Below are 69,151 nucleotides of genomic sequence, written 5' to 3' on the forward strand. Positions count from 1 at the left end.
TCGGTTCTTCTACCTCATTCCAAAAGACACCATCTTATTCCTTTGTCAACTCAGGATTTCTTCTTGTCCTAACTTGAAAAATTTCTGACCAGTTTAGTTTGATTTCTTTCAACCAATCACAGCCCAGAAGACTAGATCCTTCTCCAGTTACAACAATTATTGGCAGCAGAGATGTCTATTGCCTGTAGGATACAGGTTCGGAGGTGATGCCTTTCACCTGTATTGCTTCCCCTGTATGTTTTTAACTGAGCAGCGGTTTCCTCCAAACTCAATGGCTGGGTACCTTCTCTGAGGTATTTCAAGGTGTATTCTCCCACTGCTGTGGCCGATACTCCTGTGTCCAATTCCATGAGCAGAGGCTTCCCATTTACTTGAAATGTAACAATGGTTGGTTCAGTTTTCTTGGCCTTTGGGTTGTGTAGTGATTAAATGTCAGCCTCAGTAACTTCTGGTTCTTCTATATTGTACACTTCATTTAACTTGACCTGTTATCTGCATGGCTGCTTTGACCTAGTTGTGCACTGTTTAACAACATGCCCTTTTTTGTGGCAGTTGTGGCATTCTGTCTCTTTAAATCTGCAGACTTCGGGTGCATGATTTCCCCCACAACGGTAACACTTTAACTCCTGGGTTACTGATGAGCTGCTTCCTGCGTTTCTTTTTGTTTTTCTAGCAGTAGGGACTGTGTCCCACTTTGCGATAGCCTTCCTGACCTTCGTGCCATGCCTGGCGGCAGGTTCCTACCCTAGCTGCAAAATTGTTGCACACGCTGCAGAGCCTGCGAGTCCCTCTCAACACTCTCCATTGCTAACGTTATCTCTATGGTGCGCTTCAGGTCTATCTCAACTTTTGCTAGCAAATGGTGCTGAATGGCATCGTCGTTTATACCACAAAATAAGAGATTTCGCAACATGTCGTTTAAAGTATCACCAAAGTCACAGTGCCCCGTTAACTGTTTTAACTTCGCAATGTACATTGCGATTGACTCACCAGAGGCCCTTACTCGAGAATTAAACTTGAATCTTGAGGGTTTAGTCCTTTCGCAAGGTCAACTAGCTCGGTGAAGGATCTGGAATTTGGTGCATTTGGAGCCGTCAAGTTACAGATTAAATGATAGGTTTTGCTCCCGCAGACACTGAGGAGAATTGCCTTCTGTTTCTCCTCTGCCGTTATTTCATGAGCTACAAAGTAGAAGTCTAATCGCTCAATGTATTGACTCTAGTCCTCAACAGATGAGTCATTCGGGTCAATTCTGCCAAAACGAGGCATTGCTGGTGAGTCTACTTCTTTTCTCTTCTCCCCTTAATATATTGGAACACTCACAGTCGCGGGGTGAGGTGCTGTGTCGGCACCATTTATCCACATCACCAGTTGTAATAAACTTGGAGAATGCATGGCGGGTTTTTTGTAAGAAACAGTGAACTTTATTAATAGACTTCAGAGGAGATTACATGCTTGTTCCAAGACCCAAGGCTAAATTCCCCGTCCTTAGGGCTGTTTGGTCAATACAGTCACATAGTCCCCATAACAGTAAGAAATGGTTTAACCTACAATCATTACAGAGACCAACAGAGAGAGGGCCCAACCATCGAAAGAGCTTCACAACCGAGATCATATAGGATTGAGGCAGACCAGGGAACCATAAGGAGCAACTGTAGAGCTTTAAAATCCTTAGAGAGAAAGCCAATAGAAACTTGGGCTTATTACTCAGATCCTGAAGGGAAAGAAGAAGAAATAAGTTAGACCTCCACAGCCACCCAGAGAAGAACGCACACCAACAGAAGGGAGAGTACAGAATATCCTCGAAATCAGAAAGAGGTCAGAACAAGATCAGGTAGCAATCTCAGATGTCAGAAAGATGTCAGATCCTGCCACAAACTAATTTCTCTAGTTACCAACTCCAACCCTCACCCTGGTCGTTGCCTGAGGCTGAACCAGATCATTTGTAACCAATTGACCTTGATGAGTTTCTGACCACATTTGCACTTTATTACTAAGACTGCCTCTGTAACATTGCCTGTCTTGGTCTTTGTCACAGCTCACCTGTTGCTGAAACCCTTATCCATACCTCTGCTACTTCTTAGACTTGAGTATTCCAATATTTCCCTGATTGGTCTCCCATGTTCCATTCTCCATTATGGTTACTAACCTACATTGTGACCAGGACTGGCAAGACCCTTATTTCTAAAATTTTCATCGTTGTTTTCAAATCCCTTCGTGACCTTGATCCTACCTTTCTCTGTAACCTTCTTCAGCCCCACAACCTCCAATTCTCTGCGCTCCTCCAATTATGGCCTTTTGCATATCCCCACATTTAACACCTCTACCATGGTGGCCATGCCTTCAGCTTCCTGAGACCTCGGCTCAGGATTTTCCTAAACCTCTCTCCTGTTCTACCATTCTCTCCTCCTTTAATTTACTCCTTAAAACCTATCTCTTTAACCAGATTTTTCATTACCTGTCATTACATATTACCAGGTCTAAAATACCCTGTTCCCTGTTTGGTTCCAGAATATATTGTTCTAAGAAATTGCCCCAGATACTCTGTATGAACTTATCCGCATGACACAAAAATAGGTGGGAAAGTAAGTGGTGAGGATGACACAAAGGGTCTACAGAAGGACAGGTTAAGTGAATGGGCAAAAATGTGGCAGATGGAATATAATGTGGGAAAATGTGAGGTTATGCACTTTGGCAGGAAGAATAGAGGAGCTGAATATTATTTAAGGGAGAAAGACTGAAGAAAGCTGCAGCACAAGGCATTTAGGGGTCCACATGCATGAATCCCAAAAAAGCTAACATACAAGTTCAGCAGGTAATAGGAAAGGCAAATGGAATGTTGGCCTTTATTTAAAAGGGAATGGAGTACAAAAACAGGGAAGTCTTGGTAAAACTATACAAGGCACTAGTTATACCACACCTACAATACTATGAACAGTTTTGGTGCCCTTATCTAAGGAAAGATATACTGGCATTGGGGGTAGCCCAGAGAAAGTTCACTAGGTTGATCCCGGGTATTGGAGGGGTTTTCTTATGAAGAGAGGTTGAGTAGGTTGGGCCCTTATTCATTGGAATTTAGAAGAATGAGAGGCAACCTTATTGAAACATTTAAGATTCTTAGGGGTCTTGACAGGGCAGATACTGAGAGGTTGTTTCTCCTTGTGGGAGAGTCTAGGACCAGAGGGCATAAGCTCAGAGTAAGGGGCCACTCATTTAAGACAGAGATGAGGAGAAATTTCATCTTTTGGTTGGTAGTCAATCTGTGGAATTCTTTACCGCAGAGGGCTGTAGAGGCTGGGTCGTTAAGTATATTTAGGGTTGAGATAGACAGATTTTTAATCAGTAAGGTAATTAAGAGTTATGAAGAAAAGGCAGGAAAGCGGAGTTGAGGATTATCAGATCAGCCATGATCTCATTGAATGGCGGAGTGGACTTGATGGGCCGAATGGCCGACTTCTGCTCCTACGCCTCATGGTCTTATGATCCTCCAGGCCACCTTTGGCAATTTAATTTGTCCAATTGATATGAATATTAAAATCTCCCATGATTTTTGCGGTACCTTTCATGCAAGCCCCATTATTTCTTGGTTTATTTACCCTGTCCTACAGTGTAGCTACTGACAGGGGACAATATATCACTCCCGCCAGTGATTTCTTTCCTTTGCTATTTGTCATCTCCATGCAAACTGATTCTACATCTTCATCCTTCAAACCAAGATCATTTCTCGTTCTGAACTGATCTCATCCTTGATTAACATAGCTACCCCACCTCCTTTTCCTTTCTTTCTTGTCCACTTGAAATGGCAAACACCCTTGAATATTCAGGTTTCAGCTGTGGTCACTTTGCAACCATGCCTCTGGCCGGGATTTTCCGGACCTGGCCACCACAGGAGACCAACGGATCTTTGGCTGATCCATCAAATTTTCTATTGCGCCCCCAACAATTCCCGTTGTGGGCTGGACGGAAAACCCCAGCTTCTGTGTGGCTATCATATCATACTCATTTTTTTACCTATTTTTGCTATCAATCCATTCATTTATTTCAAGGAACTGCATTGGAAGCAGTTCAGAGAAGGCTCACTAGGCTGAATCCTGGGATGAAAGGGTTGTCTTATGAAGAAAGATTGGGCCTCTTGTTAGGTGGCCTAGATTTTAGATTTTATTTTAGTAGGATTTAGTTTGCTTGCTTTACTTGGCTATTGTGTACAAACCTGCAAACAGAAAAGAATCTATGTTGATGTTGCTAATCTTTTACAATAAGCTAAAATAATATAACACTGTGAAGTAGTCATCGACTGGCAACAGATGATTTTATCTGAAGCAAGTATCTTAACTACTCTGTAACTGAAGGATCAGTAAGGATCAAGCCACTCAGTTGCATCAAACCACTATCACACATCAAAAAAAAAGAATGAAACCGAATGGACCAACTGGCATCGACCTAGGCACTAGAAACAACAGTGGCAAATTCAGCCCTGTCGGCCCTGCAAAGTCCTCCTTACTAATATCTGGGGACTAGTGCCAAAATTGGGAGAGCTGTCTCACAGACTAGTCAAGCAACAGCCTGACATAGTCATCCTTACAGAATCATATCTTACAGATAATATCCCAGACACCATCACCATCCCTGGGTATGTCCTGTCCCACCAGCAGGACAGGCCCAGCAGAGGTAGTGGCACAGTTGTATACAGTCGGGAGGGAGTTGCCCTGGGAGTCCTCAACATCGACTCTGGACCCCATGCAATCTCATGGCATCAGGTCAAACATGGGCAGGGAATCCTCCTGCTGATTACCACGTACTGCCCTCCCTCAGCTGACGAATCAGTTCTCCTCCATGTTAAACACCACGTGGAGGAAGCACTGAGGGTGGCAAGGGTGCAGAATGTACTCTGGTTGGGGGACTTCAATGTCCATCACCAAGAGTGGCTCGGTAGCACCACTACTGACCCAGCTGGCTGAGTCCTAAATGACACAGCTGCAGGACTGGGTCTGAGGCAGTTGGTGAGGGACCCAACAAGAGGGAGAAACATACTTGGCCTCATCTTCACCATCCTGCCTGTCGCAGGTGCATCTGTCCATGACAGTATCGGTAGGAGAGACCACCGCACAGTCGTTGTGGAGATTAAGACCTATCTTCACATTGAGGATACTCTCCATCGTGTTGTGTGGCACTACCACCGTGCTAAATGGGATAGATTTCGAACAGATCTAGCAACTCAAGACCGGGTGTCCATGAGGCACTGTGGACCATCAGCAGCAGCAGAATTGTACTCGAATACAATCAGTAACCTCATAGCCCGGCATATCCCCCATTCTGCCATTGCCATCAAGCCAGGGGATCAACCTTGGTTTAATGAAGGGTGCAGGAGGGCAGGCCAGGAGCGGCACCAGGCATACTCAAAATGAGGTTTCAATCTGGTGAAACCATAACACAGGATTTCTTGTGTGCCAAACAGCATAAGCAGCAAGTGATAGACAGAGCTAAGCGATCCCACAACGAATGGATCGGATATAAGCTCTGCAGTCCTGCCACGTCCAGTCATGAATGGTGGTGGGCAATTAAACAATTCACTGGAGGAGGAGGCTCCACAAATATCCCCATCCTCAATGATGGGGGAGCCCAGCACATTAGCACAAAAGATAAGGCTGAAGCATTTGCTACAATCTTCAGCCAGAAGTGCCGAGTGGATGATCCATCTCGGCCTCCTCTGGATGTCCCCAGCATCACAGATGCCAGTCTTCAGCCAATTCGATTCACTCCACGTGATATCAAGAAATGGCTGAAGGCACTGGATAGTGTAAAGGCTATGGGCCCTGATAATATTCCGGCAATAGTACTGAAGACTTGTGCTCCAGAACTTGCCATGCCCGTAGCCAAGCTGTTCCAGTACAGTTACAACACTGACATCTACCTGGTTATGTGGAAATTTACCCAGGTATGTCCTGTACACAAAAAACAGGACAAATCCAACCTGGCCAATTACCACTCCATCAGTCTACACTCAATCATTAGTAAAGTAATGGAAGGGGTCATCAACAGTGCTATCAAGCTGCACTTGCTTAGCAATAATCTGCTCACTGATGTCCAGTTTGGCTTCTGCCAGGGTCACTCAGCTCCTGACCTCATTATAGCCTTGGTTTGAACATGGACAAAAGAGCTGAACTCCCGAGGTGAGGTGAGAGTGACTGCCCTTGACATCAAGGCCGCCTTTGACCAAGTGTGGCATCAAGGAACCCTAGCAAAATTGGAATCAATGGGAATCGGGGGAAAACTCTCTGGGAAAACCTCCAGTTGGAGTCATTCCTAGCACAAAGGAAGATGGTTGTGGTTGTTGGAGATCAATCATCTCAGCCTCAGGGCATCACTGCAGGAGTTCCTCAGGGTAGTGTCCTCGGGCCAACCATCTTCAGCTTCCATCATAAGGTCAGGTGTGGGGATGTTCGCTGATGATTGCACAATGTTCAGCATCATTTGCGATTCCTCAGATACTGAAGCAGTCCAAATTTAGTAAGACCTGGACAATATCTAGGCTTGGGCTGACAAATGGCAAGTAACATTCACGCCACACAAGTGCCAGGCAATGACCATCTCCAACAAGAGAGAATCTAACCATCGCCCCTTGATGTTCAATGGCATTACCATGACTCAATCCCCCACTATCAACATCTGGAGGGGTTACCATTGACCAGAAACTGAACTGGACTGGCCATATTAATACTGTGGCTACAACAGCAGGTCAGAGGCTAAGAATCCTGTGGCGAGTAATTCACCTCCTGATTCCCCAAAGCCTGTCGACCATCTACAAGGCACAAGTCAGGAGTGTGATGGAATACTCTCCACTTGCCTGGATGAGTGCAGCTCCAACAACACCCAAGAAGCTGGACACCATCCAGGACAAAGCAGTCCGCTTGATTGGCACCACATCCACAAACATTCACTCCCTCCACCACTGCCGATGCAGTCACAGCAGTGTGCATCATCTACAAGATGCACTGCAGGAATTCACCAAAACTCCTTAGACAGCACCTTCCAAACCCACGACCGGGTGTGCGGGAGGATCTGGCAGAGATACATGAGGGAAGGCATGCCATGGTCTTTGTGATGGAGGAGTCCATGTGGAGCATGAGCAATGCAATGACCCTCATGGCCGAGCGCACTGCCTCCTCCATGGAGAGAGTGGCGACTCTCATGGAGAGGCTCCTCCAGGAGATCAATCAGGACTTCCTGGAGATGCCTCGGACTTGCAAGCCCTCACACTGGCAATAACCTCAGGTGGTCAGTGTTAGTGTGGGAGATGGATTGGACACCCAGTATCCCAGCTAGGTGACCATCCATCAATGGTGAGCAGGGACGTACAAAGTGACCTGACGTTGGCGCACGAGCTGCCTGTCGTCTCTGCGGACTTTTCTCAGGGCGCTCCGAATGAGGGCAGCAGCTCCTCCGCCCCTCTGCCAGTGACCGTGGCATCCGATGAGGCTGTGATGACTGGGGAGATGCCAGCCATGGCACTGGCCGCTCACTCCCAGGCGGGGCCAGAACAGGCTCCACGGGCCAGAGGACAACCGCCAAGATCATCAAGGCCAGTAGGACAGCAGAGTGAGCAGGCTGTCTCCAATGCCGGTGCCAGTGAGGGGGGAACTTTTTTTTTTTTTGTAAAAATATACTTTATTCATAAAATATCTTCAATCACATTCCAAACCATTTCAATAACAACATTACAAGGGTACAATCCAGGTTACACTTTTACAAGATGTATCACCAGGTGCATCAGTACAAACAATATTACAATCATTTACAGCCTTTCATTTTGATCTGTACAGCCCGAGGGGCTCTAAACAGTTCCCAGTCTCTCGGTGCGCTGTGGTAGAAAGGTCTTAGACAGCGACCCTTCCCCATTGCGCCTTTGCGGCAGCTGCCCCAAGCTTTAGTGCGTCCCTCAGCACGTAGTCCTGGACTTTGGATTGTGCCAGTCCGCAACAATCGGTCGGGGACAACTCTTTGTGCTGGAAGACCAACAAGTTTCGGGCAGACCAAAGCGCGTCTTTCACCGAGTTGATGATCCTCCAGCTGCAGTTGATGTTTGTCTCGGTGTGTGTCCCTGGGAACAGCCCGTAGAGCACAGAGTCCTGTGTCACAGAACTGCTCGGGATGAACCTCGACAGCAACCACTGCATCTCTCTCCAGACTTTCTTTGCAAAGGCACAATCCACAAGGAGGTGAACAACGGTCTCTTCCCCACCACAGCCACCTCGAGGGCAACGTGCAGAGGGGGTGAGCCTCCTGGCGTGTAGGAAGGATCTGACGGGGAGGGCCTTTCTCACCACCAGCCAAGCTACGTCTTGGTGCTTGTTGGAAAGTTCTGGCGATGAGGCATTCTGCCAAATGACTTTGACAGTCTGCTCGGGGAACCATCCCACAGGGTCCACCCTCTCCTTATCCTTCAGGGCCTCTAGGACGTTACGTGCTGACCACTGCCTGATGGACTTGTGGTCAAAGGTGTTTTTCTGCATCAATTTTTCCACCAGGGACAGGTGGTACGGCACGGTCCAACTACTTGGAGCGTTCCGCGGCAGCGTGGCCAGACCCATCCTTCGCAACACCGGGGACAGGTAGAACCTCAGCACGTAGTGACACTTGGTGTTTGCGTACTGAGGGTCTACGCACCGCTTGATGCAGCCACACACAAAGGTGGCCATCAGTATGAGGGCGATGTTGGGCACGTTTTTTCCCCCTTTATCTAGAGGCTTGTACATCGCGTCCCTGCGGACACGATCCATTTTCGACCTCCAGATAAAGCGGAAGATGGCTCGAGTGATCGCCGTCGCGCAGGAGTCTGGAATGGGCCAGACCTGCGCCACGTACAGCAACAGCGAGAGTACCTCACACCTGATGACCAGGTTCTTACCCGCAATGGAGAGGGAGCGTCGCTCCCACATGCCCAGTTTCCTTTTCACCATAGCCACTCGCTCCTTCCAGTTTCTAACGCATGCCCCGGTCCCTCCGAACCATATCCCCAGCACCTTCAGGCCGTCAGCCCTGACAGTGAAGGGGACAAAGGATCGGTCAGCCCAGTTCCCAAAGAACATGGCCTCGCTCTTCCCACGATTTACCTTGGCTCCCGAGGCCAGTTCGAACTGGTCGCAGATGTGCATCAGTCTGCGCACCGACAGCGGATCCGAGCAGAAGACGGCGACGTCGTCCATGTACAGGGAGGCTTTTACCTGAGTGCCTCCACTGCCTGGGATCGTCACTCCTCTTATGCCCGGATCCTTCCTGATGGACTCGGCAAAGGGTTCTATGCAACACACGAAAAGGACAGGCGAGAGAGGACAGCCCTGCCTGACTCCAGATTTAATCGGAAAGCTATCTGTTTCCCACCCATTGATTGAGACTGCGCTACTGATGTTAGTGTAGAGCAGTTGGATCCAATTTCGAATTCCCTCCCCAAAGCCCATTTTGGAGAGCACATCCCCCATGTAGGTGTGCGATATTCTGTCAAAGGCCTTCTCCTGATCCAAGCTGATGAGGCAGGTATCCACACCCCTGTCCTGTACATAGGCAATCGTATCCCTGAGCAGCGCCAGGCTGTCAGAGATCTTCCTGCCTGGCACAGAGCAGGTCTGGTCAGGGTGAATCACCAATTCCAGAGCGGATTTGACCCGGTTGGCGATGACCTTGGACAGAATCTTATAGTCCACATTCAACAGTGAAATGGGTCGCCAATTTCTAATTTCCTCCCTTTCCCCCTTGTGCTTGTAGATGAGGGTGATGATGCCCTTCCTCATGGATTCTGACATACTACCGGCCAGGAGCATACTCTCGTACACTCCTAGCAGGTCTGGGCCGATCAAGTCCCACAGAGCCGAATACAACTCCGCCGGCAAGCCGTCGCTTCCGGGGGTTTTACTCTTCTCGAAGGACTCGAGGGCCTTAGTCAGTTCATCAGGAGTTAGCGGTTTGTCCAGGCTCTCCCGCGTACTGTGGTCTAAGACCTCCGTGATAGAGGACAGGAAGGACTGGGAGGCCGTGCTGTCCGTGGGCTTCACGTCATACAATCCGGCATAAAAGGATTTGCTGATCCTCAGAATGTCGGACCGTGATGACTTTACTGAGCCGTCTTCTTCCTTCAGGCTGCTGATCACAGAGCGCTCTCTGTGTACCTTTTGGAAGAAGAAACGTGAGCACGTCTCATCCTGCTCCACGGAGCGGACTCTGGAACGGAAGATGATCTTGGAGGCCTCCGAGGCAAAGTGCGAGGCTTGCTGGCCCTTCACCTCTTGGAGCTCCTCCTTGACGTCGACCCCCATCGACTGCAGCCGGAGCAGATTCTGCATCTTTTTCTGGAGTCGGGACATTTCCCTCTGTTCCTTTCTAGCTTTCTGGGTGCCTTTGCAGATGAAAAACCTCTTGATGCTTCCCTTGGTCGCTTCCCACCAGTGTGTCAGGGACTCAAAGAGGGGTTTCACGGTTCTCCAACCTTTGTAATCCCTCTTGAGCTCCTCAATGTTCTCTGGGGTCAGCAGTTGCACATTTAGCTTCCATGCCCCCCTGCCCACCCTCAGGTCCTTCTCCAAGTGGCAGTCCGCCAGTAGGAGGCAGTGGTCAGAGAAGAACACCGGCTTGACCTCGGTGGATCTGACTGTGAATGCACGGGACACAAACAGGAAGTCTATCCTGGAACGAATGGACCCGTCTGGCCGCGACCAGGTGTATCTACGCTGCGCTCCGTCTGCAGGGTTGCTGAAGACGTCGTGCAGCTTGGCATCCTTAACTGTTTCCATCAGGGATCTGGACGTAGCGTCCAATCTGCTGCCGGCCCTGCCGGATCTTCCAGCCGCATCGATGATGCAGTTGAAGTCACCGTCCAGAATGACCGGCCTGGAGGTCGCCAGCAGCAGTGGGAGCTGCTGAAAAACCTCCAGCCGCTCAGCCCCTTGTGCCGGGCCATACACGTTAATTAACCGGAGTGGAGCGTTCTTGTACATTATGTCTGCTACGAGGAGTCGCCCGCCCACCACCTCCTTGACCTCGGAGACGGTGAAGTTGCCTCCCCGCAGCAGAATACCCAGGCCGGAGGAACGAGAGTCGTTTCCGCCCGACCAGATCGATGGCCCGTGGGACCACCATCGTGACCATTGCCTGTAGGAGCTGAGGTGCGGTATCGCACACTCCTGCAGAAACAACAGGTCAGCTTTGACCTTGGCTAGGTAGTCCAAGGTCGCAACACATCGCGTAGTAGATTTAATGCTACGCACATTTATGGATACAATCTTTAAACCCATTTTAAAGCATTTATTCTCCTACCAAACCCACTGTCTCTGAGAGTCCCAGACCTTTAGTCTGCTCCTTCATACCCGTAGTGAGCTCAAATTCCTTCACTTTGGATGGGCTGAGGTAGATCTCCTTGGCCGTGTTCTGCTCCGGTGGCATCTGGAGGTTCACGTAGAGAGCGGGTTTTGAGATGACCTTTGCTGGAGAAGCTTCTCCAAAACTCACCCCCTCTGGGGTGTTGCTGTTCCCGGCTTCCTGGAGCTGGGGTGCGATGATTGCCTCACTGCTCCCAGATTCCAGGGGCTGTGGTGCACTGGCCTCCTCAGGTTGCAGGCAAAGTTGGGGTGCGCTGGTCTCCTTGTTGTCTCCAATTTTCTGGAGCTCGGGTGTCTCGTCCTCCAACGCCCTGGAGCTTTGCCGCCTCTTCTGTCGGTGCCGCTCTGGCACTTCATCATCCGAAGAGCTGCTGCCCTTGTCATCCGTGTCGGATGGGAGACGCCTCTTGCCGCTTCTCTGGGAAACGCCTTTGCTTCTTCTTCGCTCCCTCTTACTTTTCTTGTTCTTCACCGTCCGCCACTCCCCCTGCTGCTTTTCCACTGCTGCCTCCTCCTCCATTGATTCGCTGTCCTGAGGACTGGGAGGTTCAGGGGGTAGTGCTGTTGATTGGCTCTCTGTTGCCTCGATCTCTTTCTCCACCTTGTCTCTCTCTGTGTCCTCCTTTGTCCCGTTGAGCTCCCTGGGGGCCTTGGTGGTTGGAGTGACACGGAACATTTCTTCTGCTTCCCCCTGGTCGGCTTTGGCTGCCTGTGCGTAAGTACGGCAGCGTTTGGGGCAGGTCCTGTAGAGGTGACTTGCCTCGCCACACAGGTTGCAGCACTTGGCCTGTTTGCAGTCTTTTGTCTGGTGCCCTTCCTGTTTGCAGATCTTGCAGAGGGAGGCGCTGCAGTTGGCCGCCACATGGCCAGCCTTGCCGCATGAGCGACAATGCTTGGGTTGCCCAGCGTAGACCAGGTAGCCCCGGTTTCCCCCGATAGCGAAACTGGAAGGAGGGTGGAAAATGGCTCCCTTACCATCGGTCTTTAGCGTGACCTTAAACAGGCGTTTGCCTGTCCAGATCCCCAAGTCGTCTCGAATCTCGGTGCCGCTCCCCACCTTATCGAAGTACCTGGTGAGGAAGGTGACCACGTTGGCGACAGGGACGAAGGGGTTGTACACATGCACCATCACCACACGTTCCCGTTGCAACGGCAGAGAAAAGTGCGGCTCCGCCGTCAGGATCTTCATCTCCGGCAGGTCTCTCTTCTCCTCGAACACCCTCAGGAGCCGGACGCAGTCTGCCACCCGCTTGAACGTCACGTCAAAATAACCACCTTTGCGGGAGTCATGCAGGGTGAAGATCTCCGGAGCTTGGAAGCCGCACGCCTTCAACAGGATCCTCCTGGTGAAGAAGCCCCGATCCATAGGTGATCCTCCTTCGCTGTGGTTCACCGTGACTCGGACGGTGATAGGTAACCCACGGTATGGATTTGAATTGCGATTGGTTATCGCCCTTCCATCCCGACCTTGCCTTGGCAGGACCATGGTGTCGCCCCTGCAACACTTGATCTTAGCCAAAAGGCCAAGAAGCGATCGTCTGGACATAGCACCCACAAGCATAAACGTAAATCACCTTAGGCACAACACGGGCTTGTCACTGGTAGTTTTGTTTTGCCCAACTTTTAAGTTACTGTTAAGTTTGTGTGATGTTCAACACCTTTTCATTTAGTTTGATTTCTATATGCCAAGCTGCAAATCATTAAATGTGTTGGTTCTCAACAAGCCTCTTGGTGCTTCATTAGTTCTGCAGGTGAAGGGTAACCCATGATGTTATGAGTGACTTGTTTGTCATTGAACTTTATTGAAAAGGATCATAGTTCATGTTGTTGACCAAGCAAATGTTGCTCTCAGGTATCGAGTATAGAGCCTGCAGCCCTGGCATGTGGTGGTGGTTCATCTTTGGTAGGATAGCTGAAGGAGCATTGGATCAAAGCCTCCCGGGCGTCCCTGCCTCCTTGGAGGTTGCCCAGGTCAGCGTCTATCCCCTCAACGTTCTCCTGAGCGTGCTCGTCCTCAGACTCACTACTGCAGGACTGGGTCTGAGGCAGGTGGTGAGGGAGCCAACAAGAGGGAGAAACATACTTGACCACATGTGCCAGAACAGCTGTGTCAACATCTTCTTCCTTCACTGCGTCCCCCCTTTCCAGCGCTAGATTGTGGAGAGCAGAGCATGCAACCACTATCAGTGACACACGATCTGGGGGGTATTGCAGTGCGCCCCCTGAATGGTCCAGGCATTGGAAGCGCATCTTGAGATGGTTCCCTGTACCACTGCCCTTGTGGAGGCATGGCTATTATTGTACCGCTGCTCGGCCTCTGTTCTTGGATGGCAGAGGGGCATCATGAGCCACCTTTTGAGGAGATAGCCCTTGTCACCCACCAGCCATCCATCCAGCTGGGCTGGAGCACTGAACAGCCTTGGCACCTGGGAGTGTCTCAGGATGTATGCGCCATGGAAGCTGCCAGGGTACCTTGCACACACTTGCAGAACCTGCATCCTGTGATCACACACTATCTGCACGTTCATGGAGTGGAATCCCTTCCTGTTGAAAAACAGGAAGGGATTCCTCACCCGCCGGTGCCTTGATGGCCACATGTATGCAGTCGATTGCACCCTGGATGCGGGAAAGCCAGCAATCATTGCGAAGCCTCTGGCTCACTCTGTCTGGCTGGCCTCGTCTGTGTGGTAGCGAATGAAAGTCAATGCACATCTGAACAGAGTGTCTGTCACCAGCTTGACACAACTGTGGACAGCTGATTGGGAGGCTCCACAAAGATCACCCACTGACCCTTGGAAAGAGCCGGAGGCATAGCAGTTGAGGGCCACCATGACCTTCAGCGCCACTGGCATGGGTTGTCCACCCATATAGTTGGAGCTGATCTCAGGACCGATCATCTGACAGATGGAGGTCACTGTCTCCCTTGAGAGACGGAGCCTCCTTCAGCATTGCACCTCAGACATATTGAGGCAGTAAACCCTGGCAGCAGGATAGTGACGTCTTCTGTGGCCCGTTCCACCTTGGGCTTCCTGTTGGCCCTGCGCTCCTTGCGCCTGCGCCTCTCCTCCCACAGGTCACTCCCCTGGAGGCTGAATATGGACTCCTGGCTTCCTCCCACTTCTGGCCATCTCTTCCTCCTCAGAGGAGTTGCCTCCAGTGGAGACCACAAACCCCATTCCGAGGGGAAGGGGAGGCTGTCTGATACCTGCAAGGCCCCAACTGTTATGATTCCTCCAGAGTCAAGAACTGAAGCCTGTTATTTCTGTCAAAGCAGCTCTGAAGTGAAATGAAGTTGTCCTGTTCACACAACCAAGCAGCAGTAAGTAATAAAGTTCTAACAACTCGCATTAGCGAGTCCACTCACCCCGTTTATCCTGCCTGTGGATGAGGTTTATGAAAATGTGGCCTACCTGCCTGCCCATTGCACCCGTGCAACGCCCTGGACATCGCACGGGCTGCGCAAAATCGTTGTCAGTTGCTGCCTCAAGGGTCTTAACTGGCCCGTTAATTAATGGCGATGCACCTCTGAACTCATAGCGCGCCTGCCTTCTGAAATATCACGATGGCACACGGTGACGTCTGGACACATGCCCAACGTCATCGCGTGTCATTTTACGCACATGTGTGTTGGGCCTGCCTCGCACGCCAACTGTGAAATTCTGCACATAATTACAACCCTGTATAAACTTTGATTGAAAAGAGGAAAGCCGAACACAAAATAAACTTACATATAAATTCTTCATTTTTGTTAGAGATGGAAACTGTGGAAATGATTTACAAGTCCCAGATGCTCTAATTACCATAAGATATAGGAGCACAAGTAGGCCATTTGGCCCACCCAGTCAGGTCCGCCATTCAATGGAGATCATGGCTGATCTGATAATCCTCGACTCCACTTTCCTGCCTTCTCCCCATAGCCCTTGATCCCCGTACTGATTAAAAATCTGTCTATCTCAACCATGAATATATTTAACGACCCAGCCTCTATTGTAAAGAATTCCACAGATTCGCTACCTCCTGAGAGAAGAAATTCCTCCACATTTCTGACTTAAACGGGCAACCACTTAATCTGCGTTTATGCCCTCTGGTCCTAGACTCTCCCAGAAGAGGAAACAACCTCTCAACATCCACCCTGTCAAGCCCCCTAAGAATCTTATATGTTTCAATAAAGTTGCCCCTCATTCTTCTAAACTCCAATGAGTACAGGCCCAATCTACTCAACCTCTCCTCATAAGAAAATCTCTCCATTCCTGGGATCAACCTAGTGAATCTTCTCTGGACTGCCTCCAATGCCAGTATATCTTTCCTTAGATAAGGGGACCAGGACTGTTCACAGTATTCTAGGTGTGGTATAACTAGTGCCTTGTATAGTTTTAGCTAGACTTGCCTATTTTTATACTCCATTCCCTTTGAAATAAAGGCCAACATTCCATTTGTCTTACCTATTACCTGCTGAACTTGTGTGCTAGCTTTTTGCAATACATGGATGAGGACCCCCAAATCTCTCTGTGCTGCAGCTTTCTTCAGTCTCTCTCCATTTAAGGACAAAGCAGCCCACATCCACAAACATTCACTCCCTCCACCTCTGACACACAGGAACAGCAGTTTACTTCAGGAATTCATCAAGGCTCCTTTGACAGCACCTTCTAAATCCATGACCACTACCATCTAGAAGAACAAGGGCAGCAGATAGATGGGAACACCACCACCTGGAAATTCCCCTCCAAGTCATCCACCATCCTGATTTGGAAATATATCATCGTTCCTTCACTGTCGCTGGGTCAAAATCCTGGAACTCCCTTCCTAACAGTACTGTGGGTGTAGCTACACCACATGGACTGCAGCGGTTCAAGGTGGCAGCTCACCACCACCTTCTCAAGGGCAACTAGGAATGGGCAATAAATGATGGCCCAGCCAGCAAAGCCCACATCCCATGAATGAATAAAAAAAAGTAATATTCAGCTCCTCTATTCTTCTTGCCAAAGTGCATAACCTCACATTTTCCCACATTATGTTCTATCTGCCATATTTTTGCCTGCTCGCTTAACCTGTGTATATCCCTCTGTAGACTCCTTGTGTCATCCTCACCACTTGCCTTCCCACCTATTTTTGCATCATCCGCAAACTTGGCGACAGTACATTCATTTCCCTCATCCAAGTCATTAATATATATTGTAAATAATTGTGGCCCCAGCACTGATCCCTGTGGCACTCCACTAATTACAGGTTGCCATCCTGAAAATGCTCTCCGTAACCTAACTCTCTGTCTTCTATTAGTTAGCCAGTCCTCTATCCATGGTAATATGCTACCCCCAACAGCATTGGCTCTTAACATATTAAGTAGCCTTGTGTGTGGTATCTTATTGAACTCTTTTTGGAAATCCAAATATATTACATTTACTGGTTCCCCTTTATCTATCCTGCTTGTTACCTCCTTAAAGAATTCTAATAAATTTGTCAGGCATGATTTCCCCTCCATGAAGCCATGCTGACTCTGCTCGATTAGATTATGCATTTCTAAATGTCCTGCCATTTCATCCTTTATAATAGACTCTACCATTTTCCCAATGACAGGTATTAAGTTAAGTGGCCTATAGTTACCTGTTTTTTGTCTCCCTCCCTTTTTAAATAAGAACGTTACATTGGCAGTTTTCCAATCCTCTGCGACTTTTCCAGAATCTAAGGATTCTTAGTAGATGCACTGGTAGTAATCTTCCATCTCTGCAGCTATTTCCATTAATATCCTAGGTTGCAACCCATCAGGTCCAGTTGACTTATCGGCCTTTAGCCCCATTAGTTTCCCTAGTACTTTTTCTCCAGTGATAGTTATAGTATTTATTTCCTACCCCCCTTTTGCTCCATGATTATTTACTATTTTTGGAATGCTATTAATGTCTTCGATCGTGAAGGCTGATGCAAAGTACTTTTTCAACTTCTTTGCTTTTTCCTCGTTCCTCATTATTATTTCCCCAGCCTCATTCTCTAAGGGGCCTATATTTGGCCTCTGTCTTCCTTTTTATATATTTAAAGAAGATCTTACTGTCCGTTTTTACATTACTTGCTAGTTTACCCTCTAAGATTATTTTCTCCCTCTTTATTATTTTTTCAGTCATCTTCTGTTGGTTTTTTAAAAACTTTCCCAATCCTCTGGCTTACCACTATTCTTTGGATCTGTTAATGTGTAATGAGGCAGGTTTAATAAATGATCTCAGAGTAAAAGATCCCTTAGGAAACAGTGACCATAACATGGTGGAATTATGCATTCAGTTTGAGAGTGAGAAACTTGGGTCGGAAACAACTGTGCTAAACTTAAAATAAGGGTAATTACAAAGAATGTTTTTTCTTTCACTTTGGTACTATCCGTAACTTCCTTGGATAACCATAGTTGGTTTATCCCCTTCCTATAATCCTTCTTCCTCACTAGGATATATCTTTGTTGTGACCCATGAACTATTTTCTTAAATGTCTGCCATTGTTCATCAATCGCCTTTTCTGCTAAACTCCTTTCCCAGCCCACTCCAGCTAACTCTGCCCTCATTCCTTTGTAATTGCCCTCATAAGTTTAGCACAGTTGTTTCTGATTCAAGTTTCTTACCCTCAAACTGAATGCCAAACTCCACCATGTTATGGTCATTGTTTCCTAGGGGATCTTTTACTCTGGGATCATTTATTAAACCTGCCTCATTACACATTACCAGATCCAAAATAGCCTGATCCCTGGATGGATCCACAACATATTGTTCTAGGAAACTGTCCCAAGTACACTCTATGAATTCTTGCTCGTGGATACCTCTGCCAATTTGATTTTCCCAATCTACATGAAGATTAAAGTCAGCCATGATTAAAAAACTACCTTTTTTACATGCCCGCATTATCTCCTGATTTATTCTCTGTCCTATAGCATAGCTACTGTTAGGGGGCCTATAGACTACTCCCAACAGTATCTTCTTCTCCTTGTTATTTCTTACCTCCACCCATATGGATTCCACATCTTCTGATCCAAGATCATTTCTTGCTATCATACTTATTTCATCTCGTACTAACAAAGCTACCCCACCACCCTTTTCTTCCTGCCTGTCCTTTTGAAAAGTCACATACCCCTGAATATTTAGTTCCCAGCTTTGATCTCTTTGTAACCATGTCTCCGTAATGGCTATAAAATCATACCCATTAACCTCTATTTGTGCCATTAATTCATTTATTTTGTTCTGAATACTATGTGTATTTGAGTAAAGAGCATTAATTTTGCCTTTTTACCTTTTCTTCCCCAATTGATCTTAATTGCTGCTGTTTTTTTATGTTTGTACACTCTGTCCATTCCTTTCACACTCTGGGTATCATTACCTAAGTAGCTGCCCTGCAATGCAACCATATCCTTTTGCTTTGTAAGCCTACGTATCCCCTCTCCAGAACCCTCTCCCCTTCTATTTAGTTTAAAGCTCTCTCTACTGCCCTAGTTATTCTATTTGCCAGGACACTGGTCCCAGCACAGTTCAAGTGAAGCCCATCCCACCCGAACAACTTCCCTCAACCCCAGTACTGGTAAAAGTGCCCCATGAACTGAAACCTATTCCTCCCACACCAATCTTTGAGCCACGCATTTAATTCCTTGACTTTATTTACCCTATGCCAGTTTGCCTGTGGTTCAGGTAGTAACCCCAAGATTATTACCTTGGAGGTTCTGCTTCTTAATTTAGCTCCTAATTGCTCAAATTCTTTCAGCAGAACCTCCTTTCTAGTCCTATCAATGTAGCTGGTACCAAAATGAATGACGCCAACTGGATCTATTCTCTCCCACTCCAAGTTCCTCTCCAGCCCTGAGGACATGTCCTTAACCCTGGCACCAGTCAGGCAACACGGCCTTCAGGACTCATGCTCACTGCTGCAGAGAACAGTATCTATCCCCCTAATTATACAGTCCCCTACCACTTCTATGTTGTTATTTCCTCCCCCCACTTGAATGGCTGCCTGTACCACGGTGCCATGGTCAGCTTGCTGGTCCTCCCTGCAGTCCCTGCTCTCGTCCACACAGCTTGCAAGAACCTTGTAACTGTTGGAAAATTGAGGGGCTGAGGCTCCTTGAACGCTACCCCTTGGGTCCCTATAACTGCCTCACCTGCAGTCACAACCTCCTGTCCTTGATCACAGACCAAATTCGAATTATCTGACCTGTGGGCTGTGAATGCCTCCTGGAGCAAAGTCCAGGTAACTTCCTGGCGCAATATCTGCAGCTCGGACTCCAGCTCTTTAACTCAGATCCGAAGTTCCTCGAGCTGCAAACTGTGTTCACTCTGGATCACCTTGGTGTCCAGCAGCCCCTGCATGCTGCAGCAGCAACACATCACCTGTCCTGCCATTACCATCGTATTTAATTTAATTTAATAATTAATTACCCTAGCATCCCTGCTTTTTACACTTTATTGAAATTTATTATTTACACCAGTATCGACCTTATACTTAACAAGGTATTTTAAGAAAGAGAAAATAAAAATTAGATATCTAAACACTAACCATAGACCTTAATTTTAATCTAAAGTCTAGAAATACTCACCAATTCAACTCACCAATCAGCTGCCCTCCATGCTGTTTTCAAATGAAGTCTCCCCACTCTCTGTTTTAAATAAAGTCCACACGCTCACCCACTCTCTGTTTTAAATAAAGTCCACACGCTCACCCTGCTCTCTGTTTTAAATAAAGTCCACATGCTCACCCTGCTCTTTGTTTTAAATAAAGTCCACATGCTCACCCTGCTCTCTGTTTTAAATAAAGTCCACATGCTCACCCTGCTCTCTGTTTTAAATAAAGTCCACATGCTCACCCTGCTCTCTGTTTTAAATGAAGTCCACATTCACCCGCTCTCTAAAATCACTCTATGTTTTAATTGTGGTACTGTAAATTCATTCCAGAGGGATGGGCTATGGATTTTTTCTGATTTGGTCCCCTTGTTGTAGCCCCATCTTTAGCTATTCATTGCCAGATATGTCTGTACAGCATCAAACAATATCAGGCCTCGCTCTCCATTGCCAAAATTCTCACTAGTCCAGGATCACCCCGAAGTGTAAAGATGGACCCCTCAGCTTCTTTACCCCACTGTCAACTGTCTCCTTAAACTGCTCTCCATCCTCACCTCCAACAATAAGTATGAGGAGATCATGGACTTCTTAGTCACTAAGATGGAGACCATTCATTTTGCTATATGAATATATTGATGATGGAGTCAATCGTTTCCATCTTGTGAACATTTCTTTCCCTGAACAAGGTGTTTGTTGTCACTGATAGTTATAGGGTTAAACTCCATAACTGAATGAAAATGAAAGATTCTTATCGTGAATTCCTGCCAGTAAAATGATGAATCACAGATGTACAAATGTGTCCAAATTCCACCTAGATTTGCTAGGCTCCTCCCTCTTGATTCTATAGTTGGAATCTCAAGGTGTTTAAATCAAACATCCATTTTCATCAGACCTCTTTGCTCTTGGCCTTTGAAAGGTAAGGAAGAAACCATTGTATCATGCTTGTGGGCTAGGAGGCATGTAAATTGGCAAAATTAGGAAGTGTAATGAGCACAACCATTGGTTTGACTCTTTAAGGATACAGAAAAAACGTGTAGAGTTAGTGCTGGGAATACCCAAGGATTAAAACTGGATCACTTCCTCAGAAGCGTGGTATAGCCCCTTGACACTCCTTATATTGATAGTGATAATGATAGTTTAACCTACTATTGTCCAAGTGTTTAATTGCATTTCTGCTTCAAGTCCTTCTCTGGGACTTGAGGCTAAATTCTCCGGTCAGCGAGTGAGGGCAGGGCTCACTTGCCGATGCGTAAAATGATGCGTGGTGGCATCGGATAGGCGTCCCGAATTCACTGCGTGTCATTTAGATTTCCAGTTCAGCGGGTGCGCAGCTGACTTGGCTGCATGCCTGCTGAACTGTCAAAGACCTTTTAAGGCTCGTTAAAAACTAATTTAAGCAATTAAATGAGCTGCCTGTCCAACCTTAAGGTTGGCGGGCAGGCCAGGAGCCCTGGCACGAACTAGAAAAAGCATGAAACCTCATCCATGGGTGGGATGAGGTTTCATGTAGGGTTTTAAAATTTTTAATAAAGTTTTTTTGGAAATTATGAACATGTCCCAACTCATGTGACATTGTCACATGAGGCGACATGTTAGGGAAATTTAATTTTTCTATTTTAAGCTTCTTCATATTTAGATCGGGGGCACTGATCGGGTTCGCGCCCGCCCCCACCTGCCCCGCACAATCGCCCCCGACGGGGAGAAATTTCTGCCCTTGGTCAAATAATGCAAGCCAAAGGAATGCTACACTGTCAGAGATGCTGTCCTTCTGATTAAAGATTAATCTGAGGCTCCATGTTCCTGTTAGGATGGATAGCAAATCTCCCACAGCACTAGGATTACCTGGGAGTTTCCTGGGATATGGGCCATGTCCACTGTTTCTAACAGCCTGGGAGAATTACACTTTCTAATTTCAAACCTCAGCTGCCGCCCTGTTATGATCCTAGCTGATGTTACTACTGGACAAGTCAGATCCCAGGGTGCAACCCGGTTTGATAGATCTTAATTTTTATTTTTTGTTTAGATACGTGGAGAGTGGTTACTGAACAGAGTCACAAGAGTCAGCTGATGAACTTTTAACAAAAGAATAAAACATTTATTAAACCAGAAAAGATGAACTATATTACATTACTCCTTCACTCACACTAATACCTTTACAGGTATATACAGATTTGTAAGGATAACACAAGTTGCAAAGCTATCTTATACTCTAATGTCCATGTAAACCAATAGGCAACCTGTGGTCAGGCGCACCACACTCTGAAACCAAGTGACAGATGCCACCCCAAACAGATGCTATGGACCCCTCATCAACTCTCCCCAGACGCTTGTCACACCATGAGCCAATTTGTCTCACTGAATTCCTTCTTTCACACGAGGGTTTCCAATCTCCACTCTTGAACTTGCTCTGGAATCTTCTCCCAAACAATGCTTTTTCTCGGATGCCTTCCACAAGGGTTCACCTCCAGGGTTTCGAACTCTCCTTCCGATGTTCCTCTCCCCTGGATCGTCACGTGCATTCAAACTTCCTTCCATGTACTCTCTCTTACTGACTCAGCTGTGCCAATAGAACACCACTGCTTCATATGTCCATAGTAAAGAGTTACAGACCTTCAGCTGTCTCCTTGGGCCTTTTGGCTTCTTGCATGCCTATAATGCTTTAAATCTGCGTCCTGCAATTTTCTTTTCTTTAAGCTTGAAGCTTGGAGCCTTCCTCTCTGCTCCCTAGTTTCCCTTCCACAGAATAGGACCTTTTCCAGATACATGTCCTTGTCCTTTGACTAGACTGTCCTCTTGGGGCCATTCCTGTTCTAGTCCCCTGGATTTGGGGACTTTCTTTAGTTTCTGGAACCTGCTTCTGCCATTCCTTCTCCAGTCCAGCTTCTCCTTGCTGCTGGCTTCAACTTTAGTTTGGGACTTGCTATCTGTCCCTCTGCCATCCAGCTCTCAGGAATCCTGGCTTCAACTGAACTGAAATTACTTTTCTAGTTTTCTCTGTCTCTGTGGGTCCTTCTCTCTGGACCCCTGTTGCTAGGCAACAGCACAGTTTTTTTCCCTTCTTTGTTTTACCTTCTCTTCAAGAGTCATAAAATCTCTATTAAATCTCTATGAAACTAAAACTCAACTTCTCATTTTCTTAACACACAAATACAGAAATATAAATTAAACTTAAACTTAAAGATAAACATTATCCTAAACACACCCAAATGCACATATGACTTACTTAAACTATTTTTATTTCCTAACACCCCTATCCTACTTGCATTATCAACAGCTTTCGCTGCAGAAAGGCTTCCAGCTTATGTAGCATCAGAAGGATTAAAGCTTGAGTTGGGGGAAATGAAGACTGGGGAATGGGGTGGGTGGGGGTAGTGGATGTGTGTGCAAGGGGCTCAGCGTTTCTTGCAGAGCTGGGTGCAGCAGCAGTTGTAACATGATGAATGGGAGCAATCTCGAGAGAAGCAATCTGTAAATGAGTAAGTGAAACCTGGGGTTTTACTTGGGGCAAATAGTGGAAGATTGTTTCCACTGGTGGGTACATAGCTGACTAATTTGATTACCTTCTTTGATGAGATTGATCAGGGTAGCGTAGTGCATATATGGACTTTTGGAAAGCATTTGGCAAAGTGCCAAACAGGTGACATGAGAAGCTGGAAGCCCGTATAATAAGGGGAAAGGGATACTAAATTGACTCAGTGACAGGAAGCAAAGTATGGTGGTGGATGGATGCTTTTCTGATTGCGAGGAGTTTTGCAGTGGTGTTCCCCAAGGGTCAGTTTTCCCTCTGGCAGAGATCTCTTTACCTTTTCAGCTCTGATCAAATGACCGAAATACTGACACTTTTTAGAGTTCCTTTTGCTCTTGCAATTTCAAAAGGGAACATGGAAGTGAAAATGCCAATCAAAGCGCTTCCATTTTGGATCCATTGGATCCCCGTCTCCATGCCTCAGTATCTTGATGACCAAGTCTGTCCCTGCATAGGTGCAGATGGAGCAGTCTTTGGCAGGAGTCTCAGAGGCTCCAACACCCAAAAGTTGCTGATGGAGAACATCTCAACAGTCAGAGCAACCTTTCCCCATCTCTGCAGAAGCCACAGTAGTTGCACCATGTAGGAGCTGTAGGAAAAGGAGGAATAAATCTTTGTAGCTGTACACTGATATGCACATGGATGTATATGAAAATGTTATGTTGGTAAGTTTCTGTTCTTTAGTAGAATCTCATACAGTGCACCACTTTCCCTTTTTGCCCATTCTTAGTTGCTGGTTGACAAGATTCTTTTTAACTGCTTGATGATGAATGTGAAAAGATCGATGGGGACCAATGGGGAAGGTGGTTGAGTGTTTGCAGGACTGCTCTGTGTTAGTGGCATTGTTGGCTATGGAATGGGGGTAGGAGGTGACAAGGGGATGAGGTGATAGGGAAGAGTGCCTATTGCCTAGGGTTCTGACGTTCTTTCACTGATGCAACCTGAGTGAACCTTGCGTTAATAAGGCATCTCTAACATCCTGGAAAGCTATGAAAGCAGCTACTGCTGCATTACCCTCATTGCTTTCCTCCTCTTCCTCCTCCACTTCCTTGGATTCATCCATAAATGATGTGTGCTTCCACATGCAGGCAAACCCACACACTGCTCCAGGTTAAAATTCCCTCCAGCTTTTCAGGTCGATGGCCTATCAGCAGAACTGGAAGCTGTTAGAGATGAACTGGTTTTAAGCAAGTGCAGAGCCAGAGAAAAGAAGTGGAGGGTGGTTTGGGGGCTTGAGCAATGAGGAGAAGGCTAATGGGAAGGACTGTGATAAGGTGGAGTAGAGGAGGGATTAAATGATAAAAGGGATGATGGCAAGGCAAAAGGGGGTGTTAATGGGACAATAAAGAATCTATTACCTCTGCTGCATGACAGCTATACTACTGGGAGTGAAGGAAATGTGGGCTTGTGCTTGGGGTGGGGATCCTGTATTGGTATATGGCCCCCAGGTCCAGCCGCCTTTATCCAACTTCCTCTGCCACATTACTGGACCACAAAGCTTTAACATATTTGCCAGATTATCCAGGCTTCTCTCTGTGCCTGTGACCATTCATGCCCACTGTGGACTAATCGTTTGGTTCCCGTATTACCCCGTGTTTTGTGAGGTAAATATTGGCCAGGAATCTGAGGAGGGCTCCCCTTCGCTTATTTGAAATGGTTGGGATCTTTTACATTTAACTAAGAGGATAGTTGGGACCTCAGTTTAACATTTCATGTGCTGGATGGTACCCAGTACAGTGCAAAAAGTACCACAGAATAGTGTTTATACTAAAACAACAGTGCTAAATGAGTTTATTTAGATGTTGACCATTTATATAAACTCAATTGGGTTAATATTGTCATACAATTCAATTCTAATCCAGATAAGGGCACTATAAACATGAAAGAGTTGGTGTCACCAAGGTAAGTATTTGATTACTTATCTGCTTCCCTGAGCAGTGGAATGCAGTTGTGAAAGGATATACAAACCTTTGACCCCAATGCTCCTGTAAAATACCTTCCCACCTCCAACCTCGCTTTCCTCTCAAAGTCCTGAATATGTTGTCACCTCCCAAATCCATTCCCACCTCTCCTGGAACTCTAAGGCCAGGATTTTCCGGTAGGCAAGCAGGGGGCGGGGCCTGCTCGCCGACGCGTAAAATGACGCGGGATAATGTCAGACAGAACTCCTGAAGTCACCCCGCCCCATTTCAATTTTCAGGTAGGCAGGGGCTCAGCAAAATCAGCTGTGCGCCCGCCGACCTGTCAATGGCCAATTGAGGTCAATGACAGAGTCATTAAAGTAATTAATGGACCTGCCCGTCCAACCTTAAGGTTGGCGGGCAGGCCAAGAGCCCTGGTGGGCAATAGAAAAAACATGAAACCTCATCCACGGGCGGGATGAGGTTTCATGTAGGTTTTAAAAAATTTAATTAAAGCGTTATTAAAAGTTATGGACATGTCCCAGCTCATGTGACAGTGTCACATGAGGCGACATGTCAGGGAATTTTTTTTTCTATTTTTAATAATTTTTAATGTACATCACTTTGCCTCAGGGAGATGAGTGCGCTCTTTCGCCTGCACATGGAGCGTATAGCGCTTCCATGCAGACATCACGCTGGGCGGGCCTTAATTGGCCCGCCCACATAAAATGGCGGCACGCCCCCGATCGGGAGTGCTGATCGGAGGTGCACACCTGCATGTCCAGTCTTCAACTTCCCCCCCGATAGGAGGTAAATTCTGTCCCATGTTTGAATCGCTCCAATCAGGTTTTTGCCCCAGTCGCAGTTCCAAAACTGTTCTCATCGAAGTCACAAAAGGCATCTGACTGTGACAAAGTAAAACTTCCCTCCCGTCTTTCTTAATCTTTTTGCTACCATTTACACGGCTGACCACTCCATTCTTCTCCGACAAATCTCTACTGTCATCCAGCTGGGTGGGACTGCTCTCATCTGGTTCCCTTCTTAGCTATCCATTCAGAGCTAGAGTATCACTTCCAATGGCTTCTCTTCCTGTTCCCGTTCCGTTACCTCTGATGTCTCCCAAGGATCGATTCCTTGGTCCCCTCCTATTTCTCATCTACATGCTGCCCCTCGGTGCCATCACCCAAAAGCACAGTATTAGTTTTCACATGTATGCTGATGACACCCAGCTCTATGTCAATACCAACTCTCTCGACTCCTCCACTGTTGTTCAATTATCAGACTGCTTATCCAATGTCCAGTGCTGGATGGGCAGAAATTTTCTCCAATTAATTGCTGGGAAGACTGAAGCCATCGTTTTTGGTACCTGCTTCAAACTCCATTCCCTAACTACTGTCTCCATCTATCTCCCTGGCAATAGTTGGCGATGGAACCAGCCTGTTCATACCCTTGGTATCACATTCAACCTCAAGATGAGCTTCTGACCTCATATTCTTGCCATTACTAAGACTGCCAATTTTCACCTCTTAACATTGTCAGCTTTCGCCTGTGTTTCATGTCATCTGCTTCTGGACCCGCGATCATGCTTTTGTTACCTCTAAATTTAACTGTTCCAACATACTCCTGGCTGCTGTCCCACATTCTACCCTCTAAATTTGAGGGCATTTAAATCTCTTCTGCCCATATCTTAACTTGCAGGAAATCCTGTTCCCCTATCACCCCTATATCCGCGAAACTATATTGTCTCCTGGTGAAACGCCATCTTGCTTTTAGAATTATCATACTGTTTCTCAAATCTCTCCCTTGCCACTCCCTATCTCTGTAGTCTCCTCCAGCCCCACAACCCTCTGTGATATCTGCGCTCCTTTAATTCTGACTTCTTGTGCCTCTCCAATTTTAATCACTCCCGTTGGTGGCCGTTGAAGTGTTTTGTCACTTCTTAACAATTAGGAATCTATCTGCTATCTGCTTCTGAACCCCAGCTTCCTGTGTAAAAAACAGAAGGTTCCATTATTCCTTATTCTACACCAGAGGGCAATACATCCAGGACTTAGCACACCCTACTGGCAGGTTTTATGTATCACAATTCTTTTTAACTAAAATGTCCTTTTACAAAAAAGCATAAACGTTAAACACAAAGATCACATCTCCTCCCCTTTAGCCAAGAACAAATTGGTCAGGCGGTTTGCAGATCTGCTTTGGTCTAGAGAGGAGTGTTGGCTTAGGTGTCTCAGTTTGTTTGCTTAGAAATGGAAGGTTCTGCTGTTCCGCTTGTTTCTGTTCAGGTTCAGCAATTGCAGCTACAGGTGCTACAGGTTTGTCAGTTGAATCAAGTCGTGTTTCACCAACTGGAGCAGATGTTTCCCAGAAATCTTCCACTGTGACTGGAGATCCCTGGAAATTTGGTTCCTTGGATTTGGCTTCTTTAGTCTGGTCAGTGTTTCCCTTCCAGGTTCCACAGGAAGATTCAACATCATAGGTCAATGGTCTTTGACGCTTGATGAATCTTCCCAGGAGCCACATTGGTGTTCCACAGTAATTACAGACCCAAACAGACTAATCCAGATTAAACTCACGAGCTGGTTTACTTGTGTCATGTGACCTTTCCTGAGCAAGTTGCCTGTGTGATGTGACCTTTTCTGATCAAGTTGCCTTGAACCAATCTTTCCTTTCAAATCCGGACTCAACAAATCCATTCTGGTATGCAGTCATCTTCCAAACATCAGCTCAGCAGGAGATACACCTATTGTTGAATGTGGAGCGTTACAATACATCATCAAAAAATTCTTCAGCTTCAGCTTCCAATCTGCATGAATCCTCCCCTTCAATATGGCCATTTTCAATGTCCGGACAAAGTGCTCCACTTTACCATTTGAGGATGGGTGGTAAGGCGAGATGAGAATCTGCTTGATCCCATTGTTTTTCAGGAATGTTTGAAATTCACATGATGTGAACTGTGTGTCATTGTCAGACACAATCTGCTCTGGCAATCCAAAAGGAGTGAACACATTCCGGAGAGCATCGATGGTCTTTGCTGAAGTAGTCGACATCATGGGAATAACATGAGGCCACTTTGTGCAGACATCCACCACGATCAGGAATGTATGTCTGAGAAGTGGTCCAACAAAGTCCACATGAAGTCTCTGCCATGGGTAGTCAGGCCAAGCCCATGGATGTAATAGGGCAGGGACAGGAGAAGACTTCATTTCTTGGCGTGGAAGGCAATCACTGACCATGCCTTCAATGTCTTTATCCAGGTGTGGCCACCATACATGTAGATGAACTAATGTTTTCATTTGGACGATTCCCATGTGACTGAGGTGAAGTTCTTCTAACACTGGTGTTTGGAATTTTGGAGGAATAACAACTCTGGTTCCCCATAACAAACAACCGTCTTGCAGAGTCAGCTCAAATCTACGCATGTAGTAAGGGTTAAGCTCAGTAGTCACTTCTTGAGGTACACACCAACCCTTCTGTGTGTACAGGAAAACTTTGGAGAGCACAGCATCCCTCTGCTGTGCTTGAATTTGATCCACTTTAACAGGTAACATGTCTATCTAGTTCACATTGAAAGCAGTGACTTCACTTCGGGTTGTAGAGCTGTGGTGTAACCGAAGTCTGGAAAGTGCATCCGCTTTTCCATGATTCTCAATAGAACGAAATGTAATTTCATATTAGTAAACAGATAAGATCAGTGCCCACCTCTGTAGGTGTGCAGCGGCAAGTATTGGGGTTTGTGACTTTGGCATAAGCCACCAGGTCAAAGGCTGGTGGTCTGTAATTAATGTGAGTTTACACCTGTACAAATATTGGTGGAATTTCTTGACCCCGTAGTTTAGTCCAGCTGCACACCAAGAAACAAAGGAAAGAAACACCTTTCTTATATCCCTCTGTAAGTGTATTCAAAACCTGTGATGGTCAGGTTACAGCCTGCCTGGTCAGCTGCGTGACTGGTCAAAGGTGCTGTCACCCCCCTCATGGACATAGTCCCTATGAACTGTTTCAAAAATGCCCTTTTTGACTGTTACAAGACCTGTCATGTTGGAAATGAGTCATTGGCTCTGCTTTTTCTCTCTGCAGATGCTGCTGGGCCTGCTGGGTTTTTCCAGTTTTCTGTTTCTGTTCCAAACATTCCACTTGTTTGCTAAGCATCACCCAGGTCTATCTTCACATTGTTTTTCAGAGGACAACTAAAAAGGAAATAAGGAGGGAGAAGATTAAATATGAGGATAAACTAGCCAGTAATATAAAAGAAGATTGCAAGAGTTTTTTGTTTTAGATATATAAAGGGTAAGAGAGAGGCAAAAGTGGACATTGGACTGCTGGAAAATGACACTGGAGAAGTAGTAGTGGGGAACAAAGAAATGGCGGAGGAACTGAATAAGTACTTTGCATCAGTCTTCACAGTGGAAGACACGAGTAACATCCCCAAAGTTCAAGAGAGTCGGGGGCAGAGGTGAGTATGGTGGCCATTAGCAAGGAGAAGGTGCTAGGAAAACTGAAAGGTCTGAAGGTGGATAAATAACCTGGGCCAGATGGATTACACCCCAGAGTTCTGAAGGAGATGGCTGAAGAGATAGTGGAGGCGTTAGTGGTGATCTTTCAGGAATCACTGGAGTCAGGGAGGGTCCCAGAGGACTGGAAAATCGCTAATGTAACCCGCCTGTTTAAGAAGGGAGTGAGGCAAAAGACGGGAAATTACAGGCCGATTAGCCTGACGTCGGTCGTTGGTGAGATTTTAGAGTCCATTATTAAGGATGAGATTTCAGAATGCTTGGAAGTGCATGGTAAAATCGGGCAAAGTCAGCATGGTTTCATCAAGGGGAGGTCATGCCCGACAAATCTGTTAGAATTCTTTGAGGAGGTAATGAGTAGGTTAGACAAAGGAGAGCCAATGGGTGTTATCTACTTGGACTTCCAGAAGGCCTTTGGCAAGGTGCCGCATAGGAGGCTGCTCAGTAAGATAAGAGCCCATGGTGTTAGAGGCAAGGTACTAGCATGGATAGAAGACTGGCTGTCTGGCAGGAGGAAGAGAGTGGGGATAAGGGGGTCCTTCTCAGGATGGCTGCTCAGTAAGATGAGAGCCCATGGTGTTAGAGGCAAGGTACTAGCATGGATAGAAGATTGGCTGTCTGGCAGGAGGCAGAGAGTGGGGATGAGGGGGTCCTTCTCAGGATGGCGGCCGATGACTAGTGGGGTTCCGCAGGGGTCAGTGTTGGGACCACAACTTTTCACTTTATACATTGATGATCTAGATGAAGGAACTGAGGGCACCCTGGCTAAGTCTGCAGATGATTCAAAGATAGGTGGAGAGACAGGTAATATTGAGGATGCGGGGAGGCTGTAGAAGGATTTAGACAGGTTAGGAGAATGGGCACAGAAGTGGCAGGTGGAATACAACGTGGGGAAGTATAAGGTCATGCACTTTGGTTGGAAGAATAGAGGCATAGACTATTTTCTAAATGGGGGGGGAGAATTCAGAAATCTGGAGTGCAAAGGGACTTGGGAGTCCCAGTCCAGGATTCTCTTAAGTTTAACTTGCAGGTTGAGTCAGTAGTTAGGAAGGCAAATGCAATGTAGGCATTTATTTTGAGAGGACTAGAATATAAAAGCAGGGATGTGCTGCTGAGGCTTTATAAGGCTCTGATCAGACCACATTTAGAATATTGTGAGCAATTTTGGGCCCCGTATCTCAGGAAGGATGTGCTGGCCCTAGAGAGGGTCCAGAGGAGGTTCATGAGAATGATCCCAGGAATGAAAGGCTTAACATATGAGGAACGTTTGAGGACTCTGGGTCTATACTCGATGGAGTTTAGAAGGATGAGGGGGGATCTGATTGAAACTTACAGAATACTGAAAGGCCTGGATAGAGTGGACGTGGGGAAGATGTTTCCATTAGTAGGAGAGACTAGGACCCGAGGGCACAACTTCAGGGAAGACCTTTTAGAACAGAGATGAGGAGAAACTTCTTTAGCCAGAGAGTGGTGAATCTATGGAATTCATTGCCACAGAAGGCTGTGGAGGTCAGGTCATTGAGTGTATTTAAGACCGAGATAGATAGGTTCTTGATTGTTAAGGGGATCAAAGCTTACGGGGAGAAGGCGGGAGAATGAGAAACTTATCAGCCATGACTGAACGGCTGAGAAGACTCGATGGGCCGAATAGCCTAATTTCTGCTCCTATGTCTTATGGTCTTATGGTTTCAAGGGTCCTCACTCCCCTGACCACAATGATAAACTATGAGACCAGAAGAAGTTTCAAGATTCCCTTAATGAGCTTTTTCCTGTCAATCTCCCGATAATCATGGGTATTGGTGCCATTGGCATGCTTGTAATAAAAACAGACCCATCCGCGACTTCTTGTAATTGCAGGCTTTTAGTCGTTTTATTGTCTCCATCTGGCCTTAAGAATGGATTCCTGTTTAAATGCTTGCTTGCACAGGTGAATTGACTAGCGGCAGAAATTTTTGCTTGGTGGGCATGCACGCGCCTGACCTGCTCATGTGTGAAATGATGCGCGTTGACGTTGGCCAAGCGTGCTGATGTCAACACGCAGTCTTGTGATAGTTTGGTCAGTGGGTGCGCACTGGAGCTGGCAGTGCGCCTGCCAACAATTAAAAGCTCTGTTAAGGCCATTAAGCAATCAGTTAACTTAAATTTTTTCTGCCCGCCCAACCTAACGGTTGGCGGGCAGGCGAAAAGGCCAAGCGGCCTTCACATTTTTTGGAAACCTCATCCATGGGTGGGATGAGATTTCCAAAAGCAAATAAAAATAAAATAAAAACTTTAATTTTTCATTAATATCATGTCCCTGCCCATGTGACAGAGTCTGTGCCTCAGGGAGATTATGTAACACGCGCTCACGCGCATGCGCGAAGTTCGCACTCGGCCCGCTCACCCTCCTCCCCACCCCCCACCTCCCGCACAGACAGTGCTCAGCACTGCCACTCGTGTTTCGCGCTGGGTGGGCCTTAATTGGCTCGCCAGCATGAAATCACGGTCCGGTGCCTGTGGACAGCAGTCAGCCTCCTGACCGCCCCCGCCTGCCCCCGCCGAACCCACCCGTCAAGGGCAAAATTCTGCTTCAAGTTTTCCTTGCTTTATTTTCACTTTTTTAACCCTTCTGCTCCCATAAAGATCAAGCTGGCAAACTCAACTGTGGCCAAACTGACTTAATCCCATTGTGTGTTATGTACGTTCTTACAGCATAACAGGCATAACTATAGTCATAACATGCAGCTGAAACTTAATCAGTTACATTGTTATTCCAGGTTTCTAAGTTCACATTACAACCTGTGTTGGCTCTTTGGAAGAGATAATTTAGGGTATGGTAACATTGTGGTTATGTTACTGGACTAGTAAGCTGGAGATCCAGATGAGGAACTTCAGTTATGATGAAAGATTGAAAAATTTAGGGCTGCTCTTCCAAAGGGCCAGTATGGGTACAATGAACTAAATGGACTCCTTCTTTGCTGTAGGTTTCTGGGATTAAGTGAAGTGGTTGTTGAAGCAACGAATAGAACACCATTGAAAAAAGAATAAGCTAAATAATTGAAATGAAGGATGATAAAAGGATTTGGGTGGGACTTAGAGACAAGGACCAGGACAGGACCAGTATTGAGAGGTTGAATGGCCTCCAACTCTATTGTCATGTCTATAATTCTATGAAAACTCTTCTTTATTGATTTTGAGGCTAGGGAGTGGTTTAGAAATACAAAATAAAAATTATTGGAAACACTCTGCAGGTCGGGCAACATTTGTGAAGGGAAAACTGGGCTAGAAATCCAGAGGCCTGGACAAATGATCCAGAGAGATGAGTTCAAATTCCACCATAATAATTGGGGAACTTAAATTCAGTTAATTAAATAAATCTGGAACAAGAAACTGGCCTCAGTAATGGTGACCACAAAAATTCTGATTGATTTTAAGCGGAAGATCCCGGCGGCGGGCAAGGCTGGACATTTCTGCCCATAATCATACTCATCGAATTGCACTGTGGAGTCAGGGGATATTGGCAGAATGGATTGCTAGCTGGCTTCAAGGCAGAAAGCGGAGGATGGGAGTAAAGGGTACTGAGTGGCAGAAAGTGGGAAGTGGTGTTCCACAAGGATCAGTGCTGGGACCACTGCTGTTCACAATTTACATCGATGATTTGGACTCTGGAATCAAAAGAATTTCTAAATTTGCGGATGACACCAAGTTGGTGGACATAATCAATGCTAAGGAGGTCCGCAACAAATTATTTGAGGTCATTAATAAACTAGCAGAAAGGACAAATAATTGGCAAATGAAGTTCAGCACAGATAAAGGAGAGGCAGTACATTTTAGCCGGAAGAATAGGGAGGCCATTTATTAGTTGGAACGTGCAAGTTTTGGTAGGGGAACGATGAAATCCCGGAGTACAAAAACACCAATCACTAAAAGTTGTGTCACACGTTAGCAAGCCCATTAAAAAAAAGCAAAACAAGCACCAGGTTTTATTTCTAGAATTGAAAAGTCATGACGTTATGCTAAACCTGTATTGAACCTTGGTTAGACCACAGTTAGAGTACTGTGTGCAGTTCTAATCGCCATATTATAAAAAAGATGTAGAGGCACTGGAGGGGGGGCAGAGAGCTATAAGGATGATACCAGAAATGTGTGCGTATACATATCAAGAAAGGATGGATAGGCTGGGTCTCTACTCTTGAAAAAAGAGGGCTAAGAGTGACATAATAGAAGTCTTTAAAATTATAACTTTTAATAGAGTGGATACTGAGACAATGTTTCCTATTGTAGGGTAGACCATAACTAGAGGCCATCAATATAAGATAGCCACCAAGAAATTCAGAAGTAAGGAGATACTTCTTTACCCAAAGAGTGGTGAAAATGTGGAACTTGCTATCATAGGGATTGGTTGAAGTGAATAGTACAGATGCATTTAAGGGGACACTGGGCAAGCATTTGTGGGAGAAGGGAAGAGATGGTTACGATGATAGATATGGGTGGGGAAAGGTGGGAGGAGACTCGAGTGAAGCATAAACACTGGCATAGACTGGGGCTGAATGGCAAGTTTCTGTGTTGTATATATTTTTTATTCATTCACGGGATGTGGGCTTCGTTGGCTGGGCCTGCATTTATTGCCCATCCCGAATTGCCCTTGAGAAGGTGGTGGTGACCTGCCTTCTTGAATTGCTGCAGTCCATGTGGTGTAGGTACACCCACAGTGCTGTTAGGAAGGGAGTTCCAGGATTTTGAATCAGTGACAGTGAAGGAACGGCGATATATTTCCAAGTCAGGATGGTGAGTGACTTGGAGGGGAACTTCCAGGTGGTGGTGTTCCCATCTATCTGCTGCCCTTGTCCTTCTAGATTGTAGTGGCCATGGGTTTGGAAGGTGCTATCTAAGGAGCCTTGGTGAATTCCTGCCATGCATCTTGTAGGTACACACTGCTGCTACTGTGTGTCGGTGGTGGAGGCAGTGAATTTTTGTGGATGTGGTGCCAGTCAAGAGGATTGCTTTGCCCTGGATGGTGTCAAGCTTCTTGAGTGTTGTGGGAGCTACACTCGTCCAGGCAAGTGGGGAGTATTCCAACACGCTCCTGACTTGTACCTTGTAGATGATGGGCAGACTTTGGGGAGTCAGGAGGTGAGTTACTCGTTGCAGGATTCCTACCCTCTGACCTGCTCTTATAGCCAAAGTACTTATATGGCTAGTCCAGTTCAGTGCCTAGTCAATGGTAACCCCTGGGATGTTGATAGTGGGGGATTCAGTGATGGTAATGCCATTGACCATTAAGGGGTGATGGTTGGATTCTTTCTTGTTGGAGATGGTCATTGCCTGACACTTGTGTGGCTCGATTATTATGTAATCCTAGGTAATCCCTTTCAGTCAACATCCCAGACTCCTCCAGCACCATCCCTGGGTATGTCTTGTCCCACTGGCACAGCAGATCTACCAGATGTGGCAACACAATGGTATACAGACGGGGAGATGGACCCTGAGAGTTCGCAACTTTGACTCCAGACCCACTGAAGTCTCATTGCGTTAGGTCAAATACGGGCAAGGAGTCCTCAAGCTAATTGTCACCCTCCCTCATGATGAATCCATACTTCTCCATGTTGAACACCACTTGGAAGAAACATTGATAGTAGCAAGAGCATGGAATGTACCTGGGGTAGGGGACTTCAATGGCCATATACAAAGAGTGGCTAAGTAGCACCATGGCCGAGCTTGAACTGGCCTGTGGCAGGTGGTGAGGGAGCTAACAGGAGGGAAAAACAACCATGGACTTTTCCTCACAAATCTACCTGAAGCAGATGCCCATGACAGTATTGGTGGGAGTGACCATTGCGCAGTGCTTGTGGAGACAAAGTCCTGTCTTCAGACTGAGAACACCCTCCATTGTGTGGGGTCACACCACCATTGTGCTAAATGGGTTAGATTCAGAACAAATCTAGCAGCTGAAAACTGAGTGTCCATGAGGCACTGGGGCCATCAGCAGCAGCAGCAGAATTGTATTCAAACACATTCTGTAACCTCATTGAATGGCAAATCCACTACTCTACCATTAACATCAAATCGGAGCACCAACTCTGGCTCAATGAGGAGTGTAGAAGGCCATACCGAGGCATCTTCGGGCATTCCTAAAAACGAGGTTCAGAATGAAGCTACAGCACAGGACTACATGCAAGCTGAACCTTGAAAGCAGCACGTAATAGACATAACTGACAACCAACAGATCAGGTCAAAGCTCTGTAGATTTGCTACAACCAATCATGAATGTTGGTGGACAATTAAATAACTAACAGGAAGAGGAGGTGCCCTGACTATCACCAGCCTCAATGATGATGGAGTTTTTGCAAACATCTTCAGCTGGAAGTACCACGTGGATTATCCATCTTGGCCTCCTCCTGAAGTCCCCACTGTTAGTAGTATGTTAGTTGTATTGTTTAAATACACAGGTGAAAGGCATGGTTTAACTGAATACTTTTAGCACATATAAGTAGGGGACAGCTGGGGCACTGGGGGAGACAGGAGAGCTATGAGACTGAACAAAGTCAATAAATTCTTTTGATAAAGAAAAGCTCTGTGTCTTGGCTTTGACTTCATCAACTGGCTTGGATCAGTTGACATCTACCACCATAGACACCAGTCTTCAACCAATATAATTCATTCCATGTGACATCAAGAAATAACTGAGTAGACTGCATACAACAGGGGGAGGTCATGTGGCACAGTGATAGCATCCCTACCTTTGGGCCAAAAGCTCCAGGTTCAAATACCATTTCAGGGCTTCATGGCTGTGCAAGGTGCATGCTTAATGTGGCCAAGCATGTTGATTATCAACCTGTAAATCCTTCCAATACACCTGATGGAAGGTGCTAAAAGAATAGAAGAGTTTCCTGGTCAGCCATACTGCAGAAGGCAATAGCAACCACTGCAGTACTTTGCCAAACATAAACATGACCAGTCCCATGGAAGTCCATGGTTGCCAACACCCACTTAGGGCATGGTAGGAGGAGAGGGAGGAATGGATACTCCTCCTGAAGTCCTCACTGTTAGTAGTAAGCAAAGGCTATGAGCCCCAACAACATCCTTTAGGTTGTGGTGAAAACTTGTGCTCCAGTACTAGGAGCAGCCCTGGCCAAGTTGCTCCAGTACAGTTACAACAACAACAATAACAACAACTTACATTAATATAGCACCTTTAACATAATGAAACATCCGAAGGTGCTTCACAGGAGCATTATAAAACAAAACGTGACATCGAGGCACATAAGGAGATATTAGGTCTGATGACCAAAAGCTTGGTCAAAAGTGTCGTTTTTAAGCAGCGTCTTAAAGGAGGAAAGTGAGGCAGACAGATGTAGGGAGGAAATTTCAGAGCTTAGGGCCTAAACAACTGAAGGCACAGTCACCGATGGTACAGCAATAATGATTGGGAATACACAAGAGGCCAGAATTAGAGGAACAAAGGTATCTCGGAGGGTTGTGGGGCTGGAGGAGATTATAGGGACAGGGAGGGGTGAGGTCATGGAAGAATTTGGAAACAAAGGTGAGAATTTTAAAATCAGGATGTTGCTCGGCCGGGAGCCAGTGAACACAGGGGTGATAGGGAAATTGAACTTGTTTCAATTTAAAAGACAGGGTGCAGAGTTTTGGATGACCTCAAGTTTACCTGAAAAAGTGAGCAAGTATCCGAGTGAGCCCTTACATTTTAGTTGCGTCTCAAAAAGGCGCATAGAAGTAAACAGTTATCTGATGGAGCACAGATTGGATGGGGGAGGCGATGGCGTAGTGGTATTGTCGCTGGACTAGTAATCCAGAGACCCAGGGCAATGGCTCTGGGGACCCGGGCTTGAATCCCGCCATGGCAGATGGTGGAATTTGAATTCAATAAAAGTTATGGAATCAAAAGTCTAATGATGACCATGAAACCATTATCGATTGTTGTAAAAACCCATCTGGTTCACTAATGTTCTTTAGGGAAGGAAATCTTTCATCCTTACCTGGCTTGGTAACACCCACTGTGACTCTGGTATGTGACTGCAGACCCACAGTTACGTGGTTGGCTCTTAAATGTCCTCTGAAATGGCCTAGCAAGCCACTGAATTGTATGGAATGGCTACAAAGACACAAGAAAGGAATGAAACTGGATGGACCAACCGGCATTGACCTAGGCACTGGAAAAGACAATGGCAAACTCAGCCCTGTCGACACTGCAAAGTCCTCCTTACTAACATCGGTGGGGGCTAGTGCCAAAATTAGGAGAGCTGTCTCACAGACCAGTTAAGCAACAGCCTGACATAGTCATCCTTACAGATAATGCCCCAGATACCTGTCCTGTCCCACTGGCAGGACAGACCCAGCAGAAGTGATGTTGTGAGTGAGTTGCCCAGTGAGGCCTTAACATTGACTCTGGGCCCCATGAAATCTCACGGCATCAGGTCAAACATGGGCAAAGAAACCTCCTGCTGATTACCACGTACAACCCTCCCTCGGCTGATGAATCAGTGCTCCTCCATGTTGAACATCACTTGGAGGAAGCAATGAGGGTGGCAAGGGTGCAGAATGTGCTCTGGGGACTTCAATGTCCATCACAAAGAGTGGCTCAATAGCAGCACTATTGACCGAGCTGGCCAAGTCCTAAAGTACATAGCTGCTAGACTGGGTCTGCGGCAGGTGGTGAGTGAACCAGCAAGGGGGAAAACATACTTGACCTCATCCTCACCAACCTACCTGCCGCAGATGCATCTGTCCATGACAGTATCGGTAGAAGTGACCACCGCACAGTCCTTGTGGAGGTGAAGTCCCACCTCCACACTGAGGATACCCTTCATTGTGCTGTGTGGCACTACCATCAGGATAAATGGGATAGGTTTCGAACAGATCTAGCAACTCAAGATTGGGCATTCATGAGGTGCTGTGAGCCATCATCAGTGGCAGAATTGTACTCAGACACAAGCTGTAACCTCATGGCCTGGCATATCCCCTACTCTACCATTGCCATCAAGCCAGGGGATCAACCCTGGTTCAATGAAGAGTGCAGGAGGGCATGCCAGGAGCAGCACTAGGCATACCTAAAAATGAGGTGTCGCCCTGGTGAAGCAACAACACAGGGCTACTCACATGCCAAAGAGCAGAAGTAGCATGCAATAGACAGAGCTAAGTGGTCCCACAACAAACGGATCAGATCTAAGATCTGCAGTCCTGCCACATCCAGTCTTGAATAGCAGTGGACAATTAAACAACTCACTGGAGGAGGAGGCTCCACAAATATCCCCATCTTCAATGATGGAGGAGCCCAGCACAGCAGTGAAAAAGATAAGGCTGAAGCATTTGCTACAATCTTCGAGTGGATGATCCATCTCGGCCTCCTCCGGAGGTCCCCAGCATCACTGATGCCAGTTTTCACCCAATACCATTGACTCCACATGATATCAAGAAACGGCTGAAGGCACTGGATAGTACAAAGGCTATGGGCCCTAACAATATTCTGGCAATAGTACTGAATACTTGTGCTCCAGAACTTGCCGTACCCTAGCCAACTTGTTTCAGTACAGCTACAACCCGGCTGTATGGAAAATTGCCCAGGTATGTCGTGTACATGAAAAGCAGGACAAATCCAATCTGGCCAATTACCGCCCCATCAGTCTACTCTCCACGATCAGCAAAGGAATGGAATGCGTTATCAACAGTGCTATCATGCTGCACTTGCTTAGCAATAACCTGCTCACTGATGCCCAGTTTGGGTTCCGCCAAGCCCACTCAGCTCCTGACCTCATTACAGCCTTGGGTCAAACATGGACAAAAGAGCTGAACACCTGAGGTGAAGTGAGAGTGACTGCCCTTGACATCAAGGCCGCATTTAACCGAGTGTGGCATTAAGGAGCACTAGCAAAACTGGAGTCAATGGGAATCAGGAGGAAAGCGCTGCGTTGGTTGTATTCATACCTAGCACAAAGGAATATAGCTGTAGTTGTTGGAGGTAAATCATCTCAGCTCCAGGACAACACTGCAGGAGTTCCTTAGGGTAATGTCCTTTGCCCAACCATCTTCAGCTGTTTCATTGACGACCTTCCTTCCATCATATGGTCAGAAGTGGGGATGTTCGCTTATTATTTCACAATGTTCAGCACCATTTGCGACTCCTCAGATACTGAAGTAGTCCATGACCAAATGCAGCAAGACCTGGACAATGTCCAGGCTTGGGCTGACAAATGGCAAGTAACATTCACGCCACACAAGTGTCATGCAATGACCATCTCCAACAAGAGATAATCTAACCATCACCCCTTGATGTTCAATGGCATTACCATCACAGAATCCCCCATTATCAACATCCAGGGGGTTACCATTGACCAAGAACTGAATTGGACTAGCCATATAAATACTGTGGCTACAAGAGCAGGTCAGAGACTAGGAATCCAGCAACGAGTAACTCACCTCCTGATTCCCCAAAGCCTGTCCACCATCTACAAGGCACAAGTCAGGAGTGTGATGGAATATTCCCCACTTGCCTGGATGAGTGCAGCTCTCACAACACTCAAGAAACTTGACACTGTACAGTTCAAAGCAGCCTGCTTGATTGGCACCACATCCACAAACATTCACTCCCTCCACCACCAATGCACAATAGCTGCACTGTGTACCATCTACAAGATGCATGGCAGGAATTCACCAAGCCTCCTTCGACAGTGCCTTCCAAACCCACGACCACTACAATCTAGAAGGACAAGGGCATCAGATAGATGGGAACACCACCACCTGGAAGTTCCCCTCCAAGTCACTCACCATCCTGACTTGGAAATATATCGCCGTTCCTTCACTGTCACTGGGCCAAAATCCTGGAACTCTCTCCCTAACAGCACTGTGGGTGTACATACACCACATGGACTGCTGTGGTTCAAGAAGGTAGCTCACCACCACCTTCTCAAGGGCAACTAGGGATGGGCAATAAATGCTGGCCCAGCCAGCGAAGCCCACATCCCGTGAATGAATAGAATAAAAGAGTGCATTGTTAATAGAACGTAAGAGTTCGGCATGTGCGAGAGTGGAATTCGCTGCTAAGCATTGGATGTGTAGTGTGAAATTGAACACTAGTTTCTGAATTTAACTTTAAAAACTGGAAAAGAAACTGGAAGTTAGTCAACACTCAACAGAAACTGCGTGTCAGTGCAGTTGAAAGTTAACTGTCAATCAGCTGTAAATGATTGCCTGAACAGGAGGTAATTACTGTAAGCAGGAAACCAAGTGAGCACTTAGGACTTGGCTCAAAAAAGTGCACAAAAGTAAACAGTAATCACTTGACTCACAGAGTCCATTGTTTTATCTCCACCTTTTAGCCTATTTCGATCCCCTCCCCCCACCCCACCCCCACTAGGGCCATCTGTCACTTGTTAGTCCTGCTTTCTACCCTCAATGTCACCATTAGCACATCCTTTAGCTAATATCACCACCATCAACACCCCTTTGACCTTTTGTTTATGACACCTTTGGCAATCTCCCCTTTGCCTCCACCTATCACTGGCCCTCTATCCAGCTTCACCTGTCCCATCCCCTTAAACAGCTTATATTTCACCACATTTCTAATTCTCTTTCGTTCTGATGAAGAGTCATACGGACTCGAAACGTTAACTCTGTCTTCCTCTCCACAGATGCTGTCAGACCTGCTGAGTTTTTCCAGCAGCTTTTGTTTTTGTTTCAGATTTCCAGTATCCACAGTATTTTGCTTTTGACTCACAGAGTGGTTGTAAATGGAGTGTATCGTCAATGGAGTGTTAAAGTTAGAATGAGTGAGCATTCAGTACAGAAGGGGAAGGAGATGCTACTTTTTGCCTTTAATACTTAGAGTGGTTCATGTTATCAGTATGTATTTAATTGAATCTAACTGTATCTTAAACTAGATCAAGTAATTCATTCAAAAAAACTTAAAAGCTAACACAAAGAAAATGCTGGAAAAACTCAGCAGATCTGACAGCATCTGTGGAGATAGAAACAGAATTAACGTTTCAAGTCCTTATGACCCTTCTTCAGAGCTAAGGAGATGTAGAAATGTGATTAAATTTATATAGGAGGTGGAGCAGGTGAAGCTGGATAGAAGGCCAGCAATAGGTGGGGGCTAAGGAGAGATTGAAAAAGATCATGAACAAAAGGACAAAGGGAGTTTTAATGGTAGTGGTAAGGTCTAAAAAAGTGCTGATAGTGACATAAAGGTAATAAAGCAGAATGGAGGAACAGCACCTCATCTTCCGACTAGGCACTTTACAGCCCTCTGGGCTGAATATTGAATTCAACAACTTTAGATCTTAAACTCCCCCTCCCCCCATCCCCACCCCGTTTCTTTTTCCCCCCCCACCCGCTTTTTTTTCAATAATTTATATAGATTCTTCTTTCCCCACCTATTTCCATTATTTTTAAATCTAAAACTAAAACCTTTAGTCTTTCCACCCCACCCCCACTAGAGCTGTACTTTGAATATCCTGTTTTCCATTCTTAATTAGCACTTTTCTCAGACAAAGACCACCACCTTCAACACCTCTTTGACCCTTTTGTCTGTGACATCCTTTGATTATCTGCTCACACCACACCCTCAATGTGTCTCTTCCACCCCCCGCCCCCCCCCCCCACCAAACTTAAACCAATTTATATTTCTCCCTTGCTGAAACTATGCTGCAGTTCTGCCGAAGGGCCATGAAGGCTCGAAACGTTAACTGATTTCTTCTCCGCCGATGCTGCCAGACTTGCTGAGTTTTTCCAGGTAATTCTGTTTTTGTTTTGTTTTGGATTTCCAGCATCCGCAGTAGCTTTTAGCTTTTTGTTTTTATCAGAATGTGTTCATAGCAGAACAAGGGTAAACACTATGTGAAAGAATAACATGGAGCAAGTAACAGATGGCCCTTTTGGGGGTGGAGTGGGGTGGGAGGAGGGTGCGATGGTGGGGAAAAAGAGGATTTACCCCATTTTCTATTGTTAAAAAAGATAGTAAGGGCCATCCGTTAATTGTTCAGGTTCAGGCAAAGGGAAATTTATAAATTTAAAGAGAAAAGTCAATGCTGTAGAGCAGTGCAACAATTTGGATAAAGATAAGCAGAGTGTGATAGGAAGAAACAAAGAGTTTAATGGTAATAGAGCATCAGTGAATAAGATCAAATCAAGGAAAAATAATTTTAAAATTAAAACTAGAGGCACATAACTGAATGCATGAAAAAAATTTAATAAGGTAGACAAATAATGGCACCAATAAAGATAAATGGGTTGTTCTAATGGCAATACAATGATATGGACGTTTGGTGACCAAGGTTAAGAAGTAAATGTTCAGGGCATATGCTGTTTCAAAAAGACAGAAATGGAAAAGGAGGGTGGCTAGCCTTGCTAATAAAAGATGGCATATGAACATTAGTGAGGAAGGGCCTTAGCTCGGAAGAGCAGGATGGGTGGAGATAAGAAATAGGGGCTGAAAACTCTGATGGGAGTAGTTTACAGTTTCAAGTTTCTTGAAAGTAGCTATACTGATGAGCAGAGTATTCATCAAGAAATAAAAGAAGCTTGTGACAAAGGCAATGCAATAATAATGGTAATACTTCATCTTCATACAGACTGGACAAATCAAATTGGCAAAAGTAATTTGGAGGATTGGTTCATGGAATGCTTTCAAGCCTGTTTCTTTCTAAAACAATATTTTGTGGAACCATCCAGGGAAGAGGCTATTTTAGATCTCGTGTTGATGAGGCGGCATTTCTTAGAAATCTCATAGTAAGAAATTCCATGGGGTGATCATGAGTCCAAGAGTAATGTACGCTGAACCTGATGTTAAACCTTAAATAATATCAATTACATAGGTATATAGGCCAAGTTGTCTAAGGTAGATTGGGAAATCAGATTAAAGTGTCTTATGATAGACAAGTAATAGCAGACATTGAAGAAATATTTTATATTTGTAACAATACTCAAATGAGAATTATGAGCCTTATAAGATCATTATATTTTGGGACTGTAGCTTTAAATTTAGGGTATGTAAAAAGGGTCATTTAACCCATTCTTCAGACTGCCTGACAGTAAGCCTGGATGGTTTGATTGTTAGAGATCAAAGAAGGACTTGGATTGTTTTACTGGGAAGAATGTGCAAGATATTTACACTACAATGGCAGTAGTTTCTGAGTTTACAATGAGTAGACTGAGTCTTCCAAAGCCCCAGAAAGATGATGTAGGTGTCTAGTTGTAAACAGTTGTGTTGTAAATTGTCCATTTACTTCTAAGATGAAAGGGAGTGGAGGTCAAGGATGGCTAATTAGCATATCTACCTAGATACAAGGCTAATGTGATTCATGTTGCCGAGGGGAAGAGGACAACAGAAGTCATTTTTGAGATCAGGTCACAGGCTTCCCTATGAATTAATGAATGTCAGACCGCAGTTCTGTATTGGCCAGCTGGGAGAGGAGGATGCTTTGCTTTGCAAGCTACCACAGCTGGATGTGGGAGAAAGGCGACCTCTACTCAAAGGGATGCATCCTGCAGCCATTGAAGGATTCCGGGAGATTCACCCTGGCTTGGCCAGGGGAAAGAAGAATCATCAGAACAGGCTTTATTGCTTGTGGTAGATTACAGAAGTGTTCCAAAAACTGAAAGTGCCTGGAGACGGTCATTTGAAGCTGCTACTCAGTGAAACAAGGTTACAGAAGCCCATTGGAAGCTGGGGCAAACTGTGGACTGTTTGCTGAAAGGACTGCAATTCCATGGGGAATACAATGGGTGGCAAGTATAAAAGGGGAATGTTACTTCCATAGTTTAAAGTATACATTTCCTACCAAAAGAACATAATGCTTAGTCAATAGTTCTGTTAGTCATTTGTTAGAGTAAGCATTTTAAAATGTGAAATCTTGCCATATCATTCTTTCATTATTAACTGGATTTCAGAATTTCTTTTTAAACATTATTCTTCTCTATGGAAATTGTGACAACTTACATTCCGCTGAGAAATAAATGCTCCATGGGAAATGTGATCTATTTGCGGCTAACAAAAAGATAATATCATATAAGGAGCATGTCAGTGCATCTGCCATCAACATCCCAGGGATCAACATTGATTAGAGTTTGAACTGAACCAGCCACATAAATACTGTGAGTACAAGATCAGGTCAGAGACTGGGTATTCTGTGGTGAATGGCTCACCCCCTGACTCCCCAAAGCCTTTCCATCATCTACAAGGCACAAGTCAGGAGTAAGATGGAGTAACAGCACTATCATATGAACAAGGAACAGGAGCAGGCCTTTCGGCGCCTTGAGCTTGCTCTTCCATTCAATAAGATCAAGGCTGATCTGATAGTAACCTCAAATCTGCATCCCGCCTACCCCCGATAGCCCATCACTCCCTTGCTTACCAGAATCTATCCACCTCTGCCTTAAAAATATTCAAAGTCTCTGCCTCCACCACTCTTTTCAGGAGGAGAGTTCCAAAGACTCACAACCCTCTGAGAGAAAAAAAATTTCACTTAATTTCCACTTTAAATAGGCGACCCCTAATTTTTAGACAGAGCCCCCTAGTTCTAGATTCACCCACAAGAGGAAACATCCTCTCCGTATCCACCCTGTCAAGGCCCCTCAGGATCTTATGTTTCAATCAAATCGCCTCTTACTCTTCTAAATTCCAGCGGATTCAAACCTAGCCTGTCTAACCTTTCCTCATAAGCCAACCAGCCCATTCCACGTAGAAGTCTGGTAAACCTTCTCTGAACTGCTTACAACACGTTTATATCCTCCCTAATACTGTACACAGTACTCCAGATGTTGTTTCACTAGTGCTCCATATAACTGAAGCATAATCTCCCTACTTTTATATTCAATACCCCTTTGCAATAAATGTTAACATTCTATTGGCTTTCCCAATTACTTGCTTGTAGTAATTATAGTTTTGATAAATGTAGGACTGTAGCTTTAAGAATAGCCCTGTGTTGTAAGATCACATGATCTGTGTAAATCAATCAGATTGCAGCGTGGAAAATTCTACGAGTGAGTTCTCTTTTACTTATAGAGCTTGATGCACGTATTTAGTTGCTGCTGCTACCTTGTAAATAAAGTTTAATGTTTCCACCAAGAAAAGTTGCCTGGAAAATCAACTCTATAACATTGCTGTACCTGCATACTAGCCTTTTGCGATTCATGTACTAAGGCACTCAGATCCCTCTACATCTCAGAGCTCTGCAATCTTTCACCATTTAGATAATAGGCTTCTCTTTTATCCTTCTTGCCAAAATGGATAATTTCACATTTTCCCACATTATACTCCATCTACCAAATCTTTGTCTGCTCACTTAACCTATCTACATCTTTTTGTAGCCTCCTTATGTCCTCTTCACAACTTACCTTCCTACCTATCTTTGTGTCATCAGCAAATTTGGCAACCATCCCATCCATCCCTTCATCCAAGTCATTTATATAAAGTGTAACAGTTGAGGTTCCAGCACTGATTCCTGCGGCACATCACTTGTTACATCTTGCCAACCTGAAAAAGACCCATTTATGCCTACTCTCTGCTTCCTGTTAGCGAGCCAATCTTCTATCCATGCCAATATGTTACCCCCCCTAAATCGGCACTTTATCAAATGCCTTTTTGAAATCTAAGTACTGTACATCCACCGGTTCCCCTTTATCCACAGCACATGTTACTTCCTCAAAGAACTCCAATAAGTTGGTGAAACACGATTTCCCTTTCACAAAACCATGTTGACTCTGCCTGATTACCTTGAACTTATCCAAGTGCCCTGATATGGCATCTTTAATAATAGCTTCTAACTTTTTCCCTATGACAGATATTAAGCTAACTGGCCTGTAATTTCCCAATTCCTGCCTCCCTCCCTTTTTAAATAATGGAATTACATTTGCTATCTTCCAATCTAGTGGGGCCTTCCCCAAATCTAGGGAGTTTCAGAAAAGTAAAACCAATGCATCAAGTATCTCATTAGCCAGTTCTTTTAAGACTCTAGGGTGCAGGACCCGGGCACTTGTCAGCCCGCAGCTCCAACAATTTACTTTATCAGAGAACCTTCACCACATGAACTGCAGTGATTCAAGATGGCAGCTTGCCATCACCTTCTTGAGGCAATTAGGGTTGGGCAATAAATGCTGGCCTTGCAATGAATCACAGCAATGAATAGTAAAAAAATAAATCTAAATAACTTGACTCGCCTGTGATTTTCCCCCATAATCCTTACAATTTTCCTTTTCAAGTATATATCCAATTCCTTTGTGAAAGTTATTATTGACTCTGCTTCCATCACCCCTTTCAGGTCTGCATTTCAGATCATCATAACTTGCGGTGTAAACTTTTTTCCCCCTCACCTCAGCCCTGGTTCAGTCCAGCACACCCTGAGTACTATAAAGTGTCAGAAAGAGGTAGGTAATAAATATTAATAACAATGCTGTTTTTTTCCTTTCAGGAAGTTAGAAGTGCTTTACAATGGTGGTTAACATGCATTGGTTGGATGGGGAGAGGAAGATTGACTGTGGGCTTTGGGTAGAGTGGGATTGATGGGCCAACTTGCATCCTCCTGTCCTGCATTCTGTCCTGTACTTAATACCCCACAAACAATGCACACTCTAGATGGCTTTCAAAGTCTGTAAGGATGAAAAGCTTTTGAAGATGCCTATAATCCCTAGAGAGCTGGAGAAGGCCAGACCCCCTCTTTCCTGCTCTTTTACTACCCTACATATCCAGTTGGTTTTTTTATCTCCGTGTCTTTTCATACAGGTTCTGAGGCATGGCCGTGGTTGTGGATAATGGAACTGGAATGATCAAGGCCGGGTTTGCAGGGGATGTTGCTCCCAGAGTTGTGTTTCCTTCTGTTGTGGGGATGCCTCAATACCAGGTGCTCAAAAGTGAAATACTTAACAAAACAAATTTCATCTTAAATTTCCTTCTGACTGTTGATGACTTAAACTGCATTTCCACCTGTATCCACCCCTTGACTCAAAATATTTATTTGCATCCATAGTGCTGGACAGAACTGATTAATTCTCAGAAGGGTCTCTGAATGGTTAGCCAATTAAGGGTGAGGAAATGGCAGGAGTGGGAGGTGGGGCGGGGAATAAAAGGGCTTGGATCACATGTCTTATTGATTCATGATAGGACAAATTTGAAATACTATAGCCAAGTTCTGATCTGTTTATTCCTGATATCCTGACCAGAGAAGGGCACGTCGTGGTAAACAGAAGAATAAGAAAAGAATATGATAACAGTTTGGAAATGGGAATACAAAGAATAGAGGTCAGAAAGGGATGATAAAGGTGAGATTTGTGAGGATAAAGGATAGTGATGAAAAGGGGGAGTTTAAGGGAGAGTGTTGGGTTTGAAGGTGCTGTCAGTGAAGCATTGGAGAGTTGTAGCAGTGCATCCTGTAGTATTCCCTGTACATTAATGGTGGAAATAATGGTTATTTAAGCTAATGGATGGGTGCTGATCAAGCAGACAGCTTTCTTCTGGATGACATGTTGTTTTATTCCCAAGATGTGAGTGTCAAAGGCAAGGCAACATTTATTGTCCATTCCTAGTTACCATCATTGATATGACAGAGTGAATGCCCTGACAGGTCATTTCAGAGTGCAGTTAAGAGTCAATCACTTTGGTGGGATGTTGGGGGCTCAGATGTAGGCAGACTGGGTAAGTACAGTAGATTTCTTTCCCTAAGAAAATGAGTGAATCATTTGAATTTTTATAACAAGCTGAGAGTGGTCGCTATTAGTGATACAGCTTTTTACTTCCAATTGTTTTTAAAACAGGCCTGGATGGGTGTTGTTCAGTTTTTTTTCCTGCAAGCTGGTGTGGAAAGTTTATTTACTGGTGTGTGAACAAAGCTGAACACTCTGCAGTAATCAATGAGTAGTCCCAGTTTTGAGTTTATGAGGGAGGACAGGTGATTGATAAAGCAGCAGTAGAGAACTGGGCCTAGGATATTGCCTTGACAAACTCCTGCAATGATCTCCTGAGGCTGAGATAATTTATCTCCAACAACCACTGCTAGCTTCCTTGTCAGCCACTGTAGAAAGAAAATTTACAGCACAGATGGAGGCCATTCGGTCCATCCTTGTCCATGCTGGCCAAAATATAAGAGCTATCCAGCCTGATCCCATTTTCCAGCTCATTGGCTTCAGCCCTGTAGGTTAGGGAACTTCATGTGCATATCCAAGTATTTTTAAATACCATGAGGGTTTCTGTCTCTACCATCCTTTCAGGTTGTGAGTCTAAATTATTGATAATTATACTACGAAAAGCAAGGAACCTAGTACTAAGGTGTATGGAATCCCTTTGGGAACAGTCTTCCTTCCAGTGCACATTGACCATTGCCCTTTGCTTCCAGCCACTGAGCCAATTTTTGATCCAACTTGCCACTTGACCTTGGATCTCATGAGTTCTTTTCTGACCACTCTGTCATGGTAGGACTTGCTAAAATCCATGCTGATTACATCAAATGTGCTATCCTCATCGGACCTCCTTGTTACCTCTTCAAAACATTCAATCAACAAATACATGCTGACTGTCCTTGGTTATGTTATGCTTTTCTAAATAACGATTTATTTGTCCCGCAAAAATTTTTCCAATAATTTTCCCACCAAAAAGTTTGGTTGACTGGCCTGTAATTACTTGGTCTATCCCTTCCTCCCTATTTAATCAATGGTGCAAGGTTAGTGTTTTGACTTGTGTTCGGGGTTTAGATGGGATTTCTTTAGGATTTGCCTGTTATGCTAAGAATGCTACCGTAGCCTACTATTTGTAAAAACCACTCTTTTTTCATTTACAGATTTATGTACGTCTTGGTACTCTACAAGAGGTTGTACTTCTGTTTCCCACCGGATCTTGGTTACTAAATCATGCGACTTTGCATCATAGTTACATCAGCATCAGGTGATCCTGATGTTAGCCCTTTATTCCACCATTAGCAGTCATAGGAACCCTGATCTGCTTCACACTCCTCTTGGTCTGCTTCACAGTGCTCCTGACTCAGAGACTCATAGATGTTTACAGCACAGAAGGAGGCCATTTGGCCCATTGTGTCCATGCTGGTCAACAAAGATCTGACTACACTAATCCCATTTTACAGTCCTTGACCCATAGCTCTAGAGGTTATGGCAACACAAGTGAATATCTAAATACTTCTTAAATGTTACCAGAGTTTCTGACTCAGCCACCCTTTCAGGCAGTGAGTTCCAGACTCGCACCACCCTCTGGGTGAAAAAAATTCGCCTCAACTCCCCTCTTAGCCTTCTACCTCTTACTTTAAATCTATGCCTCCTGTTTATTGACCCCTTTACTAGTGGAAAAAGTGCCTTCCTATCCACCCTATCTATGCCCCTCATAATCTTATACACCTCTATTAGGTCCCCTCTCAACCTTTGCTGCTCCAAGGAAAACAGCCCCAGCCTGTCTAATCTTTCCTCTTAGCTCAAACCCTCCAGTCCAGGCAGAGTCTTGGTAAATCTCCTTTGCATCCTCTCCAGTACAATCACATCCTTCCTACAATGTAGTGACCAGAACTGCAGGCAGTACTCCAGTTGTGGCCTAACTAGCATTTTATACAGTTCCAGCATAACCTCCCTGCTCTTGTATTCTATGCCTGGGCTAATAAAGGCAATTATCCCATATGTCTTCTTAACTGCTTTATCTACTTGCCCTGCCACCTTCAGGGATCTGTGGATATGCACACCAAGGTCCCTCTGAACTTCAGTACTTTCCGGGTTCCTACCATTCATGGTGTAATCCCTTGCCTTGCTCGCCCTCCCCAAGTGCATTACCTCACACTTTTCCGGGTTTAATTCCATTTGCCACTGCTCTGCCCACCTGACCAGTCTATTGGTATCCTTCTGCAGTTTAAGGCTATCCTCCTTACTATTTGCCACCTTACCAATTTTCGTGTCATCTGCAAACTTCTTGATCATACCCCTTACATCTAACTCCAAATCATTTATGTACACCACAAACAGCAAGGGCCCCAGCACTGAGCCCTGCAGAACCCCACTGGAAACAGGCTTCCAGTCACAATGACATCCCTCTACCATCACCTCTGCTTCCTGCCTCTCTGCCAATTTTGGATCCAGCGTGCCACTTTGCCTCGGATCCCTTGGGCTCTTACTTTCTTGACCAGCCTGCCACGAGGGACCTTAACAAAAGCCTTGCTAAAGTCCATGTAGACCATATCAAATGCATTACCCTTATCAACACTCCTGGTTACCCTCTCAAAGCGTTCGATAAAATTTGTCAAACATGACCTTCCTTAACAAATCCATGCTGACTTATCCCTGACTCTCCAAGTGCAGATATATTCTGTCCCTCAGAATTCTTTCTAGTAACCTCCCCACCACGGAGGTTAGACTGATTGGCCTGTAATTTCCTGGTCTATCCCTTCCTCCCTTTTTTAATAATGGGGCAATAACCTTGTGCACACTTCTCCTAGACTCAACCAGAGTGTAGAATGTGGGCATCGATCCCGCTATGTCTAGAATGCTAAGTAAACATTCCACTGTTTGAGCTAATTCCCCCATCTCATACTTCCAAGTGTCTAGCTGTGCCCTCAGCTCACCTGCCTTATTCTCTAGGCTCCATATGCATTGGGAGCATATACCAATCACCTTTGATGATGAAACTCCTTTGTTGTTTATTTTCTAGCCCTTGTTTTCTTTCCTTTCCATACTTGCTTACCAGTTTACTGCCTTTCATTTCTATCTTTGCTTCTCCCCCTTCTGAATCTGCACTCAGCTTCTCATACCCCTGCCAAGTTAGTTTAAACCCTTCCCAATGGCATTGGTAAAATTCGGCGTCATGATATTGGTCCTGGCCCCATTGATGTGCAAACCGTGCAGCTTGTACAGGTCCTACCTTCCTTAAAACTGGTTCCAATGTCCAAAGAATCTGAAGCCTTGCATCATCTGTCCAGCCATGCATTCATTAACACTGTCCTCCTATTTTTGTGCTCACTAGCATGTGGCACAGGCAGTAATGCAGAGATTACTCCTTTTGAGGTCCTACTTGCCTTTCTAATTTCCTAAAATCTCCCTGCAGGACCTCATCTCTCTTTCTGCCTTTGTCATTGGTACTGAAGTGGGCCATTACCTCTAGCTGTTCCTTTTCCCTCCTCCAATTGCCCTACAGCTGCTCAATGATTTTCCTAACCTGGCACTAGGGAGGCAACATACTATCCTGCAGTCTTCATCTGCAGCCACAGAAACTCCTGTTTGTTCCCCTAACTATTGAGTTGCCCTTTCAACACTACTTTTCTGATCTTCATCCTGCCCTTCTTGTACAGCTGAACCACCTCAGCGGAACCATTGTTTCCACAAGTATTCAAACAGAAGGTGTTGCAGTGGCAGAGTCCCTGCCTCTGGGATAGAAGCTCTGGGTTTGAGTCCTAAGCCAGGACTTGTTGGCTATGGAAGAAGCATTCATGACATAGTTCAACAGGCTGATAATCAGCTTGGGAATCCTTCCACCACTTTCCAACTATTTTCCAAAGGGAAAATAGTATGTGTGGATACACTTTAAAAAAAAACAGTATTTAAAACTGAATAAAACTGAATCACAGAGTGAGAGGTACTCTGAGGATTCCTGCATTATATGCCTGCTACTCCTTGTCTGTCTGGTGGTCATCCATTTCCTCTCTGCCTGTACATTCTCTTTAAGATGCAGAATGACTACCTCCAGAAATGTGCGAACCACCATAGCTCTAAGTCTCGAAGATACACTGCAGTGACGTCAACTGCCGCTTAAGCTCTGAAACCTGGAGTTTTAATTCCTCCAGCTGATGACACTTGCTGCACACATGGTTGTCTAGGTTTAGGTCTCGTTTTCCCTCTGACTGTTATTGGCCTTTTGCGAGGGCAGCCTGGTGCAACATTGGATGAATGATGACTGAATGTCAAGGGCAGTCACTCTCACCTCACCGCCGTCCATGTCTATGTTTGATCGGAAGTTATGAGACTGGATGGGATCCAAGAACCACTTGCTCCCCCACACACTTCCCCAACTTTACACCACCTCTGATGGGTCTGTCTTGCCCAATGAGAGGACATAACCAGGGATTATGATGCAGGATTCTAAGACATTGACAAGTATGATTATTTTAACTAAAACTATGTCAGGCTGTTGCTTGATTGGTATATGGGACAGCTGTCCCAACCTTGGCACCTGCTCAAAGATGTTAGTGGACAGGACTTTACAGGGTGGGTGTAACTATGTCATGCACTGATTCAATACCTAGGAAAGAGAAGGATAAATTAAAGTGGAGTGCAGAAAGGGGGTTACAAAATAGGGCAGGCAAATGGGAGGATAAACACTAGGGAAAGGAGAGGTAGATAATAGACCAGAAAAAGGAGAGGATGAATGACGGAAATGGGAGGATAAACAATAATGTTTTCTTTTCTACTGTAGGATGTCATGGTCAGAACAGGTCTAAGTAACCACTGTGTTGGAGGTGAAGCCAGGGACAGGCCGGACATTTGGATCTCCAAGTACCCAATCAAACATGGGATTGTGACCAACTGGGATGATATGGAGAAGATTTGGCAGCACACCTTCAACAATGAGCTGCGAGTTGACCCAGCAGAATGTCCTGTTCTCCTCACAGAGGCCCCGCTGAACCCCAAAGCAAACAAAGAGAAGATGACACAAGTGATGTTTGAGTGTTTTGGCCCACCAGGATTCTATGTTGCTGTTCCCGGTGTACTTTCCATGTATGCAGCCGGCCGCCTCAGAGGCCTTAATTTGGACAGTGGTGATGGTGTGACCTATGCTGTGCCAGTCAATGATGGCAGTATGATACCTGATAGCATTAGACGTCTAAACTTTGGTGGCAGGGAGCTAAGTGACTACTTGCTGGAGAGTTTGATTCACCGTGGGTGCCACTTCACCACACCTGCCGAGAGATTGGTTGCAGAAAATATCAAGGAGAAGCTTTGCTATGTGGCTCTTGATTATAATCAGGAGATGGTAATGGCTGCTGCTTCCTCCTCTCTGGACAAAAGCTATGAACTTCCTGATGGTCAAATCCTCACCATCAGCAATGAGTGTTTCCAATGTCCCGAAGCTCTATTCCAGCCTTCCTTCTTGGGAATGCCATCCGCCGGAGTCCATGAGACTGCCAATGATAGCATCAACGCATGTGAAAGCTGCATCAGGAATGATCTTTATGCAAATATTGTTCTGGCTGGTGGATCTACCATGTTTCCAGGCATTGCTGATCGAATTAAGAAAGAAATCATGGCCTTGGCTCCGTACGCATTGAAGATTAATATCCTTGCTCCACCTGAAAGGAAGTATTCAGTGTGGATTGGTGGCTCCATCTTGGCTCATCTGTCCACCTTCCAGCAAATGTGGATCACCAAGCAGGAATATGATGAGTCAGGACCCTCCATAGTCCATCGCAAGTGCTTCTGAAGTGATATGGCTAGGTTAGGATTATAATGGGGGGATCATATTCAAAACTAGTTTAAAGATGTTATTTTCTTTTATTTATGGCTGATAATAGTGATCCTAGTTCCTGTTCTGAATTTCTATGCCTTGGCCTCATTCCATTTACTTCTGGTGATTTTTAGACATCTCATTGACTGTTCATTGCTGTAACTGGCAGGTGGCTGATGCTTTACTTACTTGAACAAGCCAATTCCCTATGGAGGCCTGGGGGAGAATTTTCTGGTTGGTGAGTGGGGGCGGAGCCTGCTCACTGACGTGTGAAATGACGCGCGGTAATGTGGGGCGGGCATCCCGATGTCACCGCACGTCATTTAGATTTTTAGTTTGGCGGGTGCACAGCCTACTTGGCTGCACGCCCACTGAACTGCCAAAGGCCTATTAAGGCCTTTTTAAAACTAATTAAATCAATGAAATGAGCTGCCTGTCCCACCTTAAGGTTGCCAGGCAGGCGAAGAGCCCAGGCGGCCTTCTCATTCTTCATGGAACCTCATCCACAGGCGGGATGAGGTTTCATGAAGTGTTTATAAATTAAATGCATTTTTTAATTAATGTTCCTTGACATGTCCTAGCTCATATGACACATGAGGGAACATGTCTTAAAATATTTTCAATTCTTTATTTAAATGTTTGAACCTTAAACAAATCTCCCTGAGGTACAGATATGCCTCAGGGAGATTTCGGCGTACTTTCACGTGCATTTGCGAAAGAGCACAGGCCCGGACTCAGGGAATCCCCCCCCCTTAATTGGCCCACCCACTAAAATGGCGGCGCGCACCCGATTGGGGGCGCCGATCGGGTTCGCGCTCTTTCCCGCCCACCCCCACACAACCCCCCCCCGATGGGGGAAATTTCAGCCCCTGGTTACTGCAATTATGTCAGGTGGCCAGATTTTTCCGAGCCCCCAAGGAGAAATATATGGAAATCACATGGAATCATGGGGCAGGTTTTTCCAGTCGGCGAACGGGGGTGGGGCCCGCTAGCCGACACGTAAGATGATGTGGGGATACTTTGGGCGTGCGTCCCAACGTCACTCCATGTCATTTAGGTTGTCAATTCGGCGGGTGCGCAGCCGACTTGGCTGCGCACCCACCGAACTGTCGACAGCCTATTAAGGCCATTAAAAAAAACAATTAATGTGATTGATAGACCTGCCGTCCAACCTTAAGGTTGGCGGGCAGACCGGGAGCCCAGGCGGGCCTCGGAAAAAGCATGGAACCTCATCCACCGGCGGGATGAGGTTTCATGAGGGTCTTTAAATTTTTACGAAACATTTCAATAAAAGTTATGGACACGTCCCAACTCATGTGACAGTTTCACATGAGGGGACATGGCAGGGAAATTTTTCAAACCTCTGTATTTCAAGTTTTATATCGGAGATGATCTCCCTGAGGCAGCACTCCAGGCTGATGGAATCCACCCCCACCCCCTGCACAGGGGGCACATAGCGCTTCCTGGTGCACGTCACACTGGGCGGGCCTTAATTGGCCCGCCCACTTAAAATGGCTGCACGCCCCCAATCGGGGGCGCCGATGGGAGGGCCACCTGCTGGCACCAGCTCCCGCTCTTCCCCCCCTGACGGGAGGAACATGTTGACCATGGAATCTTATAGGACAGAACGAGATCATTCAGCCCATAATGCTTGTGCTAGCTCTTTGAAACATCTGTCCAATTTAGCCCCACACCTTAGCTTTTTCCCCATAACTCTCCAAATAATTCCTTTTCAAGTGCCTTATCAATCACCTTTTAAAAGTTTCTATAGAATCTGATTACATCACCCTTTCAGGTAGTGTATTCCAGATCTTAACAACCCTCTATGTGAAGAAATTTCTGTTCATTTCCTCTTTTCGCTAATTATTTTAAATCTATGACCTCTGATTATCAACCAAATCGTCAGAGGAAATGGGCACGCTCGACTAGTCCCACCAAAACCCCCTTTATAATTTTCAATTTCTCTATAGGTCTCTCCTTAGTCTTCGCTGCTCTAAGGGGAACAATTCCAGCTCCAATCTCTCCATATAACTGAACTCCCTCATGTCTGGTATCACCCTGGTAAACCACCTCTGTTCCTATCTAGGAACTTGACACCCTTACAGAAGGCGTGGTCAAATGTCCATTTGAGGCCTATCCAGAGATTTTTTTAATTCAGTGTGGCCATTTTAAAAAGTCAAGTATTCCAAATTCTTTCTTAACTGCCTTTATCAATTTCCCATGCTGCATTCAATATATATTCATCACCAAGTCCCGTTGTTCTTGTGCGCCCCTCAAAATAAGACCCTTTAAGTTATACCTTTTCTCCACTTTGTTCTCCAAAAGTGCATTATTTCACACATTCCTGCATTAAATTGCATCTGCCATGTGCCTGCTTACTTCACCAGTCTGTCTATGTCCTCCTGAAATCTGCTATTATTAGGCTTACAACATTTGGCAATGTATTAAATAGTATCATCTGTGAACTTTGAAGTTCTACTTCCCATACTCAAGTCCAGGTCATATATATAAAACAAGGAAAGCAATAGTCCTCAAATGGACCCCTGGAGGATTTAACTGCATCATACCCTCCAGTCAGAAAAACATCCAGCCATCATTACTCTCTGCCTCAAATCCCTCCATTAACTTCGTACACAAGCTACCAACATCTCTTTAATAGCATGTGTTTCTATTTTCCAGAAATTCCCTTTGAAAGTGCATATAAATAATACCTACTATACTACCTTCATCAACCCTCTCTGTTACTTCATCAAAAGACTTAATCAGATTCGTCATACTTGATTTGTCTTTAACTTGATTTGGCTACTCTTGATTATCCCATAATGCTCCAAGTACAAATTCATTTTGTCCTTGACAATGGGCTCTAGTGGTTTCCTCTGACTCACATTAGACAGACCTTTAATTACCCCTGGCCAAATGCACTGCCTTCAAGATTATTACAATGATGATGGACACAGGGTCCATCACAATCATCTATCGAGAGAGTTTCAAACATCAATTCCCTATTATGCTTTCCAATTGTTTCTGAAATGATTCCAGGATTTCTGTATCCATTACTCTAATCTGGGAGTTCTATTATTGATCACGCTGCATGAAGAAGAATTTCCGGACATAATCCTGAAGTCACCATTTAATAATAGGAACCTGTGTCCACTAGTTCTACTCCCAAAGCAATTTTCTGGGTCAACATTTTCGATACTGTTAATATTCCATCGAAACCTCTCAGATGTTCTCTGTTCAGAGTGAAAATGTTTTGAGTCTTTCTTAACTCTGTGGATCAGCCTCGGGCGCCTCTTTGTACTGATACTACTCTTCGTGTTTCTTGATGACCAAAGCTAGACTCAGCATTCAAGGTGCAGTCTGAATACAGCCTGGTAGACCCTGGCCATTAGCTCCTTCTACTGTAGGCTTTTTATTGACTTATTGATTGTTGCTCTACATTGGTTGGACATGTTTAATTTCAAGTGTCCTGGGACTCTTTCAGCTCCACCTTTGACTTTTCAGCACTATTTCTGGGGTGTGTCCTCTATTGTTTCTTCCTATTGCAACAAAAAGTTAACCAAAAATTAAAAGGTTCATTTAGTTAAATTTTTAATAAAGATGCAAGCTCAAATTGTAATTGTGTAGCAATGGTGCAAAGTTAATTATTAATAACTGTCCATCCTTTTAAATTATCAAGGTTATATTTACAAGTATGTAGCAAACCAGGCCAGCTGATTATTGTAACGTGTGCCTAATAAAAATGCATCATCAGTGAGAAGGGTGAATAAAGACAAAAGTTGGCTGCATTAAATTTCATCTGTCATTGGTTTGTGGACTTGAGTAACTTGTCCAACCCATTCTGTACTTTTTGAGCTGTGAGTTAGCCATGTATCATTTTTACCTTGAGTTGTAGAATCCAGGGGCAGGAGTTTTAGGTTGGCATGCGGGCGCGATCGACAGGTCCCGGGGCGACCGGGTAACAGAGCGCAGAACGCGCTTGGCCCCCGACCGCATGTGCCAAAATGATCAGCACTGCCGGGGTGGGGGCAGGTGCTGACGTGGGCGTGGGTGCGGGCGTGGGCGTGGGCGTGGGCGAGCGCTGAATGAAAGCTCCCTGAAGACAGAGAGTTGCGTCAGGGAGCTGAAGACATTAAACCCAATAAATAAAGTTTGAAAAATCATGAAAAAAATGTCCACGCATCACAATCAGTCACCTGAACATATATATGGTGAAAATGCTGTCCATAGATTTTTTATTTTTTTATATTTAATAACGGAAACCTCATCCTGTCCTTGCATGAGGTGTCATGAAAAATGCAAAATCTGCCTGGCCGATTTGCCCGTCCGCCAACCGTAAGATTGGACGGACCATGAAAAATTGGAGACAATTCCAACTTTAATGACCTTAATTGGCCTCTTAATTGCAGTGGGCATGCTTCCGATTTTCGCTTACGCCCACTGACCGAAATTTTGCGTAAGCGCGGGACGACGTCAAGATGCTCGCCCAACGTCACATGCTCGATTTCGCATCCAATCGCACGCCGCCCTAAAAATTCTGCCCCGGGACACGTATATGAACTAGAAACAATAGTCATTGCAACACCGAGACCTGATGTAACTGACATGTCCTCCCAACCACTCCACACCAAGGAGGAGGAACAGTTTCACCTGAAATGGATCAATAGTTTCAGGAAAGGGGCAGGAAAAATGACCCAGAAAAACAGTTGGCAGTATGCCGGAGATTCCCATTTTCATAAATAGGTTAATAATTAAAGCTAGAGACTGTTCTCCACATCTGTCATGAAAGCTGGTTAAGGTTGTTTTTTCACTTTCTGATCATTTAAGGACCTGCATGCAATGTTGGTTCCAGGTTAAGCTCAAAGCTGGCCTTCCTCACACCCAACCTTAACCAAAGCAAGCAAGATGGCAGTGGAATGACATATGACAGTATTGGGTGGGGTTACCACCCTTGAGCAGGCTGAGTGGTAGCTGGATCAGGTTATGAGCAGAACCATGACTTTTGAGAGGCATGTCTGAGGGAGATGGACCACAAGTTGCTCTTGAGCAAAGAGCCTAGCAGTGTCAAAGGTACCTGAGAATCTGCTGGGACCCAATTACTGTATTTAAATGGTAGGGTTGGAGATAGCCTGCTTTGACTGTAGCTTGAAAGTAATATGCTAAAGCCAAGTAATGTACCGGTTCGTCATTCCAATCATCTTGATGTGATCTACTGGTCCTAAAAATCTGGTAAGTGTGCACTCTCATCATGAATTCAACAAGACTGCAACAGAATGGACCGCAGAATTGATTTAGATGAGACTCAATCAAGTCTGGTGGCAAACCTTTTGGGCACAGAACCTGTGCTCTCCCCTTACAAAAGCATTGTCATAAGGTGGAGAGCACCGCTATCAGGAATTTCCATGCCCTGGGCCTTCAGAGGGACCTGGCGTAGATTTTGTGTGGGCACACTTGCATAGACCATGCTGATTGGTACCCGGGGGTCCAGGTCAAGATTGAGATCTTGAGACATTAATTTTCTTTTAACAAAAGTAGCCACATTTTGGTGGGGGTGGGGGTGTGGTAGGGACGTCCCAGAAGTTGGTGGGATCCGGAGTGCAGGATTGGGTGGGTTGGCCAGATGTGCCCTTAGCCTGCAGATGGCTTTGAAATCACAGGACCACCATCTGACATTGTGAACTCTGGTGTCATCAAATGGAGACTATGGTGTTGATTCTAACTGTTCTTGTTGGGAGACAGTGGGTTAGCCTGCTGTATTACTGCCCTCCCAATTTCTCTTGACCCAAGCCACACACTGATTTTCAGGGGCTGATAGGCATTGGCCAAAGAACTATTGCCCACCTGTACTCCACAAATTCCTCCACTGTTGCTAAATTATCAGACTGTTTAGCTGATATCCAGTACGAGATCAGCAAAAATTTCCTCCAATTAAATTTTGGGAAGATTGAAGCCATTGTTTTTGGTCCCTGCTTCATACTCCATTTCCTCACTACTGACTCCACCCCTCTCCCTGGCAACGGTCTGGGATTAAACTAATTTGCTTTCAAATTTAGTGTCACATTTGACCCCCCCAGATTAACTTCTGACCTCATATTTGCCCCATCACTAACAGCACCCTTTACACCTCCATAACATCGCCCACCTTTGCCCCTGTCTTGGCTCATCTGCTGCCAACACCCTCATTCCTATCTTTGTTATCTCTAAACTTAACTGCTCCAATGAACTCCTGGCTGGTCTCCCACATTTTACCCTCTGTAAACTTGAAGTCTACTGCCTTTATCTTAACTCACATTATGTACTGTTCGCCTATCACCCCTGTGCTTGCTGACCTACATTGGCTCCTTGTCAAACACCATCTCGTTTTTAAAATTCTCATCCTTGTTTTCACCTCAAAGGTCTCACCCCTCTCTATCTCTGCAATCTCCTCCAGCCCCACAACCTTCTGTACTTCTGGCCACTTGACCATCCCCAATTATAATTGCTCCACCATTGGTGGCTACATCTTCAGTTGCCTCAACCCTAAGCTCTGGAATTCCCTCCCTATACCTCGCTATCTCTCTACCTAGCTTTCCCCCTTTAACACACTTCTTAAAATCTATCTCTTTGGCCAAGCTTTTGATCATCTGACCTAATATCTCCATAGGTGGCTCAGAGTCATAATTTGTTTTATAAAGCTCCTATGAAGTGCCTTAGGATGCTTAAAATATATTAAAAGTGCTATATAAATATAAATTGTTGTTGTTGATTGTTCGAGATTGGAGGAGTTACATAACAATATATGAACAGAAGTAGGCTATTCAGCTCCCAAGCTTAATGCACCATTTAATTAGATCATAGTTGATCTATACCACAACCATGTAATTTACCAGTCTTTTCCTATGTTACTTGATACCTTATCTAATGATATCTATCTACTTCTGTTCCACATGCTCAAATTGACTTAGCATCCATAACCTTTAGGAGAGAGCCTCCAGATTTCCGCTACTCTTTTTGTACTTAAAAAAAATTGCTTCCTGTGGTGTTCAATGGTTCAGTTGTTCTGTGTTTGATTATGTGTGTCTGTTGATGGATCTAGACTCATTTTGCTTGATTGATTAAGCCTGGGTGTGAAGTCAGAGAAAAGTAAACAAAGCTGCAGGAAGAGTTGGAAGCTGCAATATGCATGGAGTAGGCATTTTATAGCTCTGTGAATAAAACCTGTTACATACTGTTATGAGCTGGTTAGGGACCAGTAACCTTTTCGTGAAAGTAGAAGAAATTTGAAATCCTAGGTATTTACCAAGAGAATAAAGCTGCAAGACTCCACAGTTTTAAACAGAAAGAGGAATTTTACCATACAAGAGTCAACAAAACAGTCATTATTGTCTATCCTATACTCTAACATCCATAATTAACATGAGGTAAATATGAATTAACAGACAAACTGTAGTAAAACACAAACCACAAACTTCACATTAAATGGCATACATAACCAAGACAGCTATCACAAATTTTCTCAGCAGCCCACCCAGACTTCAGTGATCACTACGAGTCAAAGAAATCCATCAAACCCTGTCTTCCTCACGTGAGATTTTAGCTCCTCTCCTTCAAGGATATAGCCTCTGATTTCTCTTTGACAGCTGCTGCAACTCAGCCTGGAGGCCTTCTTGTTGCTTCTGCCTACAATGAGTTGTCACGCAACAGGACTCAGACACAAAATTTCCCAATGACTGCTCACCTCCCAGCTGCTCAATCTCTTCTCCCGAGATGGCATCCCACTGGGTATACAAGGCTGCACCACCCCAGCATCTAATCACCACATGATCTCAGTTGTCTAGCTATACTGAGCAAACAACCACTGCCCATGGGCTTTTATTTACCTCAACTCTCAGCTTCACGAAGCAAACAACCACTTCAGCTTCACTGAGCTGACCCTGTTCCCCACAGACTTTCTGCTGTGCCTGGGCTCCCAGCTGTACTGAGCAGCCAATCTCTTCAGCTTCATTTATCTGACAACTGCTGCTCATGGGCTTTCTGTCATTCCCCCGACTCTGAACGAGCTGCACTGAACGAACACCTGCCACGCAGCATCTACTGCCCAGACGTTGCGCTCCTGCGGATGCTCCGAGAATTAGCCTGCTAACCTTCTACTTCTTCAGCCCCAGGCTAATCTTGTCACATTGGCTCTCTCTCTTCATGATGCACACCCAGTCCTGTGGTCACATTTTCGCACCGAGCAACAGGCCCCATGAGCAAGATTTCCACGCCACCTCCCCAGGTCCCGAGGTTGGGTTTCTGAGCTAACCTTGAGCAGGCACAGCCTGTCCCCCTGCTGCTCTCTGCACTTGCGGTGGAGCCCCAGGCATGCTGGGAGTTGTAGCCCCCTGCTCTGAAAATACACAGACCTCACAATACATAAAAACTAGTGTCACCTCTGTACAGATCTGAGATATAAAATATACACCATTCCCTAATATCACTCCTGAATGGGTCAGTTCTAATTTTAAGGGTGTACAGCTTTGCTCGGATTTCCCCATCTGAGGAAATAGTTTCTCTGCAACTATGGTAACTGATTGAATCATTTTATCATTGTAAACTCCTTCATTAGGTCATCTCTCAATCTTCTATACCCATAGGAATACAAGCCTAGTTGATACAACCTCTCCTCAAAATGTAACACTTTTACCCTGTGAATTTGTGCTCCAGCCTGTCTAAGGCCAACAGCCGGGTTTCTCTGCTCCCTGTTGCAGCGGGCATCATAGCAGGCGGGAGTGGAAATGTAATAATTATAGTTTTATCTAGTGTGCAGTATACCTTTAAGAAGGATGTTATAAAGGGTGATCACATGATCTTGTGTAACCAGTAGGGGAGTAGAGCGGGCTACCTCTGTAGTCAGTAGTCTGTAGTTAGTAGTTATAAGTTTGAGATAGGGTTTGATGTGAAAGCACACAAGTGTAGCTGCTGAGCACCTCTGTAAATAAACATAATGTGTTTCACCTAAGAAGAGTCTGCTGATCAACTCTATCTATAGTACCAACACGGCCACCCCACTACAAGCCTGCAATTGGGATTCACAAGTCCCAATAAACTAGCGACGAGGGAAAAGAAAGGAAAAAGTGAGGATCAAGCAAGGAAAAAGCAAGCATAAAGCAAAGGTACAACAAACTGACGTCAAGAATAAAATAAGTCGGTGGGAGAAATCAAGGGGAACGGAATCGGGCTGTACCTCGCTTGATAATTGTAAGTAGAATTTCCATTCTAATCGTCAAAGCAATCTCCTCACAGAATGCCGCAGTTCAGAAAATTGATCCTTTTGATCCAACCACAGACGATTGGTCTCATCATGTTGAACACTTCGCATTCTTTTTCCAAGTGAACAACATGACGGGGGAGGAGAAGAGGTGAGTGATCCTCTTATCTACGTGTGGGAATAAAGCCTACGGCTTGATTCAAAGTTTGATGGCACCTAGTGCCCCAGATTTGAAAGATTTTGATGAATTGGTGGACCTTGTGAAGGGTCATTACCGGCCAAAGCCCTCGGTAACGATGCAATGGTTTAGTTTTAACTCAAGAAATAGAGCCCCGGGGAGACAGTTGCCTTGTTATGTGGCAAGTTTGAAACAGTTAACAGAACATTGCAAGATTGGCATATCTTTAAATGACATGCTCAGAGTTCGTTTAGTGTGCGGTGTGAATGAGGACACGATTCAGGAGAGATAAGTGCGTGAAAAAAATTGGGTTTTAAGAAGGCGCTACAGATAGCACTGACCATGAAAAGTGCAGTAAGGGATTCAAAAGCCATACAGTGAGTGCAAATTGGCACCGTCCTCCACATTGGGTGGAAAGCCCTAGCCAAAAAGGATGTGAAAATACAAGATTCTGCTGAGAAGTGGGAAACAGCCATCGCTTGCAGAAAAATAAAAAGAAACAACTTAGCAGCAAAAACAAGGAATAATTGCAACAGAGCTGGAAACAAGCAATCTTATAACTATTGACAGTTTAAAAAAAATCAAATGTTTTTATTGTTATCAAAATGGACACCTAATGAGACAGTGCAGGGAAAGAATCAGACAAACTTTCAAACAAAGTGAGCCCAGTGAGATCTACAATGTAAAAGTGCCTGAAGTAACAAATTCAGATATTTGGAGGGGAGGCAGTGGCATGGTGGTATTGTCACTGACTAGTAATCCAGAAACCCAGGGTAAACCTCTGGGGACCTGGGTTCAAATCCAGCCATGGCAGATGGTAGAATTTGAATTCAATAAAGATCTAGAATGCAAAGTCTAATAATGACCATAAAACCATTACTGAGTATTGTAAAAGCCCATCTGGTTCACTAATCCCCATGAACAAACATAAAAATGTATTTATTTGCTACTTAATTTGAAGGTTGGAAATACAGAAGCAATTTCTATAACAGTGAAGGTAAATGGCAGACCTTTTAGAATGGAAGTGAACACAGGAATTGGTGACCACACCTTCAAATATCTGAATTATGGTGAACACAAATTAAACTTGGAAGAAACGAATGCTAAATTAAAAACTTATACAGGTGAAGACATCTAAGTTAAAGGCAAAAGCAGAGTAACTGTCCATTACGGAAGCCAATCAGTAAAACTACCCTTGATGGTGGTAGCAGGCGAGTGGCCAAGCCTCCTGGGGTGAAACTGGCTGAAAGAGATTAAGCTAGAATGGGCTGAAATTTTCCAGCTGAGAGCAAGTGAGTTACCAAAGCTACTACAAAATACGCCTCAGCTTTCAAGGACAAACTTGGGAAGATCCAGGGACTGCAAGCATTTACTGGGAAAAGGTCGACACTGAACTGGACAGATTAGAGAAACTGGGCATTATACAACCTGTGCAGTTCTCAGAATGGGCAGCGCCAATAGCCCCCATTCTTAAACCTGACTAAAGTGTCCGAATTTGTGGAGACTACAAATTGACAGTTATTAAAGTAACTAAGCTGGACAGACACCCCATACCAAAAATCGAAGACCTGTATGCCAAGCTGGCAGTTGGAAGTTTGATATGAGTTATGCTTACCAACAATTAGAGTTAGAGAAGGCCGCCCAGGAATTTGCCACAATTAATACCCACAAAGGGTTGTATCAATATACTCGTTTGCCTTTCGGTGTCTCCTTAGCTTGCGCCATCTTCCAAAGAACAATGGAAATTTTACTGCAGGGACTATCCCACGTTGTAGTTTATTTAGATGATGTTCTGGTGACAGGACTCACTGGAAAGGAGCATTTGGCGAACTTAGAAGAAGTCTTAAAACGTTCTTGCAGGCTGGAGTGCGTTTAAAAAAAGAGAAGTGTATGTTCCAAGCAAGGGAGGTAATCTATTTGGGTCACTGGGTAGATTCACAGGGCCTCCACCCGGTTGAGGGGAAAGTGAGAGCCATAAGAGAGGCACCTGCGTCAAAGAACTCCTCAGAGTTCAAATTATTCTTAGGGATGATCAATCAATTTGGGTGGTTCTAATCCAATTTGTCTACAGAACTGGCACCCCTGCATTGTCTACTCAAGAAGAACCAACGTTGGTCTTGGGAGGCACCCCAGAAAGAAGCGTTCATAAAGGTGAAACAATTGTTGCACTCGTCCAACCTAATAGTACATTATGACCAGAGGGAAAAATTGGGTTGACATGTGACGCATCCCCCTACAGAGTGGGAGCAGTGCTCTCCCATAAGACCATAAGACGTAGGAGCAGAAGTAGGCCATTTGGCCCATCAAGCCTGCTCCGCCATTCCATGAGATCATGACTGATCTGATAATCCTCAACTACACTTTCCTGCCTTTTCCCCATAACCCTTGATTCCCTTACTGATTAAAAATCTGTCCATCTAACATTGAATATACTTAATGATCCAACCTCTACAACCCTCTGCAGTAAAGAATCCCACAGATTCATCACCCTCTGTGAGAAGAAATCCCCCCTCACCTCTGCCTTAAATGGGCAACCCCTGAGTCTGAGATTATGCCTTCTGGTCCTAGACTCTCCCACAAAGGGAAATAGTCTCTCAGCATCTACCCTGTCAAGCCTCCTAAGAATCTCATATGTTTCAATAAGGTCATCTCTCATTCTTCTAAACTCCAATGAGTACAGGCCCAACCTACTCAACCTCTCCTTATAAGAAAATCTCTCCACACCCGGGATCAACCTAGTGAACCTTCTCTGGACTGCCTTGAATGCCAGTATATCTTGCCTTAGATAAGGAGACCAAAACTGTTCACAATATTCTAGCTGTGGTCTAACTAGTGCCTTGTACAGTTTTAGCAAATAGGCTTCCCAATTTTTATTCTCCATTCCCTTTGAAATAAAGGCCAACATTCCATTTGCCTTTCCTATTACCTGCTGAACTTGTATGTTAGCTTTTTGTGATTCATGCACGAGGACCCGCAAATCCCTCTGTGCTGCAGCTTTCAGCAGTTTTTCTCCATTTAAATAATATTCAGCTCCTCTATTCTTCCTTCTGCATAACCTCACATTTTTCCACATTATATTCCATTTTTTCAAGTTTTTGCCAACTCACTTAACCTGTCTATATCCCTCTGTAGACTCTTTGTGTCATCCTCACCACTTGTCTTCCCACCTATTTTCGTGTAATCCGTATTCACTTCCCTCATCCAGGTCATTAATATATATTGTAAACAATTGTGGCCCCAGCACTGATCTCTGTGGCCCTCTACTAGTTACAGATGGACAATGACACAGAATGGCGTAAAGGATATATATTAAGAACGCTCACCACAGCGGAAAAGCGTTACTCGCAGATAGAAAAAGGCCTGTCAATCATCTTTGGTGTCAAGAAATTTCATCAGTACGTACACGGCAGCCATTTTACTATCTTTTCAGACCACAAGCCATTGCTAGGATTGTTCAGTGAGGGTGAAGCTATACCACCGATAGCGTCAGCAAGAATACAACACTGGGCCCTGATCCTGGCAACGTACGAATATACTTTTTTATACAGGCCTGGAAATCAAATTGCAAATGCTGATGCACTTAGTCATTTGCCTTTATAAGAAAATTATGAGGGTGTCCCAGTTCCTCAAGAACTCATTTTATTGTTAAATTTCTTAGATTCATCACTGGTACGTGCTAGACAGATCAGAGACTGAACAAGTTGAGACCCAGTCTTACCTAAAGTGCGGGAACAAGTGCTTTATGGTTGGTCACAAGAGCATGTATCTGATGAAATGAAATCATATTTCAACAGAAGACATGAAATAACCAGCCAGGATGGTATCTTACCGTGGGGAGCAAGAGTGATTATCTCTTTAAAGGGAAGAAAGCTATTGTTAATTGAACTACATAGTGCACATCCAGGAATATCCCAAATGAAGACCATAGCACACAACTATCTATGGTGGCCTGGGATGGATGGAGAAATAGCTTAGTGAAGAATTGTGTACAGTGTTAGCAATTGCAAAAGCTACCTTCAACAGCTCTGTTACACCCATGGGAGTGGCCAGGAAGGCCATGGGTATGATTACACATTGACTATGTGGGACCTTTCATGGGAACAGTGTTCCTGCTCATTGTTGATGCCCACTCAAAATGGAAGGACATATATGAGATGAAGTCACTAATGTCTTCTGCTACAATTGAAGCTACATCAAAGTTTTGCAAATAATGGACTACTTGAAGTGGTTGTATCTGTTAATGGCAAGGCATTTACAAGTGCTGTGTTTCAACGCTTTATCAGCCTCAACGGTATAATTCATGTAAAAACTTCACTGTACCACCCTTCTTCAAATGGACTGGCTGAAAAGGTGGTTCAAACATTCAAGGCAAGCATGAAAAAGTTAATTGGAGATTCCTTAGCAACTAAGCTAGCAAGTTTTCTTTTCCATTATAGGAGTACCCCTCATACAACAAGTGTCACATCTACAGAGTTATTGATGAAATGCTGTCTCAGGATGAGATTGAGTTTAATAATGCTGAATTATTTAGGGGGAAGGGAGCCAAGGAACTCAGAAAACTAGACATGACTGGTTTAGCTGTGAGAGGAAATTTACTGTGGGCGAGACGCTGTATGTGAAGAACTTTGGAGAAGGACCAAAGTGGTTACTGGGTGAAATGAGTGCAATAGTTGGATCTCTATCTTACCACTGATGGTGGAAGGCTGAGTCATATGGAAACATGCGGATCATCTAACGAAGAGAGAAACAAATCATCAAGAAATTATTCCATCAGTGTTCACCTCTGGGTCAACGTTTTCTGTTGAGAGAAGTCAACATAGTACAGATGTGCCTGATGTGCCAGTTGTACCTGCAAGAGCTGAGGAAACAGATTTGCAGGTGCCCACTGAAGAACCTAATGTTCAGACAACTCCAGAGAAGGAAGCTCCTGACAAAACATCTGAAGCTGTAGGGCTGAGACGTTCTACATGCCAAAGGAAACCCCCAGAAAGACTGAATTTATAAATTACCTATCTGTGTAAATAATTTGCTATTTTGAGAAAATTGTACTTGTAAATGTAAATTGTGTTTCAAAGTAAAATGAGGAGAGATGTGGTAGTTATAGTTTTATCTAGTGTGTAGTGTACCTTTAAAAAGGATGTTATAAAGGAAGATCACATGACCTTGTGTAACCAATAGTGGGGTAATGCGGGCTACCTCTGTAGTCAGTAGTTTGTAGTTAGTAGGAGTAGTATGGAGATAGGGTTTGATGTGAAAGCACACAAGTTTAACTCTGTAAATAAACATGTGTTCCACCTAAGCAGTGTCTGCTGATCAACTGTACCTATAGTGCCAACTCGGCCATCCCACTACAAGCGTGCAACTGGAATTCACAAGTCCCAACAGGAAAATATTGGGAGATCGCAAAAGTCCGTTTCACATCGTCGTCAAATCAGTTTGCCATCGTCCGCTTCAC

General features: G+C 45.1%; 1 protein-coding gene across 2 annotated transcripts; it reads left to right on the top strand.

The window, feature by feature from the left end:
- The first annotated feature begins 20,801 nt into the window (after positions 1-20,801).
- On the top strand, positions 20,802-54,265 carry LOC144679913 (actin, cytoskeletal 1-like). Of its 2 annotated transcripts, none has more exons than XM_078540872.1 (3): positions 20,802-20,855; positions 47,594-47,711; positions 53,261-54,265. In XM_078540872.1, the coding sequence occupies exons 2-3, from the start codon at positions 47,604-47,606 to the stop codon at positions 54,263-54,265; spliced, it is 1,113 nt and encodes a 370-aa protein (XP_078396998.1). In that variant the 5' UTR covers positions 20,802-20,855; positions 47,594-47,603. The 2 variants fall into 2 exon arrangements, with proteins under 2 accessions (XP_078396998.1, XP_078397000.1); XM_078540874.1 differs by lacking the exon at positions 20,802-20,855 and adding an exon at positions 47,169-47,238.
- Positions 54,266-69,151: the final 14,886 nt, after the last annotated feature.

This window comes from Cetorhinus maximus, chromosome 4, assembly GCF_964194155.1.
Source record: "Cetorhinus maximus chromosome 4, sCetMax3.hap1.1, whole genome shotgun sequence".
Taxonomy (NCBI): Eukaryota; Metazoa; Chordata; class Chondrichthyes; order Lamniformes; family Cetorhinidae; genus Cetorhinus; species Cetorhinus maximus.

What these genes read in the sequence shown, in the direction of transcription:
- LOC144679913 (XM_078540872.1), top strand. Translation starts at nt 47,604, where the DNA reads ATGGCCGTGGTTGTGGATAATGGAACTGGAATGATCAAGGCCGGGTTT. An exon ending in TGGGGATGCCTCAATACCAG is followed by an intron (nt 47,712 to 53,260) that starts GTGCTCAAAAGT and finishes TTTCTACTGTAG; the next exon opens with GATGTCATGGTCAGAACAGG.